This window comes from Leptodactylus fuscus, chromosome 11 (assembly GCF_031893055.1).
Source record: "Leptodactylus fuscus isolate aLepFus1 chromosome 11, aLepFus1.hap2, whole genome shotgun sequence".
NCBI lineage: Eukaryota > Metazoa > Chordata > Amphibia > Anura > Leptodactylidae > Leptodactylus > Leptodactylus fuscus.
This window is the reverse complement of record NC_134275.1, coordinates 11,604,500-11,676,588: the sequence shown is the minus strand read 5'-3', so window position 1 is coordinate 11,676,588 and position 72,089 is coordinate 11,604,500. Positions and strand designations below refer to the sequence as shown.

At 44.2% G+C, this 72,089-nt stretch overlaps 1 protein-coding gene across 2 annotated transcripts; it reads right to left on the bottom strand.

The window, feature by feature from the left end:
- Positions 1-20,867: 20,867 nt before the first annotated feature.
- On the bottom strand, positions 20,868-66,153 carry OLFM1 (olfactomedin 1). 2 transcript variants are annotated; one of them, XM_075260742.1, is made up of 6 exons: positions 65,611-66,153; positions 41,527-41,676; positions 40,248-40,403; positions 32,148-32,367; positions 22,879-22,985; positions 20,868-22,304 (listed from the first exon to the last, which is right to left on the bottom strand). In XM_075260742.1, exons 1-6 carry the CDS (start codon positions 65,674-65,676, stop codon positions 21,630-21,632), a joined length of 1,374 nt encoding a protein of 457 aa, XP_075116843.1. In that variant the 5' UTR covers positions 65,677-66,153; the 3' UTR covers positions 20,868-21,629. The 2 variants fall into 2 exon arrangements, with proteins under 2 accessions (XP_075116843.1, XP_075116842.1); XM_075260741.1 differs by lacking the exon at positions 65,611-66,153 and adding an exon at positions 43,858-44,449.
- Positions 66,154-72,089: the final 5,936 nt, after the last annotated feature.

Here is a 72,089-nt window from a genome sequence, read left to right as displayed (position 1 = left end):
AAGGGGAGCTGATCCGTCGCCTCTTTCATGTGCCACATGAAAAGCAGAAGAAGTTGTTCTATTGTGCTGGGCGATAAAAATAGTCTCTGCACTACAGAGGCGAAGCGCGGCAGCATATGGGACGCTCATCGCTCCCAATAATGAGACGCAGGAAGGCGCCAGCTAAAGGGGCGCATATGTTATTTTAACCTGCCGCAAACTGAGCCGCTTACGTTTCAAAGACATCGACGATTCCTTCAAATAGATTTATCTTCCCAGAGATGTGCAGTGTCGGAGCGTGTGCAAGCTACTCTTTGGGATTTCAGGCCGTCTTTGATAAAATTATACCTGACAAGCTCCAGTTTGCTCTGAAAGCCACAGGGAACACGTAGAAATTGAAAGACAAAACCTCAGACAAGTGCAGACACTTTAATCACCAGAAATTATTCTGATTATGGAGGATGATACCAGAGATTTTCAGGGTCACTCGTTCTCTATGAGGGGGACTATATCCGGGGTGGTGCGCACACATTTGGGGCGGTGTGCATATCGGTCCTGTCCATAGAGCAGTTCATAAAAAGTGACCGCTGATATCAAATACATTGTAGTCAGTTCACATTACACGCACGTAAGATATGGAATTACTTTGACTTAACTTTTGTATTATAAGTGGGGTAGAGGTCTGGGAGATGTCATAAATAGGAATGGCTTAGCTCTAGCACAGGGGTAGGGAACGTACGGCTCTCCAGCTGTTGCAAAACTACAATTCCCAGCATGCATACTTGCTCTGTTCTTCTTGGAATTCCCATGGAAGTGAATGGAGCATGATGGGAATTGTAGTTTCACAGCAGCTGGAGAGCCGAAGGTTCCCTATCCCTGCTCTAGCAGGTACACTACAGCACTCCGTACTTTGCGGTTTAGGGGTTGTCTTGGCCACAGCTTATTCTATGCATTTAGGTTTGTTAATGAATCTCCCCTATATGTCCCCGGTATAATGAGAAGAGCCAAGGGCAGCGTAGAATGAGATCCATTAGTTTACTGGTTGATCCCTCGGACATAACCAGAATCTGTCATCACTTATCTATTGTGACCAGCTCTGATATATCTTCTCGTAGGGCTCTGTTCACACTACCTTGTTTTGCCAGATCTGTTATATCAGATGGTTCCCAGTGATCTTCATTGGTTTATAATGGGGTCAGGTTCTGTAGTCTTTTCCATCATGTGCCTCAGGCTGTACTAATCTTTCTATCAGATCTGCCGATGGTGGTGTGAACAGAGCCTGAGCCAAAAGCACCAGAGTAAAGCCCAGTCCTGTGCGTGTGCCCGGCCGTGCTGCAGGAGTGACAGCTTGTATATGGTGGGATGGCCTGGCACACAGTAATTTCAGCATTGGTCGCTGATTATGGCGGGTGTCCTTACATCGAGTTGTGAGCTTTCTTAACAAGTTCCAAGCTGATGAGGTTGGGTGAATTCTGTTGTGGTTTTCCATATGGCGCCCCGACCTTTCTGTTTGCTGGGTGCCTAGACATGCAAGGCCTCTTTCACACTCTGCATTTGTTCAGTTTTTCGCATCAGTATTTGGGAGACTATAGAGAAGAAAACTCTAAAGTGCAGTCCTCCATACGTGTGTTCATCTGACACCGGCCGATGTGGAGCCTGATGGTAAATCACCAGGACCCGACGCTTCATTGTGTAGACTTTACTGAGCTATTGACTGGGTGACACAGCAGTAAGATACCGAGTGACAATGGTGAAACCAAGTACATATGGCTGTATACCCCATATACCCCCAACCAGGCTCCTCTATCACAAGAAATTCATATTAAAAACTTTTCTAGGAAATGGAACGCCCTGCATTTAATCAAAGTCCCAAATTCTGGGAAAGGTCTGCAATATGTCTTATTGGTATCAGTCATCTCCTGGTCCATATACACCTCCTTGTGACTCGTATAGACTTCACATGTAATAAAGTCTTCCAGAATCCATGATGTGATATAACGGAGTATTATAATAGGATTCGCCCCCTCCTAATTTATATAACACCAATCTAGTGTGATTGATTGTAATGATCCATGGCGGCCGCCTCATATCCAACACTTGTACTCATCAATAGCAGATAGATAAGACCAAGGTCATTCCATCACATAGAGCCAACGTTCAGCCATTTTACCTCCTGCTGCCCCCACTGGGAATCCCTAATATTGAACGCTCAGAGTTGTCCATGGGTGAGCGCGACTATCGAGGAACAAGGGCGAATCTTCAAAGAGCCTTCCTGTACGAGAGAATCCTTAATGACTGGAGATCCCTCCATTGCAGTTTATAAACACCTTTCATCTGCGTCCCCTGGCAGCGCCGTGCTGAGGAGGCGCCGTTTGATGTCTGCTTGGGTCTTGGTATTTTACATGCCTCTCACCTCCCTGATCCATAAGTCTGAGTCTCGCCCTGCCTGGATATTCGGCAGAGCTTTGTATTCCAGGCGAGATCTCGCCTTCCTACAAGTAAGATGTTTGCTTTAAATCGCTGTTAAAATTAAATCTCCTCGAACACTTCAAAAGCCAAAGATTGTGTGACTGTAATGCCGAGCGGATCCTTCCCCCGCTGCCCCCAAAATGGCTTAAAAGACTTAGATTTTCAGAATGAAAGAGTAACAAAAGCTTACTTGGGACTGGCGGTTTTGATCTGGCGCTTGTATTGAATACGCTTGTAAGAGCGGCGGCTTTAGAGCGTCTGCTCGTGGCCCCTCTGGGGAAGGTTGAATAAGAGGTGAATCTCGGTGTCAGCCTCCAATCCCATCGTCTGTGATGTCTCATTGTATCCGGGCCCGTTATACAGTGTGACCTCTGTTATATAAGAAATAGAGGTCTGCCATGTAGAAAAGTCAAGAATGGCGCATGTTATAGGTGGCGAGATGTAAGGGAGCGAGGGCTGGATTAATTGTAGGCCATAATTAGGACACGGAATAAAAGATATATAAAGTTCTGCTTCACAATCTCACAGCAGGCAGAGACGTCTTATGGTCGGCAATACTTTGTCTAAGTTATCATGAATTCATCTTGAGCTACATGACTACTCCAGTGACAGCCAAAGCTGCATCTAAAACGTTACTGGATCACCTCTCATACTGCCTCCCCAACCCTGTACAGTACACGATGCTTCATGTAGTGGATCACATACAAGAGACTCCTCTGATGCTGCAGTATGGTGTAGAGTAGTACGGGGGTCAGCTCAGGGGTCAACATGGGGGTAACACCTGTTATGTCACTGGAATAGGCTGCACTATTGTCTGCCGGAGCAGCAGCAAACGAACCCACACCATTACTCCTGCACTCCATCAGTTCTCCTTCCTTCCATCGCCACTTCTTGCTCCACCCCATATCTTATACAAGACACAGCAGAGAAAACGAGGAATAATTAGCAGGATTATAGAGCAAATATTGTCAGAAGCTGAAAGGCATTGTGGGTATTCTCCAGTGTACACAGACTCTGTGTGATATATAATGATGGATGATAGAACAGCCATAGAGACCTGTACTGATCCTTCTCTGATTTCAGACCGCAACATGAGCCGATGTCCACATAAAAGTGACCACTAATAGCAAATACCGTGTAGTCAGTTCGCATTACACCCAGGAAAGATATAGAATTACTTGGACTTAACTTCTGTATTATAAGTGGGGTAGATGTCTGGGAGATTTCAGCTCAGGATCAGTACAGGATAAGTAATGCAATGTATGTACACAGTAACTGCACCAGCAGAATAGTGAGCGCAGCTCTGGGGTATAATACAGGATAAGTAATGTATGTACACAGTAACTGCACCAGCAGAATAGTGAGTGCAGCTCTGCAGTATAATACAGGATAAGTAATGTAATGTATGTACACAGTGACTGTACCAGCAGAATAGTGAGCGCAGCTCTGGAGTATAATACAGGATAGGTAATGTAATGTATGTACACTGACTGTACCAGCAGAATAGTGAGCGCAGCTCTGGAGTATAATACAGGATAAGTAATGTAATGTATGTACACAGTGACTGTACCAGCAGAATAGTGAGCGCAGCTCTGGAGTATAATACAGGATAAGTAATGTAATGTATGTACACAGTGACTGTACCAGCAGAATAGTGAGCGCAGCTCTGGAGTATAATACAGGATAAGTAATGTAATGTATGTACACAGTGACTGTACCAGCAGAATAGTGAGCGCAGCTCTGGAGTATAATACAGGATAAGTAATGTAATGTATGTACACAGTGACTGCACCAGCAGAATAGTGAGCGCAGCTCTGGAGTATAATACAGGATAAGTAATGTAATGTATGTACACAGTGACTGCACCAGCAGAATAGTGAGCGCAGCTCTGGAGTATAATACAGGATAAGTATTGTAATGTATGTACACGGTGACTCCACCAGCAGAATAGTGAGCGCAGCTCTGGAGTATAATACAGGATAAGTAATGTAATGTATGTACACAGTGACTGCACCAGCAGAATAGTGAGCGCAGCTCTGGAGTATAATACAGGATAAGTAATGTAATGTATGTACACAGTGACTGCACCAGCAGAATAGTGAGCGCAGCTCTGGAGTATAATACAGGATAAGTAATGTAATGTATGTACACAGTGACTGCACCAGCAGAATAGTGAGCGCAGCTCTGGAGTATAATACAGGATATATCTCAGGACCAGTATAATACAGACTAATGGCTCAGTGACTGTTCCTCTTTTTGCTGCCTTGTAGTCCAGAGTCCTTTGCTGTACTGCAGTAAAGTGATGCGGCTGATTCTGGACTACGTCCTCCACAAATTGGATGCATTACATTATGAGGTCTCAGCTAACGTGTTGGTCTACATACTGCTACCTTGCCTGCAGCTCTGTATGTGATTGGAGTATACTGTGATCTGTTACAGTAGGTTAGATTAGTATAGATTGTACAATGATGATGAATAATCTGGTTTATTCTGTCGCCCCTGCTGTCTGGCCATTAGATAACCATTGCCGGGTAAGTGTCGGGCCCACCATGTCACATAACATCTCTTCCCCGCCAGTGACAGCTCAGCATTTTACATCTTATATACTGTGATTCATTATTAAGAGATGTATAATCCTCAGCGGGGACATCAGGGGCGGTTAGTGCACCATTTCCTGCTACTTGGAGAAGTCCAAGCTAATGAGATACCTGGGAGTTAATTATCGGGAGCGGGCGCCGTATCTCAGCTGCGGATTTATTCTAAGTCCCTAATACCCTACAAGAAGCCGAGTGTAAGGAATCTCGTGTTCTCGCCACCAATGAATCAATCGGCTAATTAGATGATGCACTTTTAGGTGAGCGTAAATCTCACACCCAGGACAGTAAAGGAAATTGATGAACCATCTTTTATAAAATCTATTAGGAGTCTGCTGTGCGAATGTGAGGAAGGTGCCAGATCAGGACCAAGACTCTCCACTCCTCAGGCCCTTGGCAAGAAGTAGCAGCATCTTAAAGTGGGGTCTGATTGTATTATTCCTGCCAGAGGCAAAGAGGGGGATTAGGTGTGAGGTCCCCCTGCCACCTGCAGCATCCACCTATGGTTATGTGATGGGGGGGCCAAATACACAGCTTAAAGCAGGCAGACATCAGATTACTGTATAGTGACGATTGAGCTGTGCGTCATGTGACCATGGACCGTATATTTCATGACCATGGACCGTGTATCACATGTCCATGGACCACATATCACATGACCACGGGCCATATATTTCATGACCATGGACTGTATATCACATGACCATGGACCACACATCACATGACCAGGGGCCATATATTTCATGACCACACATCACATGACCACGGACTGCATAGCTCATGACCATGGACCACACATCACATGACCATGAACTGTATATCTCATAACCATGGACCGTATATCACAAGGCCATGGACTGTATATCTCATGAGCACAGACCACACATCATATGACCACGGGCCGTATATCTCATGAGCACAGACCACACATCACATGACCATGGACTGATTTGTATCCACTGGCAGTCGGCAGAATGAATTCCAGCCAGCAGAGATCTAGAGAACTGTGATCCACCGATACAAAGTAATTGGAAATTTCTAGAACTTTTCATTAACCACATATTATTTATTTGCTGAAACTTTATAATCTCTTTCACTTGAGTCTTTACAAGATTTTTGGGGTGTGTGCCTGGGTCCCTCATGTATAGAATTCAGACGTCTTACAAAGAACACAAGTTGTTGAGTGAAATCTGATATTTCCTCAATTATTGTGCTTATATGGGAGGTCACCCAGCTTTCCTCATGCCCAGAATAGCGTATAGTTATGTAGAGGTATTTGCATCTGCCTGGTATATTCTCTTGTGTTTTACTTGTGTGAGTGTATTTGGCACCTGTGTAATGGCGCTCGCCCCCGTCTGCCGATAATGACGTCATCTGTCGCCGATACACTCCTCCATTTATTATTTCATGTCTAAAATTACATCTAACATCAATTATTCCCATCTGGCCCTCTGTGCAAGCAAAGGAGCAAAACATCTCTGAACGCTCGGAGAGGGGATCTGATGAAGCGGCCATGAGGGTGGGGGTCTGTATGGCAGTGTGTACTGGAGGAGGACGCAGCGACCCTCACACTCACTATACTTACTGTATTACTGCACTGCACGGTACCCCATTGTTACTAACACTATACACTGCTCTGATCGGGTATCTGAGGGCGGGGGTCTGTATGGCAGTGTGTACCGGAGAAGCTGATGGTGGGGGTCTGTATGGCAGTGTGTACCGGAGAAGCTGATAGTGGGGGTCTGTATGGCAGTCTGTACGGGAGAAGCTGATGGTGGGGGTCTGTATGGCAGTGTGTACCGGAGAAGCTGATGGTGGGGGTCTGTATGGCAGTGTGTACCGGAGAAGCTGATGGTGGGGGTCTGTATGGCAGTGTGTACCGGAGAAGCTGATGGTGGGGGTCTGTATGGCAGTGTGTACCGGAGAAGCTGATGGTGGGGGTCTGTATGGCAGTGTGTACCGGAGGAGGGCACAGTGACCCTCACACTCACTATACTTACTGTATTACTGCACCGCACAGTACCCCATTGTTACTAACAATATGCACCGCTCTGATAGGGGCTTTCATGATGCGGCCATGAGGGTGGGGGTCTGTGTATGGCAGTGTGTATAGGAGGAGCCTTTGTCACCACATGACCACATGGGGTTGTAAGGAAACAACAGACCGCTCCTGCCTTAGATCTCATTTACACCGCCATATATACATCATCCAAGTAGTCTCCGCGGTAGACAGATGATCGTTTACATTTGTCAAGTCTGTATGTTTGCGGAGTAGATGGCCTGGGAGACTGTCAGAGACTGTTCAGTGGTCTCTAAGTCTGTGTCCTCCGCAGAACAGATTGAGTTAGTGCCTCCTGCATTTCTTTCTGCTTAGTCCATTGTGTGCATTGCAACATTCATTACTATGTACACGGATGAAAAACCCAGCTGTGTGAATGAGGCTTTAATATGGGGCTTCTGGTAGATGTGAGGTGGATGTAATGACCTCAGCAGGGGCGCGCATCACTGGCATCGAGGAGGTATAAATGGTTGTGTGAGTGATACATTTCCTGCCCTCTAGGGGACACTCTGGTTATGACTAGCACAGGCCACTGCGCTATGTTGGGTGTGATACTTCTACCCATCCACTTGTGCTTTATTTGCAAGTCATGACATATATCCCCATCCTGGTAATGGGATTGTTTTACATGATCTATTTGCTGCCTACACCATGAGACAGGTGAATAAAGGGATGATGAAGAGGCGTCTGCGGCCGGGAGGTTTGGAGGTGATCTCAGCCATGAACGGCGTACAGAGAGGAGTTTGTCATAGGGATTGACATGCTGAGTGTCGACTATATCTGACAAGGTGGTGGTCTTTACTGCTGAGATGGCTGGCGTGTGGACCATTCCCTATGTATTAATGATATGATGAGGACTCCTGATAACCCGGCTGCGGCCTGCAGCGACTCCTCTACATACTCCCTGATTCATGTCCCTCTATTATGGACGCTGAGCGGCCGCCTGCACATTTATCTCTCCACAATGAGACAGGGTTTGGTCATTACTTTCGCACCTCTGCTCGCCATGGCGTTTGTCAATGCGTAGATCCGTCTAGTGAGATAATATCTAGGTCACTGCATCCTTAGGTGTGTAGATGTACGAGGCCGCAGAAGCCACAAGCAGATATCGGTTTTCTGTAAAGACATTTATATGATGTATGATCTGCACCGGCAGTGGCGTCAGGATAGGGTCTCCAGTGTGAACATGAGCCTGGACCAGATTCTGGTTTATTTCGCTCCTGGTCGTCGTGCGGTGCGCACACTTATGATTTGTTTCAGATCTTGTTTTTATCTTGCCAGTGGGAAAGAGGTGTGGCTTATCAGAAGGGGGTGTGGTTTAAGATGGAACGGCAAGCGCCAAAATTGTGGAGCAGAATGCTGGTGACAACTACCAGTCAGTATACACTTATAGAGGTTGTCTGGGTCTTATATATTGGTGACCTTTCCATATATGATCGGCTGGTTGAAGATGCTGCAGTATTTGGGGGAGATCTGCGCGGCCTCTTCACTAAGACCTCCCCCAGTGATCACCTATATCAATATACAGTATAAGTCCCTATAAGACTAGACCGTATAACGCTGAAGCAGATCTGTCCTCCAGTCACTGTGATAAATCTGGTGTAGTATAAGGCTGTCTAGCTATGTGAGGATTATAAGATCTGCCCCAGGGTGTACATGACCCATTGAGTGTCAGCTCCACTGCTGTCTTGTTGATTGCTGAGGTGTCGTCACAGTGTATTGACAGTACTGTCTATGCGCAGAGTCAGGGACCTGGGAGTTGTGATGTCTATAGAGACCTCCGCTCACCAGGAGATCGCACCCTAGAGAGGCCGGTAACCACAGATACCCCGACCCCAGGAGGCTTCACTGCACAGACTTGTCATTGTCATCCAGCCCTATCATTACACTTCAGTCATTGACTACAGGAGATTCAGGGAGACGATCATATTATAAGGGCGTATTCAGACGCAGTGAAAAATCATCATGTTTCTATTTATGAAATGACAAAGCCTCTCCTTTTCCAGGACAATTTTACAGCGATTTGCACTGTCTGAATACACCCTACGAGACATGGGGGTACCATTGAAGAAAACATTTGTCTGTGTATCCTCAGCTAGATGTGGCTGATAACAGGGAACAGTAGAGTCGCCTGCACATCATGTGGGGAGAGAAATGACTTATAGCGGTACATTGATGCTTGCTCATTACATGCAGGTTATTCCTAGTGTAGCGCCATCCTGTGACAGAATAGCGTTATGCATGGGCCCACATGTTTAGTTTGCCTCACACCTGTGCGGAGTACTGACCAGCACAGTATGGGGCTTGTATAGAGATACCCTATAGTGCCGCCATAGCTTGTGTTCTGGTGATATCTATCCTCTATTTCCATCCTCTTCTGGTCCTCGCAGGTCGGAGCCGCACAGACGATTCATTTCTGAAATTATACAGGAAAATGCACCATTATAAAATACTCTGAAGACAATGGTAGTGCCTTGTAATGGCTTGTTGTACCCGTTAGACATCTGCCCATGTGTGCCACATCTGTTCACTAATGATGAAGAGCACAACTAGAAATCCGCGTCCCCCTCCCCATCCCGTAAGATCATCATTGTGTGAGCCAGGTGGGGAGTGATGATTTATCTGTGCGGCACCATGTACATGTCAGCACATTGCAGGATATAACCCGTGACCTTGTCCGGTGTCCTTGAGATCTCCAGACGTGGATCTACATGATAGGCCGATCAGGTCCGGGGTGTAATAGCCAAATTCTATGCTCATATGCATGTCACACACCTATACAGGTAGCACATGACTATATTCACACCATGGGTCTTGGATTTCTGCTTTTGATTTGAAGTTTGCTAATATTTGCATTTTTCACCAAAAATATGTGGCAGTCACTAAATTGGGCAGTAATGTTATTCTGGTGTATGTGGGGGAGGTAGCTGGGTAGAATGAGTGGTGCGGACCCAAATAGTCAGAGACAGGGGAGCACAATGCAGCAAACTGGTTTATATAGAAAAAATACATTAGTCAGTTAGTCAGTCCTGTCACCGACTCAGTCGCCATTGTCATGTACTTCACCTGTCTGTGGTTTTAATGCTGTGGCTGATGAGTGTGTAGTCTTATGCTGGCGCCCTATATCAGCCTACCCTATACTGTAGTGACACATTGGCGCAGCCTTGTGCCCTATCTTCAATACTCTCCATACTTGCAGGAGCACTATGGTGGCTGACGGAGGATTGTCCTGATATTAGTTTGGGATTTGGTTTTGTCTCTTTGTCACATTAGATTTTCTCCAGATAAATTCTGTCTTTGACGGATTCATATTAATAGAAATCATCTGTAAAATGGAGAATGAGCAGGTCTCATTCCCTTCTGATAGTGGCTGCCGAAGAAGAAACTCTATCAAATCCCATTAACCGGAGCTGAAATCCGCCTGACAAGCTGCTATTAGCCCAGGATTTATACCGCTGTCAGCGCACATAAAACACACCAGTAAATTGGAGAACACGCATCCCATGTTACTTAATTGTAAAATCTTCAGTGTCGGATCACAGTCACCGCGATATTGCCGTGTTTTATTTGGCTCAAGTTTATGGTTATTGCAGATATTTATCTCTCTGCTTGTAAAACACGAATATTAAAAAATCTGAAGATCTAACAAAAATGGAGTCTGGTGTCATCTCATATACATGGAGTCAGTTCTATGGGGGTTGTTATCATTGCTCTGTGATATACATGGAATCAGGTCTATGGGGCGGTCATCACCGTTCTGTGATATACATGGAGTCAGGTCTATGGGGCAGTCATCGCTCCTCTGTGATATACATGGAGTCAGGTCTATGGGGTTGTTATCATCGCGTTGTGATATACATGGAGTCAGGTCTATGGGGCAGTCATCGCTGCTCTGTGATATACATGGAGTCTCTAAGTAGCCTATGACATTGTTCCAAACGTTTCTGTTTTATTGGATGCAAAGGCTTTTAGGGGACCTGAGATTTCATCTATGTTCGTGGTCTCGCCAGGCAGTCTGTTCGATGGTTGTATAAGCCCCCTTACATGGTGTTATATCAGGACAATTTTGCCTCAGGCTGTGGGCATATCAGTATGGGACAGTCTGCTCTCTCATTTATTAATTATTATTATTATTATTACCACTTCTTTACATGTTATTTCGCCAGAACTGTAAATTGGCAAACAAATAGCTAGGAAAACCCAAGTGACTGCAATATAGGAGATCCAGGGACATGAGGCTGCAAAACCAGGTTATGATGGAGCTGAAAAGATCCCTGACACAGGAAAAAGCATGAAGAAAGCTTCTTACTGTCTATGTCTGCCATCCCACCTGCTACAATACTAGCTGCTACTCACAAGTATATAGAAGTACACTGCTTACATACTAGAAGCTGCAAATTCCCCTCAGTGCCTGCTGTGTGCAGAGGTGCAGGGGCTATGAGGAGAACCAGCCCTTTCCTTGTCCATTCACTGTGTGATGAGACTACCCCCTCCCCTCTTCACTCATTCTGTGATGAGCGAACAGCCCCTCCCAACTAGAAGGGAGACCCCTAGTGGCAGCAACTTTAGAGAGGTTTTTCAGGCAGAAAACAGGAACGTTTAGAAATAAAGTGCATTACATTTTGGCTATTATTATTTTATATAATATTTATAATTTTACCTTTTAGATGCAGACATGTTATTTCTGGGTTTTCCTTTCATTGGCTGCTGATGCTGACCCTTGTTATTCAGTCTCCAACTACTATGGCTGATACAGAGACTCTGCTGCATGTTGTGTGCTGGTCACCTTCAGACCCCTGTGTTTCTAGTGAGGTCTCCTCCAGGGGCGCAGCACTCACCTGTGTGTGCAGTAGTTACACACCTGCCACCTCCAGAGACCTCCATGTGATGCTTCCTATTCCTGGAGCCTCCAGGCCGCGGCACAAGCGTCTTACTTCATATCATCCATCTAAATGGCACAGGAGAGAACACAAACAAACACAGAAGGTCTATTTATATCGGCCTCATCTGTTAATGGAGGGAAAGACTGAGGCAAGCATTTATTTTGGATCCGCGCAGCACAGGGGATTAAGTCATTATAAAAATGAGCATCTCGTTTCCATAGCTCTGCGGCCGCTGACTCCTGACTTCAGAGACTTGTTGCTGAGCGCAGAGATCCTCTGATCGTCTTGTACGTTGATATTTCTTTTCAAGCCTTTCGGCCATTGCAGCCACGGCCGGATAACATGTTATAGCCTTTCTGTATGTTCCAGGAGCGCAGCAGGATCCCTGAATGATGAGCGCTGACACCAGCTCCTACTGCAGCAAACGGTGCAAGCGCTTGGCCGACTCTTTGTAGCTGGTTTTATAGATGTGAAGAAGAGAGAGCCTGCACAATAGATGTCTTGTATAGAGAGGGACGTGTGCGAAACATCACCATTATTTTACTAAGGCTAGGGGTATGGCTCGTATAGACCTCGCTGTCCATAGTCTGGGCCTTGGAAGATGGGGGTCTAATAAGGGCTACAAGCAGAATCCCAGAATATTCCCTGTACATTATAGCTGCCTTTGTTAGTACGAGGATAGAAAACATAACAGCTGCTATGGGGGCCTAGCAAATAAGGGGGAAAGGGAAGGTTAGTGATGACAAAGATGGAAGGAGGCGTGAACAATGAATTCCAAGATCTTCAATAATTCCTATTCTATAACTTAATTGTGCACAATATTACACTTCTGTGACATAATCTGATGGTAATATCTCTAACACGCTGCAGAATTTGCTGGTGATATGCAATTATCCAAAGAAAGACATAAATAATACTGCCATCCCGTGCTGTGTCGGTATCCGTGTGTATGGCGGAGTGTCCCCGCTGGTCTCTTCTTCCCACATATAGACTGAAGGGTGATAAGGGGACATTTCCTGAGCGTGCGGACTGGCACCATGAACAGCGAGGGGCAGTAACACTTGTTCATGTGGAGACCCCCACTCACTGAAATGTAGTTTTGATTTGCTGGAAACTCCTTTAGCAGGAGATTTTAGTGTCTGTTCCCTTCACCCTTCACATCCTGGTTTTGGGATGTCTTGTGTGTTGGGTTATATTCCTGTCCTAATAGTTACATTGTATCAGTATGAAATGTTTGGATAAGATTATCAAGACTGGATACAATTGTAACAAACCTTCCGCTGTCCCATCCCGTCCCCCCCCCCCCCCCGAACAGAAATCTATGTGCATTAAAAAGCGGTTAGCCAAGAAACCACACGACCCCATAGACTATAATAGGGTCCCTGTGGTTTCCGCTCGGTGTCCTGCAAGCACCACTTTTCTCTCTGCATGCATGTTTCATGCAAAAACCACACAGACCCCATTATAGTGTATGGGGTTTGTGTGGTTTCTTAGGTAAACGAATACCGAACTCAGATGTGAACCAGGCCTGAGATGCGTTTGCAGCATCTGGATTAATAAGCAGGTCACTCACTGATGTTGTTCACTGACCACAAGCAGAGATCTGGAGTGCACCTACTAGCGTGTCGTGTCTGTATCCTGCAGTTTATCTCACGTCTCGCACAAGCACCTAATTTCTTAATGTTTTGCCGTTTATATGCACATCGATCACGCGGCGCTCTCATCACTGCCGTGAGATTTATCTAGGACAGATTTAGAACATAAATTCAGTGGTGCAGAGCAAAATCTATGCAAGTCTCATGGCAAGAACCCTCTGAGGTGAAGATCTGAGCTCCGGAGGCCTCTTGTCCATCAGAGTTTCTTTGGGTGCGTTGTAGGGTCTTCATGTTGGAGCCCCACCTGTCATGTTCTGAATTGATGTGCCATGGCGGCCTGTAATGCACGATGTATAACTGTAATGCTCTGTGTTTTTTTAGGTTGTCAGGGTCCGCAGCCTCGGCTGCATTGGTCTTAGTGTTACATAGTGAAGCCTGTGTTCTGGTGCTGAGGTCATTGACAAGATCCAATGTTCAGGAAGCATTTGTCAGCTCTGTCACAAATGCAGAAGAGGCGCCTGCACCCAATAATATGTAGTTACACGTCTGTGAGATGAGCACCGGCATCCAGGGGTGAAAGGTGCACCGTGGAGGGGACGGCTGTCAGGATCTGATGGTTCCAGATGAATTATCCAGTGTGGATTGTGTACACTAAGCCCTGTCTCTGGATCTGATGGATAAATGCAGCTCTGTTGTTGTCTAGGTGTAAGGCTTGTAGTGTCAGACATCATATCACTAGATGTGGCCATCGTCCCATCACAAAACTCATAGGGAGAATTGTTAGCTGGCATCAGTAGAAGAGACTGCCCCGTCACATACAGACATGACTGCACCATCACACATTAACATGACTGCGTGACAGCATACATACATGACTGCCCCATCGCATACAGACATTACTGCCGCATCACATACATACATGACTGCCCCATCGCATACAGACATTACTGCCGCATCACATACATACATGACTGCCCCATCGCATACAGACATTACTGCCGCATCACATACAGATATGACTGCACCATCACACATTAACATGACTGCGCGACAGCATACAGACATTACTGCCTCATCACATACAGATATTACTGCCTCATCACATACATACATGACTGCCCCATCGCATACAGACATTACTGCCTCATCACATACAGACATGACTGCACCATCACACATTAACATGACTGCGCGACAGCATACATACATGACTGCCTTGTCACATAGACATGACTGCCCTATGACATACAGACATGACTGCCCTATCACAGTTAATCATGTATTTATTTAATTTTTTATTTCTAATGTATTTAGTTCTCCACATTATCTCTGACATCACCAGCCTCACCAGATAACACCACCCCTCACTGTGACATCACCAGCCTCACAGATAGGACCGCCCCTCCCTGTGACATCACCAGCCTCACCAGATTACACCACCCCTCACTGTGACATCACCAGCCTCACCAGATAACACCGCTCCTCACTGTGACATCACCAGCCTCACCAGATAACACCGCCCCTCACTGTGACATCACCAGCCTCACCAGATAACACCGCCCCTCACTGTGACATCACCAGCCTCACCAGATAGCACCGCCCCTCACTGTGACATCACCAGCCTCACCAGATAACACCGCCCCTCACTGTGACATCACCAGCCTCACCAGATAACACCGCCCCTCACTGTGACATCACCAGCCTCACCAGATAACACCGCCCCTCACTGTGACATCACCAGCCTCACCAGATAGCACCGCCCCTCACTGTGACATCACCAGCCTCACCAGATTACACTGCCTTACCCTGTATGTGTATCTCTGTGCTGATCCCTCAGGTTTTTTGTGTTGCTCTGTTGGTTTTGCTGATTTTCCCACGTCACAGAGACACATCGGTGGTCTGCATCCGGGGTCTGGGATCTTGTACTCAGCATTGATTTCCAGATCAGAGGGGCCCTGGGGCTCTTCCAAATGTCTTGCCCTTTGCTATAAAGGAAATGTCTCATCAAAGACGCAACCTTTTGTTATAGTGAGTTTTTATTTAAAACACATTTGTCTAAACTTTTGGGTCATTTTTTTTCGGTTTCTTTCTAGATAATCCTGGTATTTTGTAATTTTCAGTATGTATGTGAATAGTATGTATGTATCTATAATGCATGTGTGGGTGCATATATAATATATATGTATGTGTATATTTGTGTGTGACATGAGATAAGAGGGCTCTGCCTTGGCCTCCATTATCATGCAGCGTTGGTCCACTGCTGTTCCCTGAGCACCTATAGCGTGTGCCGCCCCCTACAGGATCCCCAGCTGCCGCCCTGTGCACCTCATACATCAGCGTCCCTACAGCTCACATCTAATGAGTCCGCCTCACAGTAAATATCAGGACATCAAGTGATAGGATCTCCCATGGGACAAGATCATCTGCTGCGGAGTGTACATCCTCCAGAACCGACAGCGCGTTTTGTTATCGTTCTGGCATATCAATGCTCTATATGACGATGTAGCATGCGATAAATGATGATTAACAGTCACAGAAGCCCCCGAAATACACATGTTAGCTTTTCTAAATACAAAGAGAGAGCTGTAAATTACAACAGATGGCAGATTTGTGGTCTCATCCCTCATCCTGTCTGATGTAATCTCCAGGGTTTAACATAGCGATGAAGAGATAGGGACGGGAACATGGGCGCCTTTACTCCTTGGCAATCATAGAAGAAACCAAACGCAAGGGAAGATTTACTCCAGAAAGCTGCAGATTAAGGAACCCATTAAATCCACAGATTGTGCCCTTATAATGGGACAGTGAAGTGCGGCTCTTCATCGAACACCAGGAGGTCCCACACCAAGTCCCGAATATGTGGCAGAATATGAACCTATAAGGAGACTACTGCATGTTTACTGGCAACCACCATAAGAGTCATCATCTAAGGGCCCTTAATGGGTTATTCCCATCATACATGTGAGCCCCTAATGATTGGCTCGATATGAAGATGTGATTGGGGACAGGCCGAGTCTTCCCCTGTGGATATGCCATACCCGTCCATCAGAGAATAACCCTGTCATGTCCCTCTGAATTGTTTTGGAGCATAAAGGTGCATTCATACATGGCAGATTTGTTTTAGATGTTCATCCCCTGATCCTGACTCTACAATACAGTGTTAACGCTCCCTGACAACCTTTGTGACAATTGTAAAGCTACCCCTGGTCTTGGCTGATGTAAAATCTTAGACCAAAATGCCTCAAATATATCTGAAAATGGAGATTTGACATCTTTAATTTCCAGGTCCAGAGGCTTATACTGCAGCTATAGGGAATGTAGCGGGCCCTTATGACTGATGGGGCCCAGAGACCATTCTACCACATCAGAGGAGCCCTGTATTCTAGGTAAGGCCCTGGTGGGTGGAGGTCCTGGGACAGACTTAGTATTGGCTCCTTCTTACATGTACATGTATTTGCAGAGGAGCTGACTTCTGTATGCCATGTGCTCTGCTACAGGGACACAATACTGGGACACAATAGTTATATCCTACACGTGACAGCAGCCCGGCATCCGCTGCCATTAGGATGATCTGGTTGTTTAGGACATGTAATATGCATCCAGGGATATCTCATTATATCGCCCCTTTCCACAATGGCCCCACTGTGCGCTCCAGAGGTAATTTGTAGATACCAGGGGTAAGGAGATGTAACATTTTGGAAATGTTAATTGCTCGCAGGCCGCGTCTCGGCGTCGCTCTGCGCGCGCTGGTTTCCAGGTTTAGTCATTCAGCAGGTCATTAGTCAGGAGCAATTTCTTCTCTCATTGTGTCTGGATAACAGATTGGTTCTGGCTGTTAAATAGGGTCATCAGTGGACGGAGGGCGCCTCGAATCTGCTCCGCCATTGTCTGCTATGGACATAAACCTGTGTCTTAATGACGGCCTCGTGCAGGAGGGGGGGGGGGGGGCAGTACGTTCTGGTAATAATTTGGTTTAGTCTCTGTGCACACTGTGTTAATAGGTTACCTGGGTTACATTCACATAGATCAGTGTGAATAGTGATAATCAATCAGGGCTGCGGGTCTGGGCCAGAGTGTCCAGCAGCACGGAGTATTTTATTAGAGGAGTGTGCTCATTTGTCAGGGTCTGACAATTACATAGTAGTGATCCTGACACATTGATACATCCAAGGGAATATCCAGCCATAGTGCGTTGTAGGGGGCGTTCTGCTCAGCACCATAGACATTACTACAAATATGCAAATAAGTCCTAAATGCAGGGGGCGTGTCAGAGACTCCAACGGCTCCAAACAGGAATCGGCAGGTGCATATGCGGGAACGGAATAGGCAGCCTGATAACTATAGGATAGGAAGGAAGAGGCTGACAATCTGTACAGGGGTGGGGGGTCAAGTCTGACTGCATAGCTCTGAGGATCAGCCACACCCCCATTGCACTTGAGCTTCATTTGCATATTTCTAAAACAAAAACTGCTTTTTCAAGAAACATCGCATGTGTTGGACTGTCTGTGGGTGTGAAGGCGCTCAGCAATGTCCTCTACAATACTCTGACTGGGTAAATATTGAGTTTCCTACTGACAGACTCCCATTAAGAGTAAGTTCACACACACCAGATAGAATTACCTGCACGCTGCAGAAACAACCACAAGCACATTAATAAAAATGATTTTCATTGTAGAAATTCCTATACCAAATGCTACATGTGAACATCCTCTTAGTGCGAAGCAGTTTATGGTGGATGATGGGAGTCGTCCTCCTCGGACACATCTACAATTAATGTGGTTTCCTAATATCATGAAGCGGCTGCACATCCTCCCAGCGAGATCCATTATTTCTGGCCCGGTTTCCATTCCAGCCTTTTTTTTCTTTTTCCTTTTCCACTTCAGGCTGAAAGAAAATCTCTCGTGGGATTCACCGGCCGCGGCTATTTATAGAGAACCATAGGAAGCCTATGGATAACACAGCTACAATGACATTTTGCATCTGACCTTTCCGCAGATGCAGAGCTGGTTTTGGAGGCATTAGGAATGGCACAGAAGCAGATATTTCCTGATGAGGCGCGGGGTATCAGGGTTACTTACCTCCTCGGCTGTAATAAGTAATGCTCTGCCCCCCCCCCCCCCCCCCCCAATTCTATGACTGTTGTTCAGTCTGTGGGGCTGAAATTGGCCATGTCTTTGTCATTCTGTACTGCCCCTTATGTTGATTGTGGCAGCCATAATTGCAAACATGACACCCAGTATGGCCCTAGGCTGAATACATGATGTGGCGCCCTCTACAGCATGTCTTCAGTAATGGTATTAGTGGCCCGTGTACTGGAGCAGTGATATGCTGCTGACATACATAACTAGGTGACTGTACAGATGTCACCCCGGTATATAACGTCATTCTCCGAGCCCTCCTAGTTATATCTATAGGGGGTACACAGGGGGAGGGTGCAGCAAGGTCCCAGGAGCCATGGAATAGGGTGACATTACAGGACATGGAAGCTGAGGGGTCCTGATAAAGGATTTGGTGGTTCATGGATTCCACTGCTAAATCTGGAGCATTATATGCCGTGTATAGTCCTGCTGGATATGTGCCGTGTATAGTCCTGCTGGATATGTGCCATGTATAGTCCTGCTGTATATGTGCCATGTATAGTCCTGCTGTATACGTGCCATGTATAGTCCTGCTGTATATGTGCCGTGTATAGTCCTGCTGGATATGTGCCGTGTATAGTCCTGCTGGATATGTGCCATGTATCGTCCTGCTGTATACGTGCCATGTATAGTCCTGCTGTATACGTGCCATGTATAGTCCTGCTGGATATGTGCCATGTATAGTCCTGCTGGATATGTGCCATGTATAGTCCTGCTGTATACGTGCCATGTATAGTCCTGCTGGATATGTGCCACGTATAGTCCTGCTGGATATGTGCCATGTATAGTCCTGCTGGATATGTGCCATGTATAGTCCTGCTGGATATGTGCCACATATAGTCCTGCTGGATATGTGCCATGTATAGTCCTGCTGTATACGTGCCATGTATAGTCCTGCTGTATATGTGCCACATATAGTCCTGCTGTATATGTGCCGTGTATAGTCCTGCTGGATATGTGCCATGTATAGTCCTGCTGTATACGTGCCATGTATAGTCCTGCTGGATATGTGCCACGTATAGTCCTGCTGGATATGTGCCGTGTATAGTCCTGCTGGATATGTGCCGTGTATAGTCCTGCTGTATATGTGCCCTGTATAGTCCTGCTGGATATCTCTGCAGGCGTCTCCTATAAGGCTGGGACATCGCAGGACAGCCGGGCTCATTTTTAGGTTTCATTCCTGTAATAAGTGTGGATATTATATTCATGTGACAAGTCTCTAGTTGATCTGTGACGGTCGGAACGGTTGTCTAGGAAACAGCGTAAGCCATGTTGATTAAAATGTGTGACCTAGACGTTGCGCCACATGTCCAGACATGGGATAGACTGTATCCCTGCACTAGGATCCCTCATCACTCTGACCATTTGTCAGAAATGGATCCTTAGTCACTGAGGAAATGAAAATCAGATTTTACATTGAAATGTGTACAGTGGGTGGGATATATAGTGTGCAGGGTATATACTGTATTGTGTGTAGTGTTCAGAGTATATACTGTATAGTGTGCAGGGTGTATATTGTATAGTGTGCAAAAGCCTATACTGTATAGTGTGCAGAGTGTATACCATATAGTGTGCAGAGTATATACTGTATAGTGTGCAGAGTGTATACCGTATAGTGTGCAGAGTGTATATTGTATAGCGTGCAGAGACTATACTGTATAGTATGCAGATTGTATACCGTAGAGTGTGCAAAGCATTTGTGAATGGCTCTCCTGTAATGTGTGAGTGGACAGAGGCCCTGGACTACTATTAGCTGCCATTCACACTGTGTGTTTAGTAGTTCTTGAGATTAGTGTGTGGTCTGGTAGTCTGTTCTGACCTGCTACTGGTCACAGGTGAGGGTTTGCTACTATTGTATCCAGTCTATCAGGGTCAGGCCAGAACACAATCCCATTGGTGCAGAAATGTGTGTCTGTAAGAATTTGCCAGGAGACGTGGACAAGGCGCGTGTTCTAATATCTTTTATTATTCTTTACATAGTTGTGGATCGTACAAATCGTCTTGTCCTGTATCTTGTGGTTCGGTGTCTCCTGATGAGTGGAATAATAATACAGTAATTAGAAAACAAAACCCTACGTGTCCCCCACGTGGTCCGGAGGGGGAGGAAGGCTGTGGAGCACTCCGTCCCCTCCTCCTCCTCAGGTATAGCCATACGTATATATTATATGTCATAAATATTTTTTCTTCATTTTTTTTTTTTTTTATAGTTTTTACAGAAACAAAATTCATTGCTCTTAATAAATCCAAACTACTTCAAACTGAACGACATTCATCGCGTGAACAGACAAATACAGCGGAATACTTCAGAGAACGAGAGACAGTATACATGAGAATTGTTCTGATACATAAGATTAAACAATATGGACAATCTATCGCCGCAATACAGACCGCAATCCACTGCGAATAGGAGAGAGCTTCTCTACTACGAATACTTGCGGAGCCGCAGCCCCTTCATATATATATATATTTATATTTATATCTAGAGCTCCTTTATGGATTTATTCAGCTTTCTCTTAATCTAGAAAATAAAAAGTAACGGTAAATCCTTTGTTCCTTCCTGAATGCGCCATTGTCTTGTCCGTGGAATGATACATAGTCTCTCCCCCCTCTTAGATACAATGTCTCTGCCGGTATTGTAGCAAACAGTCACTGCCTTGTATAGAAGGTTTCGCCAGCGCAGCAGTTTATTATATGTTATTTCCTTCATCTTTTTATGATGTGGTGGTAAAATGGAAAGTTCCTGAAGATTTCTGGGAATTTATTTACGTTTCGAGGGAATCATTCAATCCGGTCGGAACGGCGGTGTAGTTTTGGCAGCCATTTTGATTCTATATCTTGAGTTCTTTTCACCCTATTATCGGTTTTCTTTTTTATTTTCTTTTGGTCAGTTTGTTCTCAGGTGACAGATTTAGCTACAACTCATCGGACCTGATGACGTGGAACAGGGTGACGTTGTAGAGGACCTGGTGTCCGTTATTCCAGGCGTACAGGGCACGATCCTTGGGGTTGTAGTCCAGCATGGAAATGTGAGAATACCTGTTTTGGAAGGGGATGTCGATGTACTCGTAGTTGGATGTGTTGGTCTGGTAAGCGTAGTGCACTTTGGTTCCTCCAGAATATCCATTGGTGACATAGAGAGTCCCGCAGATCATGAAGGCCTCGCCGGCGCTTCGCTTGGGGTAACCCGTATTCCAGGTCTTCAGTATCTGTAGAGTGTTGGGGTCCAGTTTGCTGATGACAATGTTCCCAGCATTTTGGTTGGTGGCATAAACCACCCATAAGCCATTTTCATCCACCATAATGTCTATGTCTGACTGGCCTCCCCACGCGTAATGGTAGACATTGGTATAACCAGCTGAGTCCAAGCTGCGTGTTTTCAGGATTGTCTCTGACTTCAAGTCAAATCTGATGATGATGTGACTTTGGAATTTATTGAAATAAATGGATCCATTATAGACAACCTGGCCAGTCCCAGACCAAGGGTGGGGGAGGCGGTGAGAGGTAAAGTTGTCGCTGTTCATGAAGTCCTCCATAGACCTGTACTCCCTTACAAAGCGGTTATTGTGATATCCATCCATGTACCAGACCTACGGGGACCAAAGAACAAACACATAAAACAGGGACTGTTCATGGCAGCACAGAGAATTTCAGGAGAGGAGTGTGTTAAAAATGGCTGATTGTTCAGTCATTTAAAGGGTATAAATAAGGATTGGCATGGAGACTAGATGGAAGTAGGCTGAGCAGGGTGTGCACAGAGTATTTCAGGAGAGGTGTGTACGCCACTCTGACCCACCAGGGAGGAAGGTGTTAAGGACCCCAACTCTGGATATTCAGACCACACATGCTATGAACATGTCGTAAATATCTAAAGAGGGAATGCTCCTTTAAGAACTTCAGTGGGGTGCCTGCTAATATGGCTGCAGTTACACAAGATGTCTGAATTGTACATGTGCCTGTGTTTGCAGCCTTACACTCCCTGTTACATCACTGTCATTTGCCTTCTCCTCTCCTGGGAAGGGTTCATGGCAGCTATTTTATGTGCATCCCAGTTGCTAGAATAGATCACGGCTCCTTTAAGACTTCTATCTTTACGTTTACAAGTGGTTGTGATTAGATATTTAAGTTGCTGCAGATGGAGGTGATCTAGAAGGTGCTACTTACTCGGTTATCTCCTTCTGGAGCCAGAGGATCCGTCATCCAGGAACCAAATCTGGATCCAGACGCTTTGATGGTGACCGGCTCACTGATACCCGTCAGCTTTCCGCACGCTGCAAAACACCAATGAATTAGATTCTGAATGACAGGAAAATATCAGCAATATAGGAGCCAAATAAGGCTGACACAGCGGGAGTAATACTCTGCAGGTTTCTGGATGAGGGTTTTACTATCACATGCAAATCAGCAATACGAGCGTTACATCAAATCCTTGCCGGGAAATATTCCTTTAGGCCTCCGGTCACTTTCTGGCCTGTCAGTACAGTTGCGAAGTGTAATTGGGTTTGGTACATGTAAAGCAGCTGTAGGATCAGCAATATTTAAGGCTCTGACCTCTGTCATATTACATTAAGGATGGAGCGGAGAATAATGAGGGCAGACAAGGTACGGGACGCCTCCGCCTATTAACCCAGGAGTCCCCTTTACGTTGTTCTCACATCGTTAGGTGAAGCCTTATACACAACCATCCATTGCAGACTATTGAGTGGTATTTCACTATGATACGGATGTACTATAGGAGGTTGGAAGGGGGGTACAGTGACCCACACTCTTAAGGTGGCCCCAAAGATTCCCAGACTTTGAAGTTTGAATTTTGATGGCCAGGCTAATAATTCATGAATTGCTCAGTCACTGCAGATTTTTGGATGTTTCCTTCTGCTTAGTCTGAGACCACAAAATCCAGACCCTTAGGCTGTACAGTCTGCACCTGCAGAATCCAGACCCTTAGGCTGTACAGTCTGCGCCTACAGAATCCAGACCCTTAGGCTGTACAGTCTGCGCCTACAGAATCCAGACCCTTAGGCTGTACAGTCTGCGCCTTCAGAATCCAGACCCTTAGGGGCTGTTCAGATGGAGTAACACCGCGTGCATTGTGCCCCAAATACACGTGTAAAAATACACATGTAAAATCCAGTAAGCCATTGAGTTCAATGCCTTTTTTTTTTTTTTTTTTTGCAAAATCCTGCCTGGCCGACTTTGTGTCCATGCACCCCCCCCCAAAAAAAACAAAAAACAAAAAAACAAACAAAACAAAAACAAAACAAAACAAAAAAACTGTTTCACGGTGGAGTGGATGCATGCGGACATCGGCGGTTTGCTTTTAAAACCCTTTCAAATGATCGCCGGCAAGCCTTCTCCGAGCAGTTTTGCTTGGGTTTTCGCCGGAGACAGCAGTGCTAGTGTGTGCACCCCTTAGAAATAGCTGTGACCTGAGCAGGAAGTGTCAGCTCTGAGACAAGTCGTCCTTACTGTGTTGTCGCCCAGACACCTGGATATTTTTCCTCTCTCTTGAGTCATTGAGATGTCACCAGAGACGAGCCATTAATTCCTAGCTGGGGCGTTTACTCTCCTGCAGTCAGGCTGCTGTACAGATCCCCTTGTGTCCTGCCTGGGCAGTGCCCATTACTGCCCCTTCTTATTAGTGACCTGTCCCTGCGGCGGATACAAGATCCTCATCAGATTTCACGCTCCATTATCTAGACAGAAAATGAAAAAAACTTCTGCCATTTGGTCGTCTTCCTTAAATAGTGTTTCTGCTGCCAAGACGCTTTGGCTCTAATGGTTCCTGGGATTAAAAATAACTCACTTGGCCGGTCATTGTCCCGAGGCCCAGGGCATGCTGGTTAATTACGGGACATTGGAGCTTGAAACGGGACCTACAGAACTGCTTAGGACGTCCATCAAAGCCCTGTACTGGCGCTTTAAGTGGAGAGTCAGTTTTACTGGGTTGACATTTCGGCTGAGCAGGACGGGCGCCAACCAAATGTTCTCTAATTAATCGGGATATATCTAGGAGAATTAAGTCAGCCCTCAATAAAGGGTCTTATTTCCATACAGTCCCCAGGTAGCAGCTTGAAGCTCTCCCTAACCTTTCTCCCAGTGCTTTGTTCCCTGTGCATTGCATACTGAGCAGAAAGGATTATCCGGCACTCATGAGGCTGCTAAAGTCTGAACAGTTCTGTATCAGTGGTGAGCTCCTAAGAGGGAGATGTATTAATACCGCCACACCATACAAGTGGTCCAGCCATGTCTCACCCCTATAGAAGGTGCACTAGATCCATAGACATGGCACCAGACTGTAGATTATACTGGACCAGGTGGTGTTTTCTAACACTTTCTACTTGGATCCCACTCAAACAGATTTTCAAAGCAAGTAATCTGGTTTTATTGGCACCACCAAACTGGCCTATGTGCTGTGCACTACATTTATTATGTGATTTAGATATAAATTTTGCCTCATCTGACAAAGGGGTGTGACTTGTAAAAAGGTGGGGTATAAGAAGCAGCAATGTGCTCCAGGCTGCACTACTGTGATAAATCTGGTGCATTTTTAGACAATCTAGTGTTAAGTTTGCACTATCTAAATTTTAGGATTAGGCATCTCTGTATTTCTATTGGGCAATTCACAATGGAAGTCTAATATAAAGTGAAGGGGCTGCTGAAGCCTCTGTATTCTGGGACATTGTGCATCTAGAGATACATTCTGGATATTGTGCAGTCTGTCCAAGCATTCTCTGTATTCTGGGACATTGTGTATCTAGAGAAACATCCTGGATATTGTGCATTCCGTTAAGGCAGTTTCTGTATTCTGGGACATTGTACACCTTGAGAAACATTCTGGATATTGTGCAGTCCGTCCAGGCAGTCTCTGTATTTAAGGGCATTGTGCACCTAGAGATACATTCTGGATATTGTGCAGTCTGTCCAGGCAGTTTCTGTATTCTGGGACATTGTGCACCTAGAGAAACATTCTGGATATTGTGCAGTCCGTCCAGGCAGTTTCTGTATTCTGGGACATTGTGCACCTAGAAAAACATTCTGGATATTGTGCAGTTTGTCCAGGCAGTCTCTGTATTTAAGGGCATTGTGTATCTAGAAAAACATTCTGGATATTGTGCAGTCCGTTCAGGCAGTTTTTGTATTCTGGGACATTGTGTATCTGGAGAAACATTCTGGATATTATGCAGTCTGTCCAGGCATTCTCTGTATTTAAGAGCATTGTGCACCTAGAGATACATTCTGGATATTGTGGAGTCCGTCCAGGCAGTCTCTGTATTCTGGGACATTGTGCACCTAGAGATACATTCTGGATATTGTGCAGTCTGTCCAGGCAGTCTCTGTATTCTGGTGTATTGTGTATCTGGAGAAACATTCTAGATATTGTACAGTCCGTCCAGGCAGTATCCTTATTTAAGGGCATTGTGCACCTAGAGATGCATTCTAGATATTGTGGAGTCCGTCCAGGCAGTCTCTGTATTCTGGGACATTGTGTGTCTAGAGAAACATTCTGGATATTGTGCAGTCTGTCCAAGCAGTCTCTGTATTCTGGGACATTGTGCACCTTGAGAAACATTCTGGATATTGTGCAGTCTGTCGAGGCAGTTTCTGTATTCTGGGACATTGTGCACTTTGAGAAACATTCTGGATATTGTGCAGTCTGTCCAGGCATTCTCTGTATTCTGGGACATTGTGCACCTTGAGAAACATTCTGGATATTGTGCAATCCGTCCAGGCAATCTCTGTTTAAGGGCATTGTTCACCTAGAGATACATTCTGGATATTGTGCAATCCGTCCAGGCAATCTCTATTTAAGGGCATTGTTCACCGAGAGATACATTCTGGATATTGTGCAGTCTGTCTAGGCATTCTCTGTATTCTGGGACATTGTACACTTTGAGAAACATTCTGGATATTGTGCAGTCTGTCCAGGCATTCTCTGTATTCTGGGACATTGTACACTTTGAGAAACATTCTGGATATTGTGCAGTCTGTCCAGGCATTCTCTGTATTCTGGGACATTGTACACTTTGAGAAACATTGTGGGTATTGTGCAGTCTGTCCAGGCAGTCTCTGTATTCTGGGACATTGTGCACCTTGAGAAACATTCTGGATATTGTGCAGTCCGTCCAGGCAATCTCTGTATTTAAGGGCGTTGTGCACCTAGAGATACATTCTGGATATTGTGCAGTCCGTCCAGGCAATCTCTGTATTTAAGGGCGTTGTGCACCTAGAGATACATTCTGGATATTGTGCAGTCCGTCCAGGTATCATCCCCTTCCTTTTAGCATTAGTTCCAGGATCCTCTGCAGCTGCTCATTTGCTTTCTGCCTGGAGCTGCACCGTAGTCTGCTCTACCTGCTGTAATTCATCATCCTAGAAGATGTTTTATTTGGTCGGGATGGAGGATGGCGCATTCATTTCTCTTTGCTCTGAGCTCTGCCCAAGGATATGCTCATACCTTATACCTCAGTGCTAATCCCATAATGTGCAATGCAATGGGTTCAATCCTTCAGTGCAGAAGGTAAATTCTAGATGCTGGTGGGAATCTTGATGAAAAGGGGATGATGTCTGGATTTATACTCCGTGCTTTGGACTTGGACATCATGGCTTATTCTCCATTCACATCTAAACAGCTTATAGGAACTGTGAATGCAGTTTGAGATGTGACTATAGTGTATGACCAATACAGCATAGATACAGAATATCTGGAGATTATATCTAGATAACGTCCTGCTGTCCAGAGTCAGAACTTCTCTCTAGTATCCAACAAGGACTCCTTGGCCCACCAGAGATATTGGTCACTGGGCCATCCTATAGAACATGGGCACATCCACGTATAATCGCAGGTTGTAGCAGTACAGTGTGCTGAGAATAGTCAGAGGGTCCGCGGGTCCGCAATGACCTGTTGTCTCATTACAATGGCTGCTGAGTTGCTTTCATCCTCTTCCATCTATATTCCATACGGTATCTCTGTTGTGAGTGTTACTTGCACAATATGGCCATACAGCAGATTATGTGTGGCGCTCTCCACGTGCTACAGGGATCTAGTGCTGGGCTCTGCTGGATCCTGTAGTGCTGATCTCCATTATACTGTAGATAACTTCAAGCCAAAACTCTGGAGCCACTTCAATCAGCATATAAGGTAACCACATTACATAGTAGGTGAGGTTGGATGAAGATATCAGTCCATCAAGTCCAACCTATAACCCGGTTGTGTTAGACTGTAATCGCAGATGGAAGTTTTGCTGCAGCTTTTTGTGTCTTTCCTTTGCAATCCCTTCCTGCCTTTGGCCCATGACACTGCCTCTATCCGTGCCGCCATAGTGGTGGCCTATATTCTGCACACAAAAATACCTACGGCTGCAAGCACTGTCCGTTGTGATGACACCTCTATGGCCACCTTGTACCACGGACACGGGGCTGCTGCTGTACATCCCATTCACCTTCTTAACCATAACCTACATATATGTACATCTTAGCCTCCATATTATGACCACCATGCCAGATCCCCTACGGTTCTAAAAACCCCCCCAGAGGTCTAGAATGGAGGATGAATTGGGAAAGGAGCCATATAATGTGTCCGTGCCATATAAGCTGTGACAATGTTAGGGTGAATTCACATGTGACAGCTTTATTGCATAAATTTCTGCTATTGTCCTATTCATCTGTATGGGGCTGGCACACATCCTTACACAAGCTCCAGACACCACCAAAGAATGGACTTTCTGCAGCAAGTCTCCCACATGTGAATTCACCCTTAAAGAGGTGATGCTGTTAAAGGGATCCTATCATTAAAACTCATTTTTTTCTGCCTACCACATCAGAATAGCCTTAAGAAAGGCTATTTGTCTCCTACCTTTCGTTGTCTTCTCCGCGCCACCGTTCGGTATATAATTCAGTTTTCGTTGGTATGCTAATGAGTTCTCTCACAGCACTGGGGGCGGGCCCAAGCGCTCAAACAGCACTAGGGGCGTCCCGAATGCTGCGAGAAAACTCAATCCACCGCCGCCTCCATCTTCTTCAGGAACAGGTCTTCACTCTTCTTCTGGGGGATGGCTTCAAACTTCTAGGCCTCGGGCCTAGGGCAAAGCCGACTGCGCATGCCTGCCAGCCACAAGAAAATGGCCGTTTACAATACTGTGTAAGTGGCCATTTTCTTGTGGCTGGTGGGCATGCACAGCTGGCTTTGCCCTAGGCCTAGAAGTTTGAAGCCAACCCCTGGAAGAAGACCCGTTCCTGAACAAGATGGAGGCGGCGCTGGAGAGTTGTCTTGCAGCATTGGGGACGCCCCCAGTGCTGTTTGAGCGCTTGGGCCCGCCCCCAGTGCTGCGAGAGAACACATTTTCATACTGACAAAAACCGGATTATATACCAAACGGCAGCGCGGAGAAGACATCTAAAGGTAGGAGACGAATAGCCTTTATTAAGGCTATTCTGATGTGGTAGGCAGAAAAAAATGAGTTTTAATGATAGGATCCCTTTAAGGACGCTGATATCCCTGTGTACCAGAGATAAGTGAAGTGTCTCATCACAGGGGCCCGACTGTCAAGTCCCCAAGGATCAGGAGAATTCCTGGCAAAGCCTTCTTGTGAATGAGTTGCCGGTGTACTTGTGTGAATGGTGCCCAATACACCATCGCTGGAGGTTGCAGCCCCATAGCAGTGGATGGAGCGCTGGTCGCACACACGAGCGCTTTAATCATAAGGAGGATTAGGGGGGACTTTTGGACAACTGTTCTGATTGCTGGGGGACCCAGAAGTGAGGACCCCAGTGATCTGACTCTTATGCCTTGTACAGTAGTGCAACCTCTCTAAGCTGGCCATACACCTAGATTTTAAAGAGGACCTTTCATCAGATTGGGCACAGGCAGTTCCATATACTGCTGGAAAGCCAACAGTGCGCTAAATTCAGTGCACTATCGGCTTTTTCGATCTGTGCCTCGGGTAAAGCGCTATCGGTCCTGGTACCATAGCTCTTTACAGTCAGAAGGGCGTTTCTCACAGTCTGTCAGGTATGTCCTTCTCCACAGCAGCGCCTATCATGCTGTACATTGTGAGCGGGGAGGAACGCCCCCTCCCCTCCTGATAATACTTGTCTATGGACGAGCACTGTGAGCAGAGGGAGGGGACGTTTCTCCCCGCTCACACTGTACAACGTGATAGGCACTGCTGTGGAGAAGGACGTACCTGACAGACTGTCAGGAACGCCCTTCTGATTGTAAAGCGCTATGGTACCAATTCAGCGCACTGTTGGCTTTCCAGCAGTATATAGAACTGCCTGTGCCCAATCTGATGAAAGGTCCTTTTTAAGGACCAGCTGATCAGCTAATATGTATATAAGGGTCTCCCATCTCTCCTCTGATGGTAGCTGTCAGGAGTGATAAGCATTGGGCTATTGAATGTCATGGTACATAGGGGAGATAGATGGCTGCCAGGAGTGCTTGGAGAACCGACAGAGGGGACTGGAGGGCTGACACAGGGAACTGAAGAAGGACAGAAGGGTCTGGAGGACAGACAGAGGGGCCTGGTGGACCGACAGAGGGAACTGAAGAAGTACAGAGGAGACAGACATAAGGGTTTAGGGGAAGTTCAAAGGAGTTTGAGGAGGAGCAGAGGGGTCTGAAGAAAGACAGACTAGAAATACTGCACCAATATTAAAGCTGTGTGTGAATCCAGCCTAAGGCTAAGGCCCATAGAGCGAGCTGCAGCCAGAAAGCACTGTGGAAAAGACCGTGATGAAAACACATTGTATTTTTTTTTTTTTTTTGGCAGCGCTTTTCACTGACAGTCTGTAGGGTTTTCCTCTGCAGACTTTTTGCTTCCATTAATCCTATATGTAAAGTGCCGGCGTTTCCGTATAATTGACATTCTGTGATTTACAGAAACACAGATTTACTTTCTGCGATGTGTGGAAGGGATTAGACAAAATCCCATAAACTTTGCAGGTGCTGTAATACGCAGTGTTTTTTGGCGCGGCATCTCCACCGCATATTCACAAGGTGGCCCCAGCCTAAAAGTGGTGAAGTCAGAGCTGATCTCCCTCTGAGCAGCTGTCTAGTTATATATGTCAGGGCAGCAGCGTGTTCATGGGTCACTGGTTCCTTGGGAATTAATAGACCTTACATGTACAAGATATATGAAGCCATTCCACACTGATAGGTCACTGAAGATTTCACATAATCGTGTCCTCTGTCCCATAATAAATGATGGTCAGCAGCAGCTGTATAATGTGATATACCGCTATGCTGTGTGGTAAGAGCCTCAGCAGGCGGACTACGTCTCCCAGTATCCTGCACATATAGCTATAGGGTACAGATGTAAGCGTCCCCCCCATCCTGTTAGGTGAACCCCAAAGAGCCTCAGATCCGAATATTTTACAGTAGCAGGTACTTGTATTATGTCTGAGATTTACTGCTGGAACCATCAGAGTGTAGATCAGGAGTGAGAGGGGACAGCAGCAGGGTCCTCAACCCCATCCTCTTATATCTCGGCCCCCTCCCCTTATATCTCGGCCCCCTCCCCTTATATCTCGGCCCCCTCCCCTTATATCTCGGCCCCCTCTAGTTTCCTATGACATCGCTCTCCAGAATGGCTGGTGCGTTGGGATCAGACTCTGACTTGCGTCGGTGGAGTCTTGTTACCCTTTATGGACTGGCTCGGGATATATAAGATTTCTCTTTTTACACTGTTTTGTAGCCAATGTTGGGAGTGATTTGTACAAGAAAATGCCGTATGTACAGCACCCTAAAGCACATCAGAATATTGTATCATCACATTAAGCAAACCCCTGATCTGGGCTCTGCACCGTCCGCGTGTTTGGGACTTTTATCTGCTGATGTGGAGTTTGGCAGTCGCTGTGGTTTGTGATAGAGGTGACCTGTGCGAGTGGTCACAGCCGTGTCAGCAAGAACTGCCATTACTCATCAGTAAGTGAACATTGTAAGACCGCGCGGCCCAGGAGAGAGGGCAACATTCATAATGTGACCCGTCATCTAGCACCAGTGAAAGCAGCCAGTATGTGGGACTGTAAGGAATGAGGCCACAGACTCCTCTCACATACTGCTGCTTCCATGGGGGGTAAGATGAGGGGCAGAAATGGCAAAACATTCATATACAGTAATATAGAGTGGAACTGAGTTTGTCATTTGGTACAATCATACCATCAGATAAACCACTGTACAACCTCTGAAGGCTTCAGTGACAAACTCAGCTCTGCTACCTCTACACATTGACAGACTGGAATTAGCATGCCCCACCCAGGTGTGTGACCCATAATCCTTTGTGTATTGCTAACTAACCTTCCCATATATGATACGGGTCATCAGAAAGCAAGTCGTCTATGCTGTTCTGTGACCAGGCCCGGGCAACTAGCTGGCGTTATGGGTGTTTGCAGATGGAGGTAGCAGGCTGTTGCCACCATGACAGGTCTGAGCCTACCTAATTTTTGCATGCATGCACGAAGCCTTTCTTCAAGATTTGACACTCTGCTCTGCAGTTCCTCGTAGTCATAGGCGCCAATCTCCTCCTGAAGCTCGTTTAGAACTGACGTCAGATTCTGGACCTCCTCCTTAAACTGCAATACCAATTTGGCATCGGCTTTGTACTCTTCCAACACTGGTATCAGAGGCCTAAGTTCCTCCATTTTCGCTTTTATTGCCTGCAAGGTTAAAATAAGCTGGTTCAGTCCTCTGCATGCAAAACTTGGCAACACCCTGTCCTGCCCTTGTGCCTGTCCTGCCCCCCGATGCCTGCCTAGTCCGTCCCTACGTGGGTGCAGTGGTGCCATGACAGTGCTGTCCAATGACATATTAAAAAATCTTCCATACAACTTATTTGGGAAAGGCCTTTATTAGTCATTTTTTTCAAATGCAACATCTTATGGTTACATGCGTCTTTTTTTTTTTTTTTTTTTCTTAAAACACATACACAAAGATTTTCTTTCTTTAAAAAAAAGGTAGAATGCATTGACAAGGGTTAAAAATTCTTCATGAAATGCAGCTACATTCGCATGCAAAGGAAGATTGGAATTCAACGTGTTCAACGCTCCTTAGTGAAATAGCTCTAATCGGGAGAATAAAGATTACAAAAAGAAAAAAAATCCAAAAAAAGAAATAAAAGAGGAAAAAAAAAAAAAAGGAGGAAACTCTTATTGGTGCCCAAACTGCTGTGTGTCTCTTTCATGGTAAGATAGGAGTTAACTCTTCAGTCACTGCAAGTTAAGTTAGCCCTGCAATCAAGAAAACGAAATACGGGTGAAGAGTCTGAGCACTGGTCTGCATTCACAACACCATCATGCAGGTAGGGGGCGCTAACTCACATCCTCCTCTTGTGTCTGGGTCCCAGTAGACAGAAGGAAGCCTATACCCCAAAAAAATCCCTCCTGTGTGCTCTGTTTTAGGTCAGGGGGTGATGGTAGTTGTGACTATGGGCAGGTATGTGCAGTGCTGGAAGGGCTCTGTACTGTTTGGGATCTGAGTACCCAGCTTGGACTTTGATGTGGCTGGTCATGCTGTGTGTGTGCCTGTAGGGGGTGCCATCAGACACAGGAACTTTAAGGGTATTGACACGTATTTCAGCAGTCGTCGTTGCCAATGGCCACACGATTGTACCTGCAGATGGACGCAGTTGGTGAGCCTGTACCCTTAGGGGCCCTATAAGCAGATTATTCCTATAAATGATCAGGGATACTTTGGGGCCCAGCCGCTGTGTTACTGCATCTATGGAAAGAAGATGGCGGGGAGTTGTAGCCTCCATTGTGGGGATGTAAGAGGCGTTCCTTATTAATAATAATAATAATAATAATAATAATAATAATAATAATTCCTTAGTGTGTGTGTGTCTATATATATATATATATATATATATATATATATATATATATATATATATATATATATATATACACACACACACACATATGTATATATCTCTGTCCCAATGCTTTATACTACAGTCACATCCAGAGCTATAGGTGCTATGTTGTACCATGCTGTGTGAGAAAGCACAATACCCCTTATACACGCCATGTATATATATCAGCAGAATGGTGAGTGCAGCTCTGGGTGTGACTAGAGTATGAGACACATAATCAGTAATGTGATAATGACAGATGAGTTATATGTCTGAGGGTTAGCACAGGGCCCATAACTAGATAACCTTCCTGACCTAATATAGGGGATTCCATAGTCACATAATAAAGTAAAGGATGTAGTTTAGGGGGAGAGGGTCACTTGAGGAAAAAATAAAGTTCTCCTTTAAGGCTTCTAGTTCTATATTTGCAGGGCAATATCTGATATTGATGTCTTTGGATCTGTAATGTATGGATCTGATGGAGCTAAACGTCTGCCTACGAGGAGCTGCAGAGATGTGAACCACTGGGGTCATCGGTCTAGTTCAGGGGTACAGAGGACGGGGGTCATACAGTGTAGAAGGATCCTGCTTTATGATAGGAATCTGACCCCTCCCTGTGTCATGGAGCGGCTGATGTATGATGGCTCCTCCGCCATCACCCTGCTAATTCCAGAATTCTTCTCCAGGCTCCGCTGCTCTCCCAGCGGGAGCAATTAAAGAGGAGGAAGTGACAGCAGCGCTGCCAGCGCCATCCTCCCTGGACCGGACTACTTGACCCGGGCTGGTTACACTTTCCTGTTGCTTCCATCATTAATACAGTAACTACCCCAGATGTTATCATTTATAATTGGTATCAGCCCTGGAAGTTGCACCAGATGAGACCAGATGTCCCCACTAACTATTGTGAAGGGGCAACTGCTTACGCTAGGTTCACACTAGTGCTCGGAGTCTGTTCTCAGCTTTCCGTCTTCTGCATGCAGAAGACGGAAAGCTGTGAGACCGGGTCCGGGTGTAAGCGCCGGTGAGTGTTTTATGCGCTCCGCGGCGAAACCGGTTTTTTAAAACCGTACACAGAGTACTGCATGTCCGACTGTTTCCGATTTAAAAAAAACGGTTTCGCGGAGGAGAGCATAAAACACTCACTGGCGCTCATGGCCAGACATCTTTCAAACCCGTTCAAATGAAAGAGTCCAGCATCTCCTGCTCTGTTTTGTGCAGGAAACGGAAACCTGTATGAACGGAGACCGGGCGCAGATGTGAACGAGCCCTTATATAGTCATTCTATATATATACTGCCATTTAACTGCTTATATAGTCATTCCATATATACTGCCATATAACTGCTTATATAGTCATTCCATACATACTGCCATATAACTGCTTATATAGTCATTCCATATATACTGCCATATAACCGCTTATATAGTCATTCCATATATACTGCCATATAACTGCTTATATAGTCATTCTAGTAACAGTATCTACAGCAGCAGCGATTGTGAACATCTGTCAGTGCCAGAGTAATATAGTGTCCCTATAGTAGATGTAGTACAGGGGTCTCTAGTCATGTAGTGTCCCTATAGTAGATGTAGTACAGGGGTCTCTAGTCATGTAATGTCCCTATAGTAGATGTAGTACAGGGGTCTCTAGTCATGTAGTGTCCCTATAGTAGATGTAGTACAGGGGTCTCTAGTCATGTAGTGTCCCTATAGTAGATGTAGTACAGGGGTCTCTAGTCATGTAGTGTCCCTATAGTAGATGTAGTACAGGGGTCTCTAGTCTAGTCATGTAGTATCCCTATATTAGATGTATACGGGGGTCTCTAGTCATGTAGTGTCCCTATAGTAGATGTAGTACAGGGGTCTCTAGTCATGTAGTGTCCCTATAGTAGATGTAGTACAGGGGTCTCTAGTCATGTAGTGTCCCTATAGTAGATGTAGTACAGGGGTCTCTAGTCATGTAGTGTCCCTATAGTAGATGTAGTACAGGGGTCTCTAGTCATGTAATGTCCCTATAGTAGATGTACTACAGGGGTCTCTAGTCATGTAGTGTCCCTATAGTAGATGTAGTACAGGGGTCTCTAGTCATGTAGTGTCCCTATAGTAGATGTAGTACAGGGGTCTCTAGTCATGTAGTGTCCCTATAGTAGATGTAGTACAGGGGTCTCTAGTCTAGTCATGTAGTGTCCCTATAGTAGATGTAGTACAGGGGTCTCTAGTCATGTAATGTCCCTATAGTAGATGTAGTACAGGGGTCTCTAGTCATGTAATGTCCCTATAGTAGATGTACTACAGGGGTCTCTAGTCATGTAGTGTCCCTATAGTAGATGTAGTACAGGGGTCTCTAGTCATGTAGTGTCCCTATAGTAGATGTAGTACAGGGGTCTCTAGTCATGTAGTGTCCCTATAGTAGATGTAGTACAGGGGTCTCTAGTCATGTAGTGTCCCTATAAAAGATGTAGTACAGGGGTCTCTAGTCATGTAGTGTCCCTATAGTAGATGTAGTACAGGTCACTAGTACAGGGGCTTCTAGTCCTGGTGACTTTGTCAGAGGAGATGAATGTGAACATGAGGACTTTACAACCCGTCGCTATCCTGTGTGGGCTTATTTTTTGGCTAGTTCCTGGGAATCTGCATGACTGGCATTTTGTTATTCTTTTTATTATGGCCTGATCTGTTATTTTGCTGCGCCATCTTTAAGCTGCCCCCTGAGAGCGCTCTCACCGCAGTCTGCAATGATGTTTGTAGGTGACAGGACGGGGCCTGAAAATATAAGGTGCCCCTCCCTTCCCCCTTCCTCATGTTCCATACGTGTGACTGTATATATATATATAGATGATAGTAATTGCAGCATTTTGATGACTAGTCCTACATTTCGCTAGTATGAAGGTGGGGTGTCCCCATATACCTGGCCCTGACTATGGGGATCTCATACTAATGATCCTCTCTATCTGAAGCTCCAGCAGATTCCTCTCTGACCCATTAGTGGAGAGCAATGGCTAGAAGAGAGCGTGTTTATTTAGTCACGCCAGCCATGCTTACATCTATTCCCTCTAATTAACAAGTGTCACGCCTCGTCACACCTCATTTCTGCTGAAGAATCGGTCTCTGCAATCTCATTATCTGCTGATGAGGCTACCTTACTATCCGAAATTCTTCATCATGCGAATGGAGTCAATGCTGAAGGGTCAATAAAGAGCAAGCGGTTTCCTCTCATCCTAATTGGTGAGAGAGGGAGATGTCCTCATATGGCCTTCTGGTCTTTGCTGGTACATGACCCCATAAATTTTACATTTCCCTCAACCTTCCCTCTATATCATCATTTAGAGGTCTGAAGCTACAGCAAAGTTGAACTGTTACCCCCTCAATCTGTTTGCTAAATAGAATTATCTGCAGAGAGCCACATATGACAGAAGAAACCACTTGGAGTCTTCTGTATGTCCATCTAATAAATTTACGGTCTATATTTTACTTATAATCTGCATTATACTCCAGAGCTGTGCTCACTATTTTCCTGGTGCAGTCACTGTGTACATACATTATATTATTTATCCTGTATTATACTCCAGAGCTGCACTCACTATTCTGCTGGTGCAGTCATTGTGTACATACATTATATTACTTATCCTGTATTATACTCCAGAGCTGCGCTCACTATTCTGCTGGTACAGTCACTGTGTATATACATTACATTACTAATCCTGTATTATACTCCAGAGCTGCGCTCACTATTCTGCTGGTGCAGTCACTGTGTACATACATTACATTACTTATCCTGTATTATACTCCAGAGCTACGCTCACTATTCTGCTGGTACAGTCACTGTGTTACATTACATTTTTTTTATTCTGTATTATACTTCAGAGCTGTGCTCACTATTCTGCTGGTGCAGTCACTGTGTACATACATTACTTATCCTGTATTATACTCCAGAGCTGCGCTCACTATTCTGCTGGTACAGTCACTGTGTACATACATTACATTACTTATCCTGTATTATACCCCAGTGCTGCGCTCACTATTCTGCTGGTGCAGTCACTGTGTACATCCATTACATTACTTATCCTGTATTATGCTGCAGAGCTGCGCTCACTATTCTGCTGGTGCAGTCACTGTGTACATACATTACATTACTTATCCTGTATTATACTCTAGAGCTGCGCTCACTATTCTGCTGGTACAGTCACTGTGTACATACATTGCATTACTTATCCTGTATTATACTCCTGAGCTGCGCTCACTATTCTGCTGGTGCAGTCACTGTGTACATACATTACATTACTTATCCTGTATTATACTCTAGAGCTGCGCTCACTATTCTGCTGGTACAGTCACTGTGTACATACATTACATTACTTATCCTGTATTATACTCTAGAGCTGCGCTCACTATTCTGCTGGTGCAGTCACTGTGTACATACATTACATTACTTATCCTGTATTATACTACAGAGCTGCGCTCACTATTCTGCTGGTACAGTCACTGTATACATACATTACTTAACCTGTATTATACTCCAGAGCTGCGCTCACTATTCTGCTGGTGCAGTCACTGCGTACATACATTACATTACTTATCCTGTATTATACTCCAGAGCTGCACTCACTATTCTACTGGTACAGTCACTGTGTACATACATTACATTACTTATCCTGTATTATACCCCAGAGCTGCGCTCACTATTCTGCTGGTGCAGTCACTGTGTACATCCATTACATTACTTATCCTGTATTATGCTGCAGAGCTGCGCTCACTATTCTGCTGGTACAGTCACTGTGTACATACATTGCGTTACTTATCCTGTATTATACTCCTGAGCTGCGCTCACTATTCTGCTGGTGCAGTCACTGTGTGCATACATTACATTACTTATCCTGTATTATACTCTAGAGCTGCGCTCACTATTCTGCTGGTGCAGTCACTGTGTACATACATTACATTACTTATCCTGTATTATACTCTAGAGCTGCGCTCACTATTCTGCTGGTGCAGTCACTGTGTACATACATTTCATTACCTATCCTGTATTATACTCTAGAGCTGTGCTCACTATTCTGCTGGTGCAGTCACTGTGTACATACATTACATTACTAATCCTATATTATACTCCAGAGCTGCGCTCACTATTCTGCTGGTACATTCACTGTGTACATACATTATATTACTTATTCTGTATTATACTCCAGAGCTGCGCTCACTATTCTGCTGGTGCAGTTACTGTGTACATACATTACATTACTTATCCTGTATTACACTCCAGAGCTGCGCTCACTATTCTGCTAATGCAGTCACTGTGTACATACATTACACTACTTATCCTGTATTATACTCCAGAGCTGCGCTCACTATTCTGCTGGTGCACTCACTGTGTACATACATAACATTACTTATCCCGTATTATACTCCAGAGCTGCGCTCTCTATTCTGCTGGTGCAGTCACTGTGTACATACATTACATTACTTATTCTGTACTATACACCAGAGCTGTAATCATATTTCTGTTGATTATTTGAGTCAGTTATGAAGCTTGTGGTCTTACTACTGAACCTCTTATCTGGGCTCCTTTAATCGGGGGGTCATTTTTTCCCCTCTTTTTTTTATAGTGTGTGATGTAAAGATGACGCTGCCAGGAATGTAATTGTTCGTGTTGTGTTGTGTGAGTGAGCTGTGGCCATGTCCTTGTAGTGTATGACCAGTAAGATGGGGCCCCCAGTAGTCTCTTCACCAGCCCCATAATCCGGTGTATGGCTTTGTACTGGTTTGGCCTGTACATATTCAGCTCCAGTCTTTGTAGATTTGGTTGTGTCTGCCGTATTGGAGATCTCATCTTGGGTGGATGTCTCCTGCGCTGTGATTGTTCCTATTTTTTGTGTTCCCCTCAGTTTAAGAGTGCACTGATTCTCTTCTGCAATAGGGATATATAGGGGAATCAATCAATTGGGCAACCAGTCAATATATTGTGTCCTATGGCTTCGCAGTGGGGTCAGTGTCAGGATTTTGGGCGATCGGCTCACCTACTTACAGGTATTGGTGCTTGAATGTTGGTCTTTTTTTGGTCAGTGTCAGATTGGTTGTCTAATGGGTCTGAGATGTTGGTGGAGGCCTGTAGATGGCGGAGCACACGCGGAGATCACTATCTGGTGCTTGTAGTGTTTCCATGGGTGTAGTTATTGGTTTTGGTTACATCTTCCTGATGATTTTGTGATTTCTGCCCCTAGAAGAGTCTTTGTGATTTTCAATCTAATGATCTGCTGTTTTGTCCTCCATCATTACTATATGTAAGTATCATTTATAAAGTCACAGATAAGAGACAGGAGACCAAATATTCCACTTTCTATCCCCAGGCTGAGGGTGATTTCCTGCTACCTTATAGCTGATCCTCCTCTAGGAAACATTTAGGAAATGCTGGGGTAAAAAATATGGTGATGAAAGGGATGCAAAGAATTGTGTGAGCTTAGAATTCAGTATTATATAGATGTTTGGATGTAAATTTCTAAGATCTGACTATAAAGCAACAGGAAATAATGGAATATTCTTTACAGCCAGGGGATAGGATTTCCATGAAATATCTCTGGGGGTCTCCTTTACGTAGGCATTGTGCAATGCTCGAGCCTGCTGTGACTTGTAGTGAACCAGCGGCTGGAGTATCACAGGCTGCCTATGTCTGCGGCACAGGACGGGTACCCACCTTGAACTGTCTGGCCTGGTGCTGTCTGTGAGACTCTTCCACTTGCTTAAATTTGGACTCCAGGCCTTTCATCTGATTCTCCATCCGCTCTACATACTGCAGGTCCCTCTGAGTTCTCCTGTCCAGCACCTCTATAGACTGGGACATATTCTGCACCTGCAAGAGGTCATTTCATAGCACATAAGAAGGGTAATAGTCGTGCATATAGCGCCATCAGCTGCTATGGCAATGTACAACATATATGTATAGGGAATGTATGTAGAAGGACACATAAAGCATCATCTATGACTGAATTATATATCTCACCCCCTCCCCAGGTCTTGTTAAATCTATATTATGTGCCATGTACAAGCACATGTCTACATTCACTGTTAACCCTTAAATCGTACCTGCAGGTATAAATGAATAGTAAAGGTGTAAATTAGATACATTGTAATATATCTTAATAAGGAGATCCTTATCTTCAGTCTGACTGCTGTCTCTGTATTCAGCCTCACACATAGACGTCTATGGAGGGGGGAGGAGTGAGTGGGATTCTGGATGGTTTTATTGCTTCATTCTGTTCATTCACTGCCTCTTATCTGCTGCAGAGGGAGTGCAGGTCGGCAGCAGGCATTGGGTGCCGGGGTGTCACAGATGTCTGGATGGAGAGAGGAGCTGAGCTCACATTCTGCTCTCTGACACCCAGATCCCACCGATAGCAGGAGCCAGGTCCAGTGTCAGGAGTGCTAATGACACCGCGTCCTCTCTGGAGATACCGCCAATATCTATGCCAGCATGCCCCCTGAAACTACACCCCTAACTCTTACCCCCGTCCTCTCAAGTGCCCCCTGACCACACTCTCTACCTATATTTCTGCTGTAAATCTACCGCCATTGGACATTCAGGGCTGTGGAAATGGAGATGGGGACAGTTTGGGTGGAGCCAGAATCAGATCAAAGTTATCAATTCAAATCAAAAGAACATTATGACGTATTTTACATAGTATTCAATTATTGATTTTGTCTAATTAGATTCATTTTTAGTTACATATTTACTTATTGTCTAATCATTAGATACATCATTTGTTACATTAGTTACTTGTATAATCATTAGATACATCATTCATTGCTCTCCTTGGATCCGGTCATTGTCATTCTTACTGCTTCCCTCTGACTATGGCTGGCCATATATGCAGGAGTTGGAGTTGGGCTGTGGAGTCAGTGGTTTGGCCTTTGGATATTAATAGAGATTTTCTTTATTCTCTGGAGGTTACGTCAGACCAGCGAAGGCCTCTCACCTTTTCTAATAGCTGCCTGAGCTGCTTTGTCCTGGCGTCTCGCGAGCACATGGTCTGTTGTGGAGCCACCACTGTGCATATACATCGCCCCTCGCTGTCCTGGGCTGAGCTGTATACCTGCCAGCTTTCCTCTGGGTTGGTTGGCAACACCTAGGGATTGAAGAGAGAGCAAAATATGTAAGAGGAAAGAGTATGAGAAGGAATTGAGGCCCATAGTATACCAGTGGCTGATACCAGAGAGTCACAGTGAGTGTCCTATATAGCATTGTATGTGCTTTCACCTGTATTGGTGGTGTGTAGACAGTCAGCTCTCTGACCCGCGTACGGTAGGATTGTGATTGACAGCTCCGCTCCTTGCTCTTATAATAATTCCTGTCCACATAATGAAGACATTGAAAACCTTCAATCTAATCATAAGTGAAGTCTTCAGATAATGGCTCAGCCGGGAAAACCGGATAAAAGCCTCTTCCCGTCATCGCCTGTGCAATAACAGTGGAAAAGCTGCTCAATATCAGCGGCTCCAGCCAACCAGGCGCTAAGAGCATCGGGGGCACCAAGAAGGATTTCGGCAATTGAATTCTGTTACTATCTGTCTATATACATTTCCCCCGCTGCACAGATGATATTTTGTGGTATAAGACCCTGCATTTATAGTCATGTCATAGAATAGAGCAATGTTCTGTACGTGATATATACTACAGCATATTGTAATAGAACTATAGAATACAGTGGAATCTCAATGACACATCTATAACATAATGTAACGCTATGAGTATAGGACTATATACTGTAATATGTAACACTATGAATATAGGACTATACACTGTAATATAACGTAACACTGAATATAGGATTATATACTGTAATATGCAATACTATGAATATAGGACTATACACTGTAATATAATGTGACGCTGAGTATAGGATTATATACTGTAATATAATGTAATTCTGAGTATAGGACTATACACTATAATATCATGTAACACTATGAATATAGGATTATAAATTTTAATATAATGTTGCATGTCATATGATAGGATTATGCACTTTAAAATTACATGAATATTATTGGACTTTACATCGTTTTAGAATTATCATATATAATATATATATATATATATATATATATATATATATACATACACACAATATATTATATTGCAATGTATGTTATAAGATTAGACATTGTATTATAATGTAACATGGGATATTATGGGATTATACACTGTAACATAAAGTAACACTACTAATATAACAATATCCTATAATATAATGTATTTCTGAACATGATGAAACTATATGCTGTAATATAACATCATGAATATTAGGGGATTATACATTGTTTTATAATGTAACATTGGATATGATGGGACTAAGCACTGTAATATGGTGTAACAAAATACATATAAAAGGTCTATACATCATAATATGAAGTAACATGGGATATGATGGGACTACATACTGTAATATAATGTTACACTATGAATATGATAGGCCTAGTGTGTGTCCTATAGGGGCATTACCACTGTCCACAAACCATTGCCTGAACGACGGGCACGAGAAGCGGAAAGATCTAATCCATCTGTATCACCCCTATAAACCCTGTGCAGATCCTGACACTGAATTCATGATCCGCACACAAGGCGTCCTACACAGAATCCTAAAGCATTTGGTAACATTGTAGCATTTGATATTATGTATTATCCCTGTATATTGTACATTGTAGTAGCTGTATGTTGGATGTATCATCATGCCGACTGTTACTGTTGTTCTCTGACACCCCGGCCATTACTGTTGTTCTTTGACACCCCGGCCATTACTGTTGTTCTCTGACACCCTGGCTGTTATTGTTGTTCTCTGACATCCTGACAACTAGTCATGTTCTCCACCATCCTAATTTGCTCTATCATCCCTGCTATTACTAGTATTAAGCAGAGAGCATTATCTGACTCTTCTTCACGGGGGTCCACTGAGGCGAAGGGCAGAGACCTCCCGGCTGCGCCAGAGTCTTCCATCCCTATCTACCTTGCTCTTGTCTCTCTGCTATACTAATGAAGACTGTAGCATTTACGTTAATGTCTCTCTCATGATGACAACCTCTATAATGAGCATTCATTATGAGAAGAGCGCCCCCCAGGACCTGATACCCCCAAGTGAAGGACATTCAGAGGCACAGATATAAAGTCCCTCCAGTTCTCAAGAGATGGGGCCAGGTCTCCCTCAGGATCTGCTTGCCCACCTAGAGCTCAGCTAGACAAGTGTACCCATTCAGAGCCTGGAAGGGTTAAACGAATTCAGATCGGTATCTCCCCCACCCTGGTAACTTACACCGGTGCTCCTGTCCAGAGTGCCAGCATTCGCCGCCGTTAACTTAGTGGTATTTAATCCCACCAGTGACGGCAGGGTCTGTGACATCCAGTTGGTGATCATTGCCATGGTGCTCAGGACAACCCCAATTTTGAGTAAAGGCACCGACATCTCTGCTTGGCTTTCCTCCTCCACCAGACCTTCATACTGTACACAGCGGGCAGGTTGCTTTAGATTGCAGGGAGCTTGCAGGTAACATCGGAGCCTCCCCGGAGTCCAGCACAAGCAGGCGCTTTTTAGACATCTTCTTGTACGGTGAAAGCCGAGCCTCGATCTCCGTCCGTCCGCCGCTCACCACCACCACTGATTCAATTGCAGGAGATGCAGAGGAGCGGATTCTCCCCTCTCCCTGAAGCCGCCGCTGCTTCTTGGCCACAATCCTCCTTCAGCAATCGCTGCTCCTCTTCCGGAAGAGGTTATTTTAAGAGCGATCCCTGCTGCTCGGACCAAGTCTCCAGATCCCTACCGAGCTGTGCAATTGACATGCAACTTACTGATCAGAGGAAGGCTTGGGATGGATTAGTGCTGGGAGGAGGGGCTGCAGGTTTGGTGGAAGAAAACGCAAGCTGATGTCAGATTTTTTTTCATTGCCTTCCCATCGCCGCCCCCTCCTCCTCTCCTCCCTCTACTTGTCATCTGGACTCTCAAAGGACAGGAGCATTTTAGGGAAAAGAAGATCCAAGTGCAAAAAATGTGTTAATTAAAGAAATCACATGACTTAATGGATGACATATTTATGGAGCGTCCTCCTGTAGCACACACGGGTACCAACCTGGGAATAATGGAGGGTGAGGGGGACTGCTAACCATCCTCCCCCAGAGCTCTGCTGAATTATTAACAACACCTAAACTGATTCCAATCATGGGGCAGGGTCCACGAGACGATATAGTAAGGGTTTGCCAGAATAGAATCCACTAGGTAGATGTGACTGATTGTCAGCTCTGCATCCCACACATGGGTTGGGCTATAATGGATAGCTGTAGGGGGACACAGGGGGCTCTGTCCTGCTCTGTATTGTAATCCCAAAGATATGGAGTGAAGAAAGTAATATGAGACTACGGTCAATCATCACTGGCAGCCATACAGTGTAGCCAATGAATCGGGGGCCCATAGCAAAGTGAGATGGGCCCCTGGCTCCCAATAACAGCGAACTGGTTATTAATGGTGTCCATATATCAGACAATCTGCATAGTAGGGAGAGATATCAGAAAGCCACCAAGCTGGTATTCCTTACAAAGCTGCTGTACAGAAGTGATATATGGGATGCATTGTGGAATATATCTGCTCATAGCTACAGGCCATACATGCTCCTATATCCAGTGACCTCCCTGAACTATTACACAGATGATTCTGTCCTGCACATGACTTATGTGGTCATCACAAGATGCTGGATGTGGCAATGAAGGAGTTACGGTGTGACAGTGATGGATGCAGAGTGCACTTTGCAGGTCCCTTCAGGGAATACATTAGGATTTTGTGGGGAAGCTGCAGTTCCTGACAGACGCTCAGGTATGAGAGCCATTAACATAATATATTTAAATCATGGCTTGTGAAAGTGCTTACACAGATAGCGCCCCCCTGGCAAGAGCCCGCCAGCTTCTGGAGGGAAGGACTCCGACTTCATGGTAATTAATGGTGGAAGAAAAATGACAGCGGGGGAAATGTGGTGTCATGTCGCCATCTGCTGCTCCTCGCCTTTACTGCAGCCTGGTGTGTTCAGAAGTGGCAACAATTAGAGGACGGCCGTCATTCCAGGGCTAACATGACCATCTCAGGGATAATGGACAGTGGGAGCCATTTACAGTCCTATGAAAAAGTTTGGGCACCCCTATTAATCTTAATCATTTTTAGTTCTAAATATTTTGGTGTTTGCAACAGCCATTTCAGTTTGATATATCTAATAACTGATGGACACAGTAATATTTCAGGATTGAAGTGAGGTTTATTGTACTAACAGAAAATGCGCAATATGCATTAAACCAAAATTTGACCGGTGCAAAAATATGGGCACCTCAACAGAAAAGTGACATTAATATTTAGTACATCCTCCTTTTGCAAAGATAACAGCCTCTAGTCGCTTCCTGTAGCTTTTAATCAGTTCCTGGATCCTGGATGAAGGTATTTTGGACCATTTCTTTCTACAAAACAATTCAAGTTCAGTTGAGTTTGATGGTCGCCGAACATAGACAGCCCGCTCTCAAATGATCTGAAAACAAAGATTGTTCAACATAGTTGTTCAGGGGAAGGATACAAAACGTTGTCTCAGAGATTTAACCTGTCAGTTTCCACTGTGAGGAACATAGTAAGGAAATGGAAGACCACAGGGACAGTTCTTGTTAAGCCGAGAAGTGGCAGGCCAAGAAAAATATCAGAAAGGCAGAGAAGAAGAATTGTGAGAACAGTCAAGGACAATCCACAGACCACCTCCAAAGAGCTGCAGCATCATCTTGCTGCAGATGGTGTCACTGTGCATCGGTCAACTATACAGCGCACTTTGCACAAATAGAAGCTGTATGGGAGAGTGATGAGAAAGAAGCCGTTTCTGCACGTACGCCACAAATAGAGTTGCCTGAGGTATGAAAAAGCACATTTGGACAAGGCAGCTTCATTTTGGAAACAAAAATTGAGTTGTTTGGTTATAAAAAAAGGCGTTATGCATGGCGTCCAAAAAGAAACAGCATTCCAAGAAAAACACATGCTACCCACTGTAAAATTTGGTGGAGGTTCCATCATGCTTTGGGGCTGTGTGGCCAATGCCGACATCGGGAATCTTGTTAAAGTTGAGAGTCGCATGGATTCCACTCAGTATCAGCAGATTCTTGAGAATAATGTTCAAGAATCAGTGACGAAGTTGAAGTTACGCCGGGGATGGATATTTCAGCAAGACAATGATCCAAAGCACCGCTCCAAATCCTCAGGCATTCATGCAGAGGAACAATTACAATGTTCTGGAATGGCCATCCCAGTCCCCAGACCTGAATATCATTGAACATCTGTGGGATGATTTGAAGCGGGCTGTCCATGCTCGGCGACCATCTAACTTAACTGAACTTGAATTGTTTGTCCAAAATACCTTTATCCAGGATCCAGGTACTGATTAAAAGCTACAGGAAGCGACTAGAGGCTGTTATCTTTGCAAAAGGAGGATCTACTAAATATTAATGTCACTTTTCTGTTGAGGTGCCCATACTTTTGGTCAAATTTTGGTTTAATGCATATTGCACATTTTCTGTTAGTACAATAAACCTCATTTCAATCCTGAAATATTACTGTGTCCATCAGTTATTAGATATATCAAACTGAAATGGCTGCTGCAAACACCAAAATATTTAGAACTAAAAATGATTAAGATTAATAGGGGTGCCCAAACTTTTTCATAGGACTGTATCTGCAGGTCATAGGAAATTGATGCCAATGTGTCTGTAAGATGGGGCAGATTTATTATTAGATGGGTAGAAGCACCAGGTGCAGGACACGGGCACATCTTGCTAGTCGGACACTTTTGTTTGTCTTTCTTTTCCCATCTCTTGGCTATCTTACTGTGATATTAGTAAGGATGACATTAATAAGTCGCCTCTGCTGTGCTGGCAACATGGTCTAAAATGGAAGTCTGTGCTTCACCAGCTCTAGAAAACTACGACTCTCAACATCCCTTATAGTCCTTCTAGAAGTTGTGGTTTTCCAGCCATTTGAGAAGCCACAGGTTGCAGAAGTGCAGAGATATATGCACAGATCTGTGGTTAGTCCGGGTGTGTGGCTGCTGGTGGGGTGGACTGATAGGCCTAATATCCTGGGCCGCTCGTATAGACCATGGACAAGATATTATAGTCAGCTCAATACTGTCTAATACAGGCAGGCGAGATCTGCCCATCCTGCGTCATAAGACCCCCAATCACATAATTTTATACAATCTCCAGGACCACTGTGCCGGTTTTCCCTTTAGTCATACATATCCAGTACCACTACTCCCATATTCCCTCCATATCTACATATCCAGGACTACTACCCCCATATCCCCACCATATCTACATATCCAGTACCACTACTCCCATATTCCCTCCATATCTACATATCCAGTACCACTACCCCCATATTCCCTCCATATCTACATATCTAGGTCTACTACCCTTTATTCTCTCCATATCTACATATACAGGACTACTACCCTCATATTCCCTCCATATCTACATATACAGGGCCTGTACCCCTTATTCTCTCCATATCTACATATACAGGACCACTACCCCATATTCCCTCCATATCTACATATCCAGGACCAGTACCCCATATTCCCACCATATCTACATATACAAGACCCGTACCCCTTATTCTCTCCATATCTACATATACAGGACTACTACCCCCATATTCCCTCCATATCTACATATCCAGGACTACTACCCCCATATTCCCTCCATATCTACATATACACGACTACTACCCCTTATTCTCTCCATATCTACATATACAGGACTACTACCCCCATATTCCCTCCATATCTACATATCCAGGACTACTACCCCCATATTCCTTCCATATCTACATATACAGAACCTGTACCCCTTATTCTCTCCATATCTAAATATACATGACCACTACCCCAATATTCCACTCCATATCTACATATAGAGGATTACTATCCCAATATTCTCTACATTTCTACATATACAGGACCCCTACCCCTTATTCTCTCCATATCTACATATACAGGACTACTACCCCCATATTCCCACCATATCTACATATACAGGGCTACTACCCCCACATTGCCTCCATATCTACATATCCAGTACCACTACCCCCATATTCCCTCCATATCACATATCCAGTACCACTACCCCCATATTCCCTCTATATCTACATATTCAGGACCATTACCCCATATTCCCTCCATATCTACATATCCAGGACCAGTACCCCATATTCTCTACATATCCAGGACCAGTACCCCTTATTCTCTCCATATCTACATATACAGGACCCCTACCCCCATATTCCCTCCATATATACATATCCAGGACCACAACCCCATATTCCTTCCACATCTATATATCCAGGACTACTACCCTGATTTTCCCTCCATATCTACATATCCAGGACTACTACCCCCATATTCCCTCCATATCTACATATAGAGGACTACTACCCCCATATTCCCTCCATATCTACATATAGAGGATTACTACCCCTATATTCCCTCCATAACTACATATACAGAACCCTACCCCCTTATTCTCTCCATATCTACATATCCAGGACCACTACCCCATATTCTCTCCATATCTAAATATACAGGACCCCTACCCCATATTCCCTCTATATCTACATATACAGGACTACTACCCCCATATTCTCTCCATAATCTACATATACAGGACTAATACCCCATATTCTCTCCATAATCTACATATATAGAACTACTACCTCTATATTCCCTCCATGTCTACATATACAGGGCCCCTACCCCAATATTCCCTCCATATCTAGACATACATGACCACCCCCCATATCCAGGGACCTAGGACCTCTCTCACTATCCAATGACATGGTGAAGATATTATTGGTAAATTCACCAGCAAGGACAGGGTGTGACATCAGATATATAATATGTATATACACGTGAGGCTGCGTCATCAGATATATAATATGTATATACACGTGAGGCTGCGACATCAGATATATAATATGTATATACACGTGAGACTGTGACATCAGATATATAATATTTATATACACGTGAGGCTGCGACATCAGATATATAATATGTATATACACGTGAGGCTGTGACATCAGACATACCGATATAACATATACACCAATTCTCTGCGCATACACGAGACTGTCTCTGGGAATATTAGTGGGTGTCTCATCTGTCACCTGGTCACTTTCTAACTACTGTAGATGCCCCCACTCCTCGGGGGCGGTCGGGACTCCTCCAGGTCCACAGCTTTGTCTTTCTGCAGATTTATAACTTTGTATTATTATCATTTATAACATCTCTGCTTAGTGAAAGGAAATCATAGATCGTGAGAGAGGCCGAGCAGCTGTGAAAGCAGGACAAGGACACATTCACTGACAGCAAGCAGAGAGCGACCGGGACACATTCACTGACAGCAAGCATAGAGCGACCAGGACACATTCACTGACAGCAAGCAGAGCGCGACCGGGACACATTCACTGACGGCAAGCAGAGAGCGAACGGGACACATTCACTGACGGCAAGCAGAGAGCGACCAGGAGCAAGGCACATAGCAGAAAGATCAGAACAGATATCCTACATACACAAACCCCTCAGACCCCTCATATCAGCAACATCCTCACACCTCTTCATTTCCCATCATCACTCCCATAACAGGGGACTATGAATTGCTTTTGTTGTGGTAGAAGACGCCCCCTCCTGCTTGTGTCCATAGAGTGAGCCTGCCGAGATATCCAGCATGGAGTGGCCAATAACTGGCTGTAGAGGGCAGCACAGGCTAGAAAATGTCACTGACAGGAGGATGTAATGCAGTATCTAATACTATCTGTTATCAGCCATGTCAGGAGAGGAGAAGCGGACTGTAGGACAGGGGAATACAATCTATTACTATCTGTTATCAGCCATGTCAGGAGAGGAGAGGCCGACTGTAGGACAGGGGAATACAATCTATTACTATCTGTTATCAGCCATGTCAGGAGAGGAGAGGCCGACTGTAGGACAGGGGGATACAATCTATTACTATCTGTTATCAGCCACATCAGGAGAGGAGAGGACGATTGTAGGACAGGGGAATACAATCTATTACTATCTGTTATCAGCCATGTCAGGAGAGGAGAGGACGATTGTAGGACAGGAGAATACAATCTATTACTATCTGTTATCAGCCATGTCAGGAGAGGCCGATTGTAGGACAGGGGAATACAGTCTATTACTATCTGTTATCAGCCATGTCAGGAGAGGAGAGGCCGACTGTAGGACAGGGGAATACAATCTATTACTATCTGTTATCAGCCATGTCAGGAGAGGAGAGGCCGACTGTAGGACAGGGGAATACAATCTATTACTATCTGTTATCAGCCATGTCAGGAGAGGCCGACTGTAGGACAGGGGAATACAATCTATTACTATCTGTTATCAGCCATGTCAGGAGAGGCCGACTGTAGGACAGGGGAATACAATCTATTACTATCTGTTATCAGGCATGTCAGGAGAGGAGAGGCCGCCTGTAGGACAGGGGAATACAATCTATTACTATCTGTTATCAGCCATGTCAGGAGAGGAGAGGCCGACTGTAGGACAGGGGAATACAATCTATTATTTTTCAAACGTTGGGCTCTCCTCTTGTATCACTGCTGTAGTGTAATAAGATGTGACTGATCTTTGCCCCTTGCTCCCTATGATAAGCACTGGACTGTGGGGTTATTGACCCCTTTAACCATGTTCAGACTTGATCTTTCAGTAGAAACAACACATGGCCCCTCCTGCCATCTTCTACTCAGCAGTACAGTAAGCGATGAATATTTCAGGACTTTGCACTTATCATTAAATATTTGTGGGGTCTGACACTCCGCATCCTCACTACAGCCTAAGTGCTCCTGAGAACCCTGCCCAGAAGCTGGTGAACAGCACATAGCACCCGGGTCATCGTATCCTATAACATGACTAGACACGTGATGGGGAAACTGCACAGATGTATGGATCCAGTCACTGGAGTAATCTGAATGAACATTTCCAAGGTCTGCCAAAATTCAGCATAAAGGGGCAATCTCCTGACACATATATAATATACCTACATACTGTACATAAATATTGTACACATACAGCATATTTATACCTTACATATTGTACATAGTGTGCGCATATAGTGCAGTCATACAGTACATATATAATGTGCACGTACAGAGTGGTCATACAGTACATAATGTGTGCATATAGTGCAGTCATAGAGTACATACATTGTGTTCGCGTACAGTGCGGTCATACAGTACATAGTGTGCGCATACAGTGTGGTCATACAGTACATACATAGAGTGCGGATACAGTGTGGTCATACAGTACATGCATAGTGTGCGCATACATTGCGCTTATACACTACATAGTGTGCGCGTACAGTGCGGTCATACACTACATACATAGAGTGCGGATACACTGCGGTTATACAGTACATGCATATTGTGCGCATACATTGCGCTTATACACTACATAGTGTGTGCGTACAGTGTGGTCATACAGTACATAGTGTGTGCGTACAGTGTGGTCATACAATACATACAAAGTGTGCGTGTACAGTGTGTTCATACAGTACATAGTCTGCACGTACAGTGTGGTCATACAGTACATACATAGTGTGGTCATACAGTACATACATAGTGTGTGCGTACATTGTGGTCATACAGTACATGCATAGTGTGCATGTACAGTTAGGTCATACAGTACATAGTGTGCGCGTACAGTGCGGTCATACAGTACATAGTGTAGGCGTACAGTGCGGTCATACAGTACATAGTGTGCACGTACAGTGCGGTCATACAGTACATACATAGTGTGCGCGTACAGTGTGGTCATACAGTACATACATAGTGTGCAGTCATACAGTACATACATAGTGTGCGCGTACTGTGCGGTCATACAGTACATACATAGTGTGTGCATACAGTACATAGTGTGTGTATAGTGCGGTTATACAGTACATACATAGTGTGCGCATACAGTGCAGTCATACAGTACATACATAGAGTGTGCATACAGTGCGGTCATACAGTACATACATAGAGTGTGCATACAGTGCGGTCATACAGTACATACATAGTGTGCGCGTACTGTGCGGTCATACAGTACATACATAGTGTAGAAAGTTAATCCTGGAGTGATGTGAGGACTGATAGGACCCTCCCTCATAAGTTTACGCCCACGCAGAACGTTTTACATTTTGCATTACAAGATTGGAGGTGGAAAATGTTTTATTACTATGAAATTATACAGATTGTACAAGGCAATGGCTACCCAGCAATCCTGTCCTCAGCATACATTGTGCAACCAAAATCTGTACTTTTTCTCAATATGAGTAGTACTGAGAGTAGTGGAAGTAGTACTGTGCAGTCTCCATATATACAGAAGAAAAGAAGTAATACTGTGCAGTCTCCATATATACAGAAGAAAAGAAGTAATACTGTGCATTCTCATTATATACAGAAGAAAAGAAGTACTACTGTGCAGTCTCTATAAGAAATGATTTAGTAGTATGCACTGGCCATATGTATAGAATAAAAGTAGTTATTGAGTATAACACCAAATATATGGGACAAGAGAAGTAGTACATAGTGTCCTATCTACAGGTTATAGAGGAGCAGATTGTATATAGTGTCCTATCTACAGGTTATAGAGCAGATTGTATATAGTGTCCTATCTACAGGTTATAGAGGAGCAGATAGTATATAGTGTCCTATCTACAGGTTATAGAGGAGCAGATTGTATATAGTGTCCTATCTACAGGTTATAGAGCAGATTGTATATAGTGTCCTATCTACAGGTTATAGAGGAGCAGATTGTATATAGTGTCCTATCTACAGGTTATAGAGGAGCAGATTGTATATAGTGTCCTATCTACAGGTTATAGAGGAGCAGATTGTATATAGTGTCCTATCTACAGGTTATAGAGGAGCAGATTGTATATAGTGTCCTATCTACAGGTTATAGAGCAGATTGTATATAGTGTCCTATCTACAGGTTATAGAGGAGCAGATAGTATATAGTGTCCTATCTACAGGTTATAGAGGAGCAGATTGTATATAGTGTCCTATCTACAGGTTATAGAGGAGCAGATTGTATATAGTGTCCTATCTACAGGTTATAGAGCAGATTGTATATAGTGTCCTATCTACAGGTTATAGAACAGATTGTATATAGTGTCTTATCTACAGGTTATAGAGGAGCAGATTGTATATAGCGTCCTATCTACAGGTTATAGAGGAGCAGATTGTATATAGTGTCCTATCTACAGGTTATAGAGGAGCAGATTGTACTGTATATAGTGTCCTATCTGCAGGTTATAGAGGAGCAGATTGTATATAGTGTCCTATCTGCAGGTTATAGAGCAGATTGTATATAGAGTCTTATCCACAGGTTATATAGTAGTAGATCGTATATAGTGTCCTATGTACAGGTTATATAGTAGTAGATCGTATATAGTGTCCTATGTACAGGTTATAGAGGAGCAGATTGTATATAGTGTCCTATCTACAGGTTATAGAGGAGCAGATTGTATATAGTGTCCTATCTACAGGTTATAGAACAGATTGTATATAGTGTCTTATCTACAGGTTATAGAGGAGCAGATTGTATATAGCATCCTATCTACAGGTTATAGAGGAGCAGATTGTATATAGTGTCCTATCTACAGGTTATAGAGGAGCAGATTGTATATAGTGTCCTATCTACAGGTTATAGAGGAGCAGATTGTATATAGTGTCCTATCTACAGGTTATAGAGGAGCAGATTGTATATAGTGTCCTATCTACAGGTTATAGAGGAGCAGATTGTATATAGTGTCCTATCTACAGGTTATAGAGCAGATTGTATATAGTGTCCTATCTACAGGTTATAGAGGAGCAGATAGTATATAGTGTCCTATCTACAGGTTATAGAGGAGCAGATTGTATATAGTGTCCTATCTACAGGTTATAGAGGAGCAGATTGTATATAGTGTCCTATCTACAGGTTATAGAGCAGATTGTATATAGTGTCCTATCTACAGGTTATAGAACAGATTGTATATAGTGTCTTATCTACAGGTTATAGAGGAGCAGATTGTATATAGCGTCCTATCTACAGGTTATAGAGGAGCAGATTGTATATAGTGTCCTATCTACAGGTTATAGAGGAGCAGATTGTACTGTATATAGTGTCCTATCTGCAGGTTATAGAGGAGCAGATTGTATATAGTGTCCTATCTGCAGGTTATAGAGCAGATTGTATATAGAGTCTTATCCACAGGTTATATAGTAGTAGATCGTATATAGTGTCCTATGTACAGGTTATATAGTAGTAGATCGTATATAGTGTCCTATGTACAGGTTATAGAGGAGCAGATTGTATATAGTGTCCTATCTACAGGTTATAGAGGAGCAGATTGTATATAGTGTCCTATCTACAGGTTATAGAGGAGCAGATTGTATATAGTGTCCTATCTACAGGTTATAGAACAGATTGTATATAGTGTCTTATCTACAGGTTATAGAGGAGCAGATTGTATATAGCATCCTATCTACAGGTTATAGAGGAGCAGATTGTATATAGTGTCCTATCTACAGGTTATAGAGGAGCAGATTGTACTGTATATAGTGTCCTATCTGCTGGTTATAGAGGAGCAGATTGTATATAGTGTCCTATCTGCAGGTTATAGAGCAGATTGTATATAGAGTCTTATCCACAGGTTATATAGTAGTAGATCGTATATAGTGTCCTATGTACAGGTTATATAGTAGTAGATCGTATATAGTGTCCTATGTACAGGTTATATAGTAGTAGATCGTATATAGTGTCCTATGTACAGGTTATAGAGGAGCAGATTGTATATAGTGTCTTATCTACAGGTTATAGGGGAGCAGATTGTATATAGCGTCCTATCTACAGGTTATAGAGGAGCAGATTGTATATAGTGTCCTATCTACAGGTTATAGAGGAGCAGATTGTACTGTATATAGTGTCCTATCTGCAGGTTATAGAGGAGCAGATTGTATATAGTGTCCTATCTGCAGGTTATAGAGCAGATTGTATATAGAGTCTTATCCACAGGTTATATAGTAGTAGATCGTATATAGTGTCCTATGTACAGGTTATAGAGGAGCAGATTGTATATAGTGTCCTATCTACAGGTTATAGAGGAGCAGATTGCATATAGTGTCCTATCTACAGGTTATAGAGGAGCAGATTGTATATAGTGTCCTATCTACAGGTTATAGAGGAGCAGATTGTATATAGTGTCCTATCTACAGGTTATAGAGGAGCAGATTGTATATAGTGTCCTATCTACAGGTTATAGAGGAGCAGATTGTATATAGTGTCCTATCTACAGGTTATAGAGGAGCAGATTGTATATAGTGTCTTATCTACAGGTTATAGAGGAGCAGATTGTATATATTGTCCTATCTACAGGTTATAGAGGAGCAGATTGTATATAGTGTCCTATCTACAGGATATAGAGCAGATTGTATATAGTGTCCTATCTACAGGATACAGAGCAGATTGTATATAGTGTCCTATCTACAGGTTATAGAGGAGCAGATTGTATATAGTGTCCTATCTACAGGTTATAGAGCAGATTGTATATTGTGTCCTATCTACAGGCTATAGAGGAGCAGATTGTATATAGTGTCCTATCTACAGGTTATAGAGTAGGAGATTGTACAGTCATGGCCAAAAGTTTTGAGAATGATACAAATATTAATTTTTACAAAGTCTACTGCTTCAGTTTTCCTAATGGCAATTTGCATATACTCCAGAATGTTATAAAGTGTGATCAGCTTAACAGCAATTACTTACAAACTCAATATTTGCCTAGAAAATGAACTTTATCTCCCAAAACACATTTCAACATCATTGCAGCCCTGCCTTAAAAGAACCAGCTAACATCGTTTCAGTGATTGCTCCATTAACACAGGTGTGGGTGTTGATGAGGACAGGGCTGGAGATCAATCTGTCATGATTAAGTAAGAATGACACCACTGGACACTGTAAAAGGAGGCTGGTGCTTGGCATCATTGTTTCTCTTCTGTTAACCATGGTTATCTCTAAAGAAACACGTGCAGTCATCATTGCACTGCACAAAAATGGCCTAAAAGGGAAGAGTATCGCAGCTAGAAAGATTGCACCTCAGTCAACAATCTATTGCATCATCAAGAACTTCAAGGAGAGAGGTTCCATTGTTGGCAAAATGGCTCCAGGGCGCCCAAGAAAGACCAGCAAGCGTCAGGACGGTCTCTTAAAAGTGTTTCAGCTGCGGGATCGGGCTACCAGCAGTGCAGAGCTTGCTCAGGAATGGCAGCAGGCAGGTGTGAGTGCATCTGCACGCACTGTGAGGTGGAGACTCTTGGAGCAAGGCTTGGTCTCAAGGAGGGCAGCAAAGAAGCCACTTCTCTCCAGAAAAAACATCAGGGACAGACTGTTATTCTGCAAAAGGTACAGGGAGTGGACTGCTGAGGACTGGGGTAAAGTCATTTTCTCTGATGAATTCCCTTTTCGATTGTTTGGGACGTCTGGAAAACAGCTTATTGGGAGAAGACGAGGTGAGCGCTACCACCAGTCTTGTCTCATGCCAACTGTAAAGCATCCTGAAACCATTCATGTGTGGGGTTGCTTCTCAACCAAGGGAATCGGCTCTCTCACAGTCTTGCCTAAAAACACAGCCATGAATAAAGAATGGTACCAGAATGTCCTCCAAGATCAACTTCTCCCAACCGTCCAAGAGCAGTTTGGCGATCAACAATGCCTTTTCCAGCATGATGGAGCACCTTGCCATAAAGCAAAGGTGATAACTAAATGGCTCAGGGAAAAAAAACATAGAGATTTTGGGTCCATGGCCTGGAAACTCCCCAGATCTTAATCCCATTGAGAACTTGTGGTCAATCATCAAGAGACGGGTGGACAAACAAAAACCTACAAATTCTGACAAAATGCAAGCATTGATTGTGCAAGAATGGACTGCTATCAGTCAGGATTTGGTCCAGTTGATTGAGAGCATGCCAGGGAGAATTGCAGAGGTCCTGAAGAAGGGTCAACACTGCAAATATTGCAACGCTGCATTAAATCATTCTGTCAATATAAGCTTTTGTTACTCAGAATATGATTGCAATTCTATTTCTGTATGTGAAAAACATCTGACAAACACACAGAAACCAGAGGGCAGCAGATCATGTGAAAATAGAAGATTTGTGTCATTCTCAAAACTTTTGGCCATGACTGTATATAGTGTCCTATCTACAGGTTATATAGGAGTAGATTGTATATAGTGTCCTATCTACAGGTTATAGAGCAGATTGTATATAGTGTCCTATGTACAGGTCATAGAGCAGATTGTATATAGTGTCCTATCTACAGGTTATAGAGGAGCAGATTGTATATAGTGTCCTATCTACAGGTTATAGAGGAGCAGATTGTATATAGTGTCCTATCTACAGGATATAGAGCAGATTGTATATAGTGTCCTATCTACAGGATACAGAGCAGATTGTATATAGTGTCCTATGTACAGGTTATAGAGGAGCAGATTGTATATAGTGTCCTATGTACAGGTTATAGAGGAGCAGATTATATACAGTGTCCTATCTACAGGTTACAGAGGAGCAGATTGTATATAGTGTCCTATCTACAGGTTATAGAGGAGCAGATTGTATATAATGTCCTATCTGCAGGTTATAGAGCAGATTGTATATAGTGTCTTATCCACAGGTTATATAGTAGTAGATTGTATATAGTGTCCTATGTACAGGTTATAGAGGAGCAGATTGTATATAGTGTCCTATCTACAGGTTATAGAGCAGATTGTATATAGTGTCCTATCTACAGGTTATAGAGGAGCAGATTGTATATAGTGTCCTATCTACAGGTAATAGAGGAGCAGATTGTATATAATGTCCTATCTGCAGGTTATAGAGGAGCAGATTGTATATAGTGTCCTATCTACATGTTATAGAGGAGCAGATTGTATATAGTGTCCTATCTACAGGTTATAGAGGAGCAGATTGTATATAATGTCCTATCTGCAGGTTATAGAGCAGATTGTATATAGTGTCCTATCTACAGGTTATATAGTAGTAGATTGTATATAGTGTCCTATGTACAGGTTATAGAGGAGCAGATTGTATATAGTGTCCTATCTACAGGTTATAGAGGAGCAGATTGTATATAGTGTCCTATCTACAGGTTATAGAGGAGCAGATTGTATATAGTGTCCTATCTACAGGTTATAGAGGAGCAGATTGTATATAGTGTCCTATCTACAGGTAATAGAGGAGCAGATTGTATATAATGTCCTATCTGCAGGTTATAGAGGAGCAGATTGTATATAGTGTCCTATCTACAGGTTATATAGTAGTAGATTGTATATAGTGTCCTATGTACAGGTTATAGAGGAGCAGATTGTATATAGTGTCCTATCTACAGTGTTGGCTAAAAGTATTAGCACCCTTGCAATTCTGTCAGATAATACTCGTGTTCTTCCAGAAAATGATTGCAAGCACAAACTCTTTGGTATTAATATCTTCATTTATTTTGCTTTCAATGAAAAAACATAAAAGAGAATGAAAAAAAAAAAAAGTGAACTCATTGATCATTTTACATAAAACTCCAAAAATGGGCCGGACAAAAGTATTGGCCCCCTCAGCCTAATACTTGGTAGCACAACCTTTAGACAAAATAACTGCGAACAACCGCTTCCGGTAACCATCAATGTGTTTCTTACAAGGCTCTGCTGGAATTTTAGACCCTTCTTCTTTAGCAAACTGCTCCAGGTTGTCCCTGAGATGTGAAGGGGGCCTTCTCCAAACTGCCACCAAGAGATCTCTCCACAGGTGTTCTATGGGATTCAGGGCTGGACTCATTGCTGGCCACTTTAGAAGTCTCCAGGGCTTTCTCTCACCACCATTTTCTAGTGCTTTTTGAAGTGTGTTTTGGGTCACTGTCCTGCTGGAGACCCAGCTTTATGACACTGGGCCCTACATTATGCTTCAAAATTTGTTGGTTGTCTTCAGACTTTATAATGCCATGCACACGGTCCTGTAAAATCTATGTTCATGCCCTTTCCCAAAAAGCTCTACTTTTGTCTCATCTGACCAGAGAAACGTTTTTGGCTTTCTCAGGTAAGTTTTGACAAACGCCAGCCTGGCTTTTTTATGTCTCTGGGTAAGAAGTGGGGTCGTATCCTACCATACAGTCCCTTTTCATTCAGACGCGGACGGATAGTACAGGGTGACACTGTTATACCCTCGGACTGCAGGGCAGCTTGAACTTGTTTGGATGTTAGTCGAGGTTCTTTATCCGCCATCCGCACAATCTTGCGATTAAATCTCTCGTCAATTTTTCTTTTCCGTCCACATCTAGGGAGGTTAGCCACAGTGACATGGGCTTTAAATTTCTTGATGATACTGCGCACGGTAGACACAGGAACATTCTGATCTTTGGAGATGGACTTGTAGTCTTGAGATTGCTCATGCTTCCTCACAATTTTGCTTCTCAAGTCCTCAGACAGTTCTTTGTTCTTCTTTCTTTTCTCCGTGCTCAATGTGGTCACACAAGGACACAGGACAGAGGTTGAGTCAACTTTAATCCATTTCAACTGGCTGCAAGTGTGATTTAGTTATTGCCACCACCTGTTAGGTGCCTCAGGTAAGTAACAGGTGCTGATAATTACACGAATTAGAGAAGCATCAAATGATTTTTCAAACAGTGCCAATACTTTTGTCAACCCCCTTTTTATGTTTGGCGTGGAATTATATCCAATTTGGCTTTTTGACAATTCTTTTTGTAGTTTTCCATTGATGACAAATTAAATGAAGATAATAATACCAAAGAATTTGTGCTTGCAATCATATTCTGGAAGAAAATGAGTATTATCTGACAGAATTGCAGGGGTGCCAATACCTTTGGCCAACACTGTACAGGTTATAGAGGAGCAGATTGTATATAGTGTCCTATCTACAGGTTATAGAGGAGCAGATTGTATATAGTGTCCTATCTACAGGTTATAGAGGAGCAGATTGTATATAGTGTCCTATCCACAGGTTATATAGCAGATTGTATATAGTGTCCTATCTACAAGTTATAGAGGAGCAGATTGTATATAGTTTCCTATCTACAGGTTTTAGAGCAGATTGTTATAGTTTATTGAAAAATATAAACAGAAAATTCTACTGAATATCAGAAGTCCAGTGGGGGAGGGGAGTCTGATCAGTGTTTGCCAGGTATTTCTGTGTTCATACCAGAAAGTGTGTCAACCTCTGAAATAATGGTTTCTAAATAACAATAGGTATACTTTCACATCAGTGTTACAGAATATCTGAAGTGTTACATAGGACTTCAGGTAACATCTACTACATTATATATACTTAGGTAATACATAGGACTGCAGGTTGCTGTGAGTCAGTAAGCTCCTTATATACAGAGAGAACAGGTAGGTGAGTAATTCAGTTCTGCTTCATCTCTATGGCATAGACAGCTGAATAGAGTGTTAGAGAAAAGTATTAGTGTTATCATCTTTCAACCAGACACAGTCGAGCACTCTACACAAGCACACGCAGGGTTAACAGCACTCCCTCTTTCCCTAGAGACACATGAATATTTAGGAAATGCAGGTATAAAATTTTCTCCTCTACATCCATCTGTCATTTGCTCATGTTTCCTTCATAAATCACATTGACCTGGATAACTACACTCCCTGGGTGGTGGCAGTGACTGTGCAGGGGTCAGAGTAGAGCATTGTGGTGGCAGTGACTGTGCAGGGGCCAGAGTAGAGCATTGTGATGGCAGTGACTGTGCAGGGGTCAGAGTAGACCATTGTGGTGGCAGTGACTGTGCAGGGGTCAGAGTAGAGCTTTGTGGTGGCAGTGACTGTGCAGGGGTCAGAGTAGAGCATTGTGTTGGTCAGTGACTGTGCAGGGGTCAGAGTAGAGCATTGTGGTGGCAGTGACTGTGCAGGGCCAGAGTAGACCATTGTGGTGGCAGTGACTGTGCAGGGGTCAGAGTAGAGCATTGTGGTGGGCAGTGACTGTGCAGGGGCCAGAGTAGAGCATTGTGGTGGCAGTGACTGTGCAGGGGTCAGAGTAGAGCATTTTGGTGGGCAATGACTGTGCAGGGGTCAGAGTAGACCATTGTGGTGGCAGTGACTGTGCAGCGGTCAGAGTAGAGCATTGTGGTGGGCAGTGACTGTGCAGGGGCCAGAGTAGAGAATTGTGGTGGGCAGTGACTGTGCAGGGGTCAGAGTAGAGCATTGTGGTGGCAGTGACTGTGCAGGGGTCAGAGTAGAGCATTGTGGTGGGCAGTGACTGTGCAGGAGCCGGAGTAGAGAATTGTGATGTCAGTGACTGTGCAGGGGTCAGAGTAGAGCATTGTGGTGGGCAATGACTGTGCAGGGGTCAGAGTAGACCATTGTGGTGGCAGTGACTGTGCAGGGGTCTGATTAGAGCATTGTGGTGGGCAGTGACTGTGCAGGGGCCAGAGTAGAGAATTGTGGTGGCAGTGACTGTGCAGGGGTCAGAGTAGAGCATTGTGGTGGGCAATGACTGTGCAGGGGTCAGAGTAGACCATTGTGGTGGCAGTGACTGTGCAGGGGTCTGATTAGAGCATTGTGGTGGGCAATGACTGTGCAGGGGTCAAAGTAGAGCATTGTGTTGGGCAGTGACTGTGCAGGGGTCAGAGTAGAGCATTGTGGTGGGCAGTGACTGTGCAGGGGTCAGAGTAGAGCATTGTGGTGGGCAATGACTGTGCAGGGGCCAGAGTAGAGCATTGTGGTGGCAGTGACTGTGCAGAGGTCAGAGTAGAGCATTGTGGTGGGCAGTGACTGTGCAGGGGTCAGAGTAGAGCATTGTGGTGGCAGTGACTGTGCAGGGCCAGAGTAGACCATTGTGGTGGCAGTGACTGTGCAGGGGTGTGATTAGAGCATTGTGGTGGCAGTGACTATGCAGGGGTCAGAGTAGAGCATTGTGGTGGGCAGTGACTATGCAGGGGTCAGAGTAGAGCATTGTGGTGGTCAGTGACTGTGCAGGGTCATAAATAGACCGCTCTCTACAGATCCCAGGTGCACTCATACCTGCTCGCTGTACTGTGATGACAACTTCTCTCATGCTCTTCCAATAACATGGAATTACTTAATATTGTACAACAATCCCATAGATGTAGCATAGCTACATTGGTTGTATACCTCTCTTGTGGGTTTGTTTGGGCACCAATAAGATTATGCATTAGGTTTACCTGCAGTCCTATGTAAATCTACAGATGATACATTGTGTAGTGCCAATGACAAGCTCAGCTCTGCTGCATCTATATGCTGTGCCTGCCCATGCCTGGCCGTGCAGTGGACTCGTGTGACAAATGATTGTTTATCTTATTGATGTGACCTCCATTTCCATCCTGGTGTAATGAATGGCAGCCTGCAGGGCGCACAGTGTATGGCTGCACTATCGAGAGAGGGATTTGGTTTGTGCAATAGTCAGACAGGATTCTGTGACTGTCCTATAATAGTCATTGGTCACCCAACCCTGGGATCAGAGCAGCAGGTTGTCCTCATCTCCCAATCCACAAATATCACCTCTTCTATTATAGATGGGACACCTGACTTCACCCCCTTCAAATCTAGGCTGGGAGTTGAGACAGAATTGAGTTTGGGACATCTACTACATTCCCTGTACTCAGAGAGTTATCACTGTGTTATCTGAGGTGTTACATAGGACTGCCGGTGACATCTACTACATTACCTGTATTCAGAGAGTTATCACTGTGTTATCTGAGGTGTTACATAGGACTGCCGGTGACATCTACTATATTACCTGTATTCAGAGAGTTATCATTGTGTTATCTGTGGTGTTACATAGGACTGCTAGTGACATCTACTACATTACCTGTATTCAGAGAGTTATCACTGTGTTATCTGAGGTGTTACATGGGACTGCTGGTGACATCTACTACATTACCTGTACTCAGAGAGTTATCACTGTGTTATCTGTGGTGTTACATAGGACTGCCGGTGACATCTACTACATTACCTGTACTCAGAGAGTTATCACTGTTTTATCTGTGGTGTTACATAGGACTGCTAGTGACAACTACTACATTACCTGTATTCAGAGAGTTATCAGTGTGTGTTATCTGTGGTGTTACATAGGACTGCCGGTGACATCTACTACATTACCTGTATATAGAGAGTTATCACTGTGTTATCTGTGGTGTTACATAGGACTGCCGGTGACATCTACTACATTACCTGTATTCAGAGAGTTATCAGTGTGTGTTATCTGTGGTGTTACATAGGACTGCCGGTGACATCTACTACATTACCTGTACTCAGAGAGTTATCACTGTGTTATCTGTGGTGTTACATAGGACTGTCGGTGACATCTACTACATTACCTGTACTCAGAGAGTTATCACTGTGTTATCTGTGGCTTTACATAGGACTGCCGGGGACATCTACTACATTACCTGTACTCAGAGAGTTATCACTGTGTTATCTGTGCTGTTACATAGGACTGTCGGTGACATCTACTACATTACCTGTACTCAGGTGTTACATAGGACTGCAGGTGACAGCCACTACATATGTACTTTGTATATATCACACAATATATCCATGAAGGATTACTTGTCCATCTTGACGCTGCTATTCCCGGGCACTGACCCCAGTACGGCCTGATGGGCTGAATTCTCTGAGCTCTGCAGTGAAGGGTTTGTCATGTGTCACTGCGCGGTGTCGGACTTGTGACCTCTATAAGATGTTGTTAGTTTTGTTCACATCTTGTGTTTGGAAGTGACTTTGATTTGTGTTTCTTGCAATGTTCCTCATCACAGGGGTCTGTTAATAACCTAAATAGCCCAGCGCCCTGCTCCGGTGCCCGCTATACTCTGGCACATCATCGCTGCACCAGTGGGGAGTGTGTCCTGTGCCCGGCGAGCTGTGTGGTGGCCTCTCAGGGTTCTTGTTCATCTATTTCCTAGTGATGCCAGCTGTGCTGTACAGTATATGTGAACCACAACTGGAGAGTTGTGACTGTGTACATTGCTACAGCAGATGAGGGTGCTATAGAGAACACTATAATATCACACATCATACGGCTCACACACTGCACTGAGCACCAGGCTGCAGGTTTTATAACGTGCACCTGAAAGTCCCCTGACATCTGGCAGCTGTGCAGCGGGAGAAATCTGTTATACATGTCCCAGAGACCCCGGACCAGTCCCCCTTCCCCTGTGCAGTCCCCAGGAACTTGGTGACAATTTGGTATCAGTCTGCGGTCTCCTGTAAGCCGGATGTAATTGGGTTCAGCGCCCCGCTCTCTGTGAGCACTTTATAGCCCTAATCTCATTAGGATAGTGTAAATCCCCTTTCACTTGACTCCTATTCCGCTAATCAAACAAATCCGTATAGTCTCTGAGCCGATTCACGTAGGTGAACTTCTCCAGGAAACTAATTACCCCCTGGATATCTCTCGCCAGAGACCCAGAAAAGACATTTAAATGTCACCGTCAATCACAAAGAATAGTCATGGAAAGAAAAGTCAGTGGTCAGAGCTGAGTGACGGCTTGTGAGGGAGACGCCGCTGCCACCGCCGCCGCTGAACGTGCACAGTCAGGGGGGATGTCAGAGGGATGCCATGCCTTTGTTCATCAGGACGGGGGTGCTGTGTGTGTCCAGCGCTGCACAGGGCAATGTTGCTATATCACAGCAGCCGGAGAGCACACTGTCTATAGATTGCTGACTGTATCCGCATACTGAGCCAACCCCTACACCCATCCAACCGCACCGAGACATGCTCTCACCTCATGTCTTTCTGACTGCAACACACCGTTAGGGACCCCGAGCTTGAGGTTACACCATGCACAATTTCCAACCTGCCCCAACAGGCTCCAGTAGACCTGCCCAACATGCTCAGGTCCAAGACACCATAGCAAGCAGCAGAGCCTGCAACTATATCACTTTGCCGGGAGTGGGGGAGGGGGTCACAGATAGCAAGGGCTGGAAGATAACCTACTTGGGTGAGTTCGGTGCCCATCAGGATGAGGAAGAACAGGCTCATGAGCTTGCTTGTTGGTTGCATTTCTCGGTGCCAGGTTCAGTCTTGATACGGATTCCTCCTCTCGCTCGCTGCCGTGGGGATTTTTTTTGACGGTCTTTCCCTTTCTTTTTTTTCCGCCTCTTCCCTGTGCTTTTGTTCCAGAGGGGGTCCGTTGTTCGTTCCTTCTGGTGCGTCTCAGCAGCCCTAGGAGACAAGGCGAGGAGTCTGGTGTGTGAAGTGCACACTTTGCATATTGGTATGATATCGCAGCTCCTCTCGCCTTCTCGTGTCTTGGGGTGTGTGTGGCTTTTTAATGGCTTCCTTGATTGAAAGGCATTTGCAAGGAGGAACTCAATGGAGCACAAAATGATGGTATTGCTTTTGCCAAAAGTTTGCCTTGAAAGGGAGGGCAGGGATAGAGGGGAGGACAAAAAATACAGAAGCGGTGGTTAGCAGTGATGCAGCTAGTGAAAAGGTACCACAATTTTTCCTTAGAGGACTGAATTTCTGCCAGCAAAATGGAAGCTGTAAGGAAGGCGCGGATTGGCTGTTGTGCACCCAGCTGAGATTGGCCATTAATATTTGCCTGCCCAGCTGGCTTACTGGACCTGTCATTCGGTGTGCAGGGCGCCTGTGATTGGCGGCGATGTCCTCCCCTCCGCTGCCTGTCTTTTGTTCTCTTCTCCTCCAGCAATAACAATGCACAGATTGCTGGAGTAAGCGGTGGCTCGGCACTCACACATTACACTACTGTATACAGTCTTACATCACACTCCTGTATACAGTCAGACATCACACTACTGTGTACAGTCACACATCACACTCCTGTGTACAGTCACACATCACACTCCTGTGTACAGTCACACATCACACTCCTGTATACAGTCACACATCACACTACTGTATACAGTCTTACATCACACTACTGTATACAGTCTTACATCACACTACTGTATACAGTCACACATCACACTACTGTGTACAGTCACACATCACACTCCTGTGTACAGTCACACATCACACTCCTGTGTACAGTCACACATTACACTCCTGTATACAGTCACACATCACACTACTGTATACAGTCTTACATCACACTACTGTATACAGTCACACATCACACTCCTGTATACAGTCACACATCACACTACTGTATACAGCCTTACCTCACACTACTGTGTACAGTCACACATCACACTACTGTATACAGACACATCACACTACTGTATACAGTCTTACATCACACTACTGTATACAGTCACACATCACACGCCTGTGTACAGTCACACATCATACTCCTGTATACAGCCACACATCATACTCCTGTATACAGCCACACATCACACTCCTGTATGCAGTCTTACATCACACTACTGTATACAGTCACACATCACACTACTGTATACAGTCTTACATCACACTACTGTATACAGTCACACATCATACTACTGTATACAGTCTTACATCACACTACTGTATACAGTCACACATCACACTACTGTATACAGTCACACATCACACTACTGTATACAGTCTTACATCACACTACTGTATACAGTCTTACATCAACTACTGTGTACAGTCTTACATCACACTACTGTATACAGTCACACATCACACTACTGTATGCAATCTTACATCACACTACTGTATACAGTCACACATCACACTACTGTATACAGTCACACATCGCACTACTGTATACAGTCACACATCACACTCCTGTATAGTCACACATCACACTCCTGTATACAGTCAAACATCACACTCCTGTATACAGTCACACATCACACTACTGTGTACAGTCACACATCACGCTACTGTATACAGTCTTACATCACGCTACTGTATACAGTCACATCACACTACTGTGTACAGTCACACATCACACTCCTGTATACAGTCACACATCACACTACTGTGTACAGTCACACATCACGCTACTGTATACAGTCTTACATCACGCTACTGTATACAGTCACATCACACTACTGTATACAGTCACACATCACACTACTGTGTACAGTCACACATCACACTCCTGTATACAGTCACACATCACACTACTGTGTACAGTCTTACATCACACTACTGTGTACAGTCTTACATCACTCTACTGTATACAGTCACACATCACTCTACTGTATACAGTCACACATCACACTACTGTATACAGTCACACATCACACTACTGTGTACAGTCACACATCAGACTCCTGTATACAGTCTTACATCACACTACTGTATACAGTCACACATCACACTACTGTATACAGTCACATGTCAGACTACTGTATACAGTCACACATCACACTCCTGTATACAGTCTTACATCACACTACTGTATACAGTCTTACATCACACTACTGTATACAGTCACACATCACACGCCTGTGTACAGTCACACATCATACTCCTGTATACAGCCACACATCATACTCCTGTATACAGCCACACATCACACTCCTGTATGCAGTCTTACATCACACTACTGTATACAGTCACACATCACACTACTGTATACAGTCTTACATCACACTACTGTATACAGTCACACATCATACTACTGTATACAGTCTTACATCACACTACTGTGTACAGACTTACATCACACTACTGTATACAGTCACACATCACACTACTGTATACAGTCTTACATCACACTACTGTGTACAGTCTTACATCAACTACTGTGTACAGTCTTACATCACACTACTGTATACAGTCACACATCACACTACTGTATACAATCTTACATCACACTACTGTATACAGTCACACATCACACTACTGTATACAGTCACACATCGCACTACTGTATACAGTCACACATCACACTCCTGTGTAGTCACACATCACACTCCTGTATACAGTCAAACATCACACTCCTGTATACAGTCACACATCACACTACTGTGTACAGTCACACATCACGCTACTGTATACAGTCTTACATCACGCTACTGTATACAGTCACATCACACTACTGTGTACAGTCACACATCACACTCCTGTATACAGTCACACATCACACTACTGTGTACAGTCACACATCACGCTACTGTATACAGTCTTACATCACGCTACTGTATACAGTCACATCACACTACTGTATACAGTCACACATCACACTACTGTGTACAGTCTTACATCACACTACTGTGTACAGTCTTACATCACTCTACTGTATACAGTCACACATCACACTACTGTATACAGTCACACATCACACTACTGTGTACAGTCACACATCACACTCCTGTATACAGTCACACATCACACTACTGTGTACAGTCTTACATCACACTACTGTGTACAGTCTTACATCACTCTACTGTATACAGTCACACATCACACTACTGTATACAGTCACACATCACACTACTGTGTACAGTCACACATCAGACTCCTGTATACAGTCTTACATCACACTACTGTATACAGTCACACATCACACTACTGTATACAGTCACACGTCAGACTACTGTATACAGTCACACATCACACTCCTGTATACAGTCTTACATCACACTACTGTATACAGTCTTACATCACACTACTGTATACAGTCTTACATCACACTACTGTATACAATGGGAAGAATATGCAAATCTGCCTTCCATGATGTAATTAGGAAGACAGTTGCTGCCTCAGTATTGCAAACCAATAGAGGGCGCTCACTGGAATGTGCAAGCCTGTCTTAAGACAGGATTCCAGTGAAATAACCCAATAATGGCTGCTCCCTTTAGCCTCATGCCCGACCTTCCAAGAGGCCTTTGTTTAGGCTTGCACATTCCAGTGAGCGCCCTCTATTGGTTTGCAATACTGAGGCAGCAACTGTCTTCCTAATTACATCATGGAAGGCAGATTTGCATACTGTATACAGTCACACATCACACTACTGTATACAGTCACACATCACACTACTGTGTACAGTCACACATCACACTACTGTGTACAGTCACACATCACACTACTGTATACAGTCTTACATCACACTCCTGTATACAGTCTTACATCACACTACTGTGTACAGTCTTACATCACACTACTGTATACAGTCACACATCACACTACTGTATACAGTCTTACATCACACTACTGTATACAGTCACACATCACACTCCTGTATACAGTCTTACATCACACTACTGTATACAGTCACACATCACACTACTGTATACAGTCACACAACATACTCTATACAGTCACACATCACACTACTGTGTATAGTCACACATCACACTACTGTATACAGTCACACATCACACTACTGTGTACATTCACACATCACACTCCTGTATACAGTCTTACATCACACTCCTGTATACAGTCACACATCACACTCCTGTATACAGTCACACATCACACTCCTGTATACAGTCACACATCACACTACTGTGTACATTCACACATCACACTACTGTATACAGTCTTACATCACACTACTGTATACAGTCACACATCACACTACTGTATACATTCACACATCACACTACTGTATACAGTCACACATCACACTCCTGTATACAGTCACACATCACACTACTGTATGCAGTCACACATCACACTCCTATGTACAGTCACACATCACACCCCAGTGTAAGTCACACATCAAGCTCCTTTATATAGTCACATATCATGCTAATATATACACACATTACACTCCTATATGTATATCACGTTACTGACCAGTCAGAGATCACACATTACAATTTCTGTGCACTCAAACATCAAAGTTGTGTACAGTCATATATGACATTTCTGCACCCTTACATATCACACTCATGTACAGTCACAGATCACACTCCTATATAGCTCTGAACATCACAATGTTACATGCACTCACACGTCACACTCTTTGCACACACTCACTTGTTGCTTTCTTTGCACACATATCACACTCCCGCACATACTTGCACGTCGTCAGACATACTGTATAGCCCTTTAGATTGAAATATAGGTTCAGCCCTCCAGCACTTGATATCTACAGCATTGATAACCGCTTTGTGAGCGCCTCGTACAATGTCGGTATATTGTTGTATTCTGCAGCTGCAAAGGGACATGAAAGATTCTTCGGCACCGCTTTGATATTGTGCGCTTTTCTCCTCTATAAAAGCTTCATATAGACATTGAGCCCAGACATTAGCACTATGACCTAGGCAAAAGCTGCCATTGACGTACTTTATTGTGCTCGCCCATAATTGATGTATATACAGTCTATAGAACTATAACAGGAGCCCCTATAGATTTCTGGATCCACATGAAACATGAAGCTCCTGGACCCACATGAAACATGTTTACTACCCAATAGCTAGTCAGACTATGATCGCCTGATGATGGGTATTAAAGGTGTTGTCATTGTGTTTCCTGAGTGGACATCCCCTTTAATGTCTATATTGGGGCCACACGTTCCTGTCACAGTTCGCCTTGTGATATAAAAAGAGCGACCTCAAAGCTAATGTAATATTACCAACCAAGATGGGGTCAGGGCTGGATGTTTAGGGCCTGGCACAACATGATCGAATGGTCCCTACAGATCAGAATAAACAGAATAAACTCCTGACAAACCTATTGGAAAGGCTAGCACCATGAATAAAACCGCGTACGGAGAAGTGGAGCACTGCAGCCGACAGGGAGAGACAGGAATTTATAGGAAACTTATCAGAGGTGTGAAATGGTGGCAATGTCATTGCAGTGCTCCTGATGGGGGGGGTGTGCATAGATATGTACATGTAGTATATACTATATATGTATATGTAGTATATACTATAACCGGCTGTAGCATCCACTCTCTGCACCTTCCTGACAGCCATGAATCTGCAGCTCTGGTCAGATGTCTTTTATTAGCAGCAGTTTGGATAAATCCATACAATATAAGATTGAATGCTTGTAGTATGAGTATCGAGTGCCTGGACAACAGTGCCACGTAATTCCTAAATAATGATGCCATATTGCGCCAACACAGTAATACCACATAGTTATAAAATAACAATTCTGTGTAGTGCCCAATTACTGGTGCTGTACATCACCCCAATGATAACACCACAAGCCACTGCCTGTGTCTTTAAATACTGCACCAAAGGGTTAAGCAGATCTGAGATATATAGAGTTGTATATATCATCCAGCACCGATAATGAAGAGGCCGACATAAAAGATCTGTCATTTGTGCAAGTAAAAGCCCAACATAAAGACACAATGTCTGCTGCACGCCCTGTCCAGATCACTGACAACCAGGGCTGATAATAGAAGATACAGGCACTCTCCACCTGTATTATAGATGCAATCTACCTGTATGTTAGACCTTATCCACCTGCATTATAGATGCTCTGTAACTTCTCCACCTGTATAACAGACCTTCTCCACCTGTATTACAGACCTTCTCCACCTGTATTATAGACCTACCCCAGCTGTATTACAGACCTTTTCCACCTTTATTACAGACCTTCTCTAC

Excerpts from the sequence above, each read along its gene's own strand:
- OLFM1 (XM_075260741.1), bottom strand. The coding sequence starts at position 44,007 with ATGTCGGTGCCTTTACTCAAAATTGGGGTTGTCCTGAGCACCATGGCA. Across the intron at positions 40,404-41,526 it reads TCAGGCAGCTATTAGAAAAG|GTGCAGAATATGTCCCAGTC; the intron begins GTGAGAGGCCTT and ends GACCTCTTGCAG. Across the intron at positions 22,305-22,878 it reads CTCCAGAAGGAGATAACCGA|GTCTGGTACATGGATGGATA; the intron begins GTAAGTAGCACC and ends TGGTCCCCGTAG.